A 71887-nucleotide genomic window follows, 5' to 3' on the forward strand; every position below is an offset into this window, starting at 1 on the left:
TGGCAGAGGTCGACAGCATCGAGTCCACGCTGCTGAAGATCCAGCTGCGCTGGATGGGTCACGTCTCCAGAATGGAGGACCATCGCCTTCCCAAGATCGTGTTATATGGCGAGCTCTCCACTGGCCACCGTGAGAGAGGTGCACCAAAGAAAAGGTACAAGGACTGCCTAAAGAAATCTCTTGGTGCCTGCCACATTGACCACCGCCAGTGGGCTGATAACGCCTCAAATCGTGCATCTTGGCGCCTCACAGTTTGGCGGGCAGCAACATCCTTTGAAGAAGACCGCAGAGCCCACCTCACTGACAAAAGGCAAAGGAGGAAAAACCCAACACCCAACCCCAACCAACCAATTTTCCCTTGCAACCGCTGCAATCGTGTCTGCCTGTCCCGCATCGGACTTGTCAGCCACAAACGAGCCTGCAGCTGACGTGGACTTTTACCCCCTCCATAAATCTTCGTCCGCGAAGCCAAGCCAAAGAAAAAAAAAAAATTCAGCTCAGCACAGGCCATTTTGGCCCACGAGTCTATGCTGCCCAATCGACACCCCCTTAACCTACAACTCCCAGTACTTTGTCGAAGGGTGGGAGGAAACCGGAGCCCCCAGCGAAAACCCACATGGACATGGGGTGGGTGGGGGGGGGGGAGACACTCCTTGCAGACAGCGTGGGGCTCGAATCGCGGCCCAGTCCCGATTGCCGGCGCTGCAAAGGCGTGGTGCTGACCGCTACGCCCACCGTGCTCTATCTGATGTCATGTAGATACTCGGACAATAAATCTGAACCCTTTATTTGTTAGATCACTGGGGGAGGGAGTGGGGGGGGAACCCTTCCCTGGGAAAACCACTAATGATTTGCACTGGTGATGCATATGACCAGCCCTGTTCCCCCCTGCACATCCACTGCCCGACCAGCTGAGGATTTTTTTGATTTGCAGCAAGCGTTGGATCTGCAAGGAAGTCCTATTAACACAGGGGGCGGAACATGGATGAATACGAAGGGCACTGGCATTATATAAAGCGCATCGTCCGTGCTGGGAGCTCTGTAGGCGCTCAGGTGCGGAGGTGAGTGTGTCCTGTAGCCCAGCCTGATGGCTCCGAGCAGTTCTCAGACGAGCGGGCAAAAGGTGGACGAGTGGAGGACAAATCTCTGGAACCCCAGGACCCAGGAGTTCTTGGGACGGACCGGCGGCAGCTGGGGTGAGTCAGGGCGAAGGTGGAAGGGGGGTGGGGGGTGAGGAGAAGAAGTGGAAGGAAGGGAAGGAGGAGTGGGGGAGGGAAGGAGAGAGGGGGGGGGAAGGAGAGAGGGGGGGGGAGGGGAGAGAGGGGGGGAGGGAAGGAGAGAGGGGGGGAGGGAAGGAGAGAGGGGGGGGGAGGGAAGGAGAGAGGGGGGGGGAGGGAAGGAGAGAGGGGGGGGGAGGGAAGGAGAGAGGGGGGGGGAGGGAAGGAGAGAGGGGGGGAGGGAAGGAGAGAGAGAATGGTTCCCCATTTCACATCACCTGTGCAGGTGAATTCTCTACAATTCTCTCCTGGCTGCCAATGGAAAATGCTCATGGCATTAATTTTTAAAAAACTTTCTCCTCCATCCTATCTCCCAAATTTCTCTCTGTCTCTTCCCAACCCCCTCCTCCTCCCCCCCCCCCCCCCCCCCACCACTGAATGCAGAAGGATAAATATTCCCAGCTGCATTTCCCTTGGTCTTCATCTGTTGGGGCATTTGCCAGCAGGCAGGGAGCGGGTCCCACCCACCCAGTGTCCTAAGGTTGGGTGTTGCCCATGGGGTCACCACCGTGCACCTCCTTCACATGCTAGACCATCCAGAATCCTTAGTAATGTTTTGTTTTGTACTAAATGCCACTGGTAAATGATAATTCCTGTACTTGACCTGAAGGTAATGGTGATAAACAACCAGCAAAATTAAAATTACTCCTTTAAATGACAATATATGCATGGCCTCAATATATTGACATAGTGTCATGGGGTTAAAGTGAAAATTCAATCAGAAAACAATAGGATTCAAAATATAAAATTATGGTGATTCTCTTTTTTGATATTTATTTATCAAATAAATGTTTCCTAGGTACATGACAAAGTAGTAACAAATCTCGTACAAGTAGTGCTTAGACTTATGTTACATTCAAAAGTTTACTTATCACAAAACACAATCCCATTGATCACCTGGAAGCAATTATTGGAATTCGAATTCCCAAGCATCATGAATTGTTTTGGTCACAAGTCACTGATTGCCTATTGTAGTAGCCATTAACCCGTCCATCAAAAAGTGAGTTGGCCCATATTATTCACCCCCCCCCCCCCCCACCCAGTGTAAACTTGACTGGTGCAAAGTTGAGGTTGCTACATTAACTCCTGCGTTCTGGTCCTGTTCAAAGCTAGATCCCTAACTGGGAAGGTGTCTTTAGCCGCTTTCAGGTGGCCAGAATACGCCAACATAAAGCCGCTGCAATCATGCCTGCCTGTCCCGCATCGGACTTGTCAGTCACCAACGAGCCTGCAGCAGATGTGGACATACCCCTCTATAAATCTTCGTCCGTGAAGCCAAGCCAAAGAGAAAGCCACCTAAAATAATGTGGTTGTTGGGAGGACACCTGAAAGCAGAGAGACCTGACCCGACCCAAGGAGTTCTTGCCCAACCCTCCCTCAGGGAGGTGTATTCTCTGCTTCCGAGTGCTCCCCCTAGGAACCTAGACTGGACAACGGCCACAGTTGATAGGAGCCGGGGTTTGCTCCGCGGGACCTTTCAGGTGCCAGAACAGCACTGCCACCTGAACGTCACTTTGCACACACCCGCAGCCGGCTCCGGAGCCGCATTCTCCCAGCTATTCCACCTGAAAGCGGCTTTTGAAACCTGAACAAACGTTCTAGGATTAGAATTACAACCGAATCTATCTTTGGAATCCTACCAGTAGAGACTGGGCTCCCCACAGCAGATAATCGCCCTTTCATCGATTATTGGCTAGCAAGGCCCTGTGAGGCTGTCAAGTGTGGTGAAGATAAGGAGTTGGACGTTTGATGCATCTTTTTTTAAAATATGAAGAAGTTTGGCGACCGTTTATTCACTATTTCCATATCGTTTGAGAATTGTAATTTTCTACTGAATTCTCTGCAAGTTCCATATGGTAAATTCAGTTTTAACCAGAAATCTCTATTTACTCTCATAATGGATGGTCCAGACTCTCTCTCTTTTAATTTTTGGATTAGAGGGGATTTTGTAATTAAAAAATTTAATGCTTTTTCTTTTTTTGGTTTTATTTTATTTATTATTAATGTACATTTGTTAAATGCTCATCTGTTTTTACACATTGTAAATACATGCATGTAATGTAACTTGTTTGATACAACTCAATAAAAGATTGAAAAAAGAAGAGGGGAGATTTGACAAGATTATGGGAGGTAGAGACGGTGGCTTTTTCCACTTAGATTAGGGGAGATAAATGTGAGAGGTCCTAGTTTTAAGCTGAAGTGGGGGGGGGGGGAACATTAGGAGAGCGTTCCTCACTCAGGGTGGTGGGAGTGGGGAACAGGCTGCCATCTGATGTGGCGAATGCGGGCTCGATCGTCCAGCTTCTAAGAAGGGATGGGATGGGCAGGTCATGGAATGGAAGCAGGTCAGTGGGACTTGGGAGATGATGGCTGGCATGGGCTAGAGGGGCCAAATGGCCTGTTCTCAGCACTATAGTGTTCTTTTTTAAAAACTGGCCCAATAGCTCGGTGGCTGGAGCCCTGCTCTTGTAAACCAGGGGTCGCAAGTTCATTCTTCGTTGGGGACTCATTTACTGAGAAGGGGTGCTGGACAAAGTGGGGGGACGCTCTTCCTGGCAATAATGCAACCTTTACCTTTAATTAACTGTCCACGACGGACTAGCCCAAACTGTCCACGACGGACTAGCCCAAACTGTCCACGACGGACTAGCCCAAACTGTCCACGACGGACTAGCCCAAACTGTCCACGACGGACTAGCCCAAACTGTCCACGACGGACTAGCCCAAACTGTCCACGACGGACTAGCCCAAACTGTCCACGACGGACTAGCCCACCAAACTGTCCACGACGGACTAGCCCAAACTGTCCACGACGGACTAGCCCAAACTGTCCACGACGGACTAGCCCAAACTGTCCACGACGGACTAGCCCAAACTGTCCACGACGGACTAGCCCAAACTGTCCACGACGGACTAGCCCAAACTGTCCACGACGGACTAGCCCAAACTGTCCACGACGACTAGCCCAAACTGTCCACGACGGACTAGCCCAAACTGTCCACGACGGACTAGCCCAAACTGTCCACGACGGACTAGCCCAAACTGTCCACGACGGACTAGCCAAACTGTCCACGACGGACTAGCCCAAACTGTCCACGACGGACTAGCCCAAACTGTCCACGACGGACTAGCCCAAACTGTCCACGACGGACTAGCCAAACTGTCCACGACGGACTAGCCCAAACTGTCCACGACGGACTAGCCCAAACTGTCCACGACGGACTAGCCCAAACTGTCCACGACGGACTAGCCCAAACTGTCCACGACGGACTAGCCCAAACTGTCCACGACGGACTAGCCCAAACTGTCCACGACGGACTAGCCCAAACTGTCCACGACGGACTAGCCCAAACTGTCCACGACGGACTAGCCCAAACTGTCCACGACGGACTAGCCAAACTGTCCACGACGGACTAGCCCAAACTGTCCACGACGGACTAGCCCAAACTGTCCACGACGGACTAGCCCAAACTGTCCACGACGGACTAGCCCAAACTGTCCACGACGGACTAGCCCAAACTGTCCACGACGGACTAGCCCAAACTGTCCACGACGGACTAGCCCAAACTGTCCACGACGGACTAGCCCAAACTGTCCACGACGGACTAGCCCAAACTGTCCACGACGGACTAGCCCAAACTGTCCACGACGGACTAGCCCAAACTGTCCCACGACGGACTAGCCCAAACTGTCCACGACGACTAGCCCAAACTGTCCACGACGGACTAGCCCAAACTGTCCACGACGGACTAGCCCAAACTGTCCACGACGGACTAGCCCAAACTGTCCACGACGACTAGCCCAAACTGTCCACGACGGACTAGCCCAAACTGTCCACGACGGACTAGCCCAAACTGTCCACGACGGACTAGCCCAAACTGTCCACGACGGACTAGCCCAAACTGTCCACGACGGACTAGCCCAAACTGTCCACGACGGACTAGCCCAAACTGTCCACGACGGACTAGCCCAAACTGTCCACGACGGACTAGCCCAAACTGTCCACGACGGACTAGCCCAAACTGTCCACGACGGACTAGCCCAAACTGTCCACGACGGACTAGCCCAAACTGTCCACGACGGACTAGCCCAAACTGTCCACGACGGACTAGCCCAAACTGTCCACGACGGGACTAGCCCAAACTGTCCACGACGGACTAGCCCAAACTGTCCACGACGGACTAGCCCAAACTGTCCACGACGGACTAGCCCAAACTGTCCACGACGGACTAGCCCAAACTGTCCACGACGGACTAGCCCAAACTGTCCACGACGGACTAGCCCAAACTGTCCACGACGGACTAGCCCAAACTGTCCACGACGGACTAGCCCAAACTGTCCACGACGGACTAGCCCAAACTGTCCACGACGGACTAGCCCAAACTGTCCACGACGGACTAGCCCAAACTGTCCACGACGGACTAGCCCAAACTGTCCACGACGGACTAGCCCAAACTGTCCACGACGGACTAGCCCAAACTGTCCACGACGGACTAGCCCAAACTGTCCACGACGGACTAGCCCAAACTGTCCACGACGGACTAGCCCAAACTGTCCACGACGGACTAGCCCAAACTGTCCACGACGGACTAGCCCAAACTGTCCACGACGGACTAGCCCAAACTGTCCACGACGGACTAGCCCAAACTGTCCACGACGGACTAGCCCAAACTGTCCACGACGGACTAGCCCAAACTGTCCACGACGGACTAGCCCAAACTGTCCACGACGGACTAGCCCAAACTGTCCACGACGGACTAGCCCAAACTGTCCACGACGGACTAGCCCAAACTGTCCACGACGGACTAGCCCAAACTGTCCACGACGGACTAGCCCAAACTGTCCACGACGGACTAGCCCAAACTGTCCACGACGGACTAGCCCAAACTGTCCACGACGGACTAGCCCAAACTGTCCACGACGGACTAGCCCAAACTGTCCACGACGGACTAGCCCAAACTGTCCACGACGGACTAGCCCAAACTGTCCACGACGGACTAGCCCAAACTGTCCACGACGGACTAGCCCAAACTGTCCACGACGGACTAGCCCAAACTGTCCACGACGGACTAGCCCAAACTGTCCACGACGGACTAGCCCAAACTGTCCACGACGGACTAGCCCAAACTGTCCACGACGGACTAGCCCAAACTGTCCACGACGGACTAGCCCAAACTGTCCACGACGGACTAGCCCAAACTGTCCACGACGGACTAGCCCAAACTGTCCACGACGGACTAGCCCAAACTGTCCACGACGGACTAGCCCAAACTGTCCACGACGGACTAGCCCAAACTGTCCACGACGGACTAGCCCAAACTGTCCACGACGGACTAGCCCAAACTGTCCACGACGGACTAGCCCAAACTGTCCACGACGGACTAGCCCAAACTGTCCACGACGGACTAGCCCAAACTGTCCACGACGGACTAGCCCAAACTGTCCACGACGGACTAGCCCAAACTGTCCACGACGGACTAGCCCAAACTGTCCACGACGGACTAGCCCAAACTGTCCACGACGGACTAGCCCAAACTGTCCACGACGGACTAGCCCAAACTGTCCACGACGGACTAGCCCAAACTGTCCACGACGGACTAGCCCAAACTGTCCACGACGGACTAGCCCAAACTGTCCACGACGGACTAGCCCAAACTGTCCACGACGGACTAGCCCAAACTGTCCACGACGGACTAGCCCAAACTGTCCACGACGGACTAGCCCAAACTGTCCACGACGGACTAGCCCAAACTGTCCACGACGGACTAGCCCAAACTGTCCACGACGGACTAGCCCAAACTGTCCACGACGGACTAGCCCAAACTGTCCACGACGGACTAGCCCAAACTGTCCACGACGGACTAGCCCAAACTGTCCACGACGGACTAGCCCAAACTGTCCACGACGGACTAGCCCAAACTGTCCACGACGGACTAGCCCAAACTGTCCACGACGGACTAGCCCAAACTGTCCACGACGGACTAGCCCAAACTGTCCACGACGGACTAGCCCAAACTGTCCACGACGGACTAGCCCAAACTGTCCACGACGGACTAGCCCAAACTGTCCACGACGACTAGCCCAAACTGTCCACGACGGACTAGCCCAAACTGTCCACGACGGACTAGCCCAACTGTCCACGACGGACTAGCCCAAACTGTCCACGACGGACTAGCCCAAACTGTCCACGACGGACTAGCCCAAACTGTCCACGACGGACTAGCCCAAACTGTCCACGACGGACTAGCCCAAACTGTCCACGACGGACTAGCCCAAACTGTCCACGACGGACTAGCCCAAACTGTCCACGACGGACTAGCCCAAACTGTCCACGACGGACTAGCCCAAACTGTCACGACGGACTAGCCCAAACTGTCCACGACGGACTAGCCCAAACTGTCCACGACGGACTAGCCCAAACTGTCCACGACGGACTAGCCCAAACTGTCCACGACGGACTAGCCCAAACTGTCCACGACGGACTAGCCCAAACTGTCCACGACGGACTAGCCCAAACTGTCCACGGACGGACTAGCCCAAACTGTCCACGACGGACTAGCCCAAACTGTCCACGACGGACTAGCCCAAACTGTCCACGACGGACTAGCCCAAACTGTCCACGACGGACTAGCCCAAACTGTCCACGACGGACTAGCCCAAACTGTCCACGACGGACTAGCCCAAACTGTCCACGACGGACTAGCCCAAACTGTCCACGACGGACTAGCCCAAACTGTCCACGACGGACTAGCCCAAACTGTCCACGACGGACTAGCCCAAACTGTCCACGACGGACTAGCCCAAACTGTCCACGACGGACTAGCCCAAACTGTCCACGACGGACTAGCCCAAACTGTCCACGACGGACTAGCCCAAACTGTCCACGACGGACTAGCCCAAACTGTCCACGACGGACTAGCCCAAACTGTCCACGACGGACTAGCCCAAACTGTCCACGACGGACTAGCCCAAACTGTCCACGACGGACTAGCCCAAACTGTCCACGACGGACTAGCCCAAACTGTCCACGACGGACTAGCCCAAACTGTCCACGACGGACTAGCCCAAACTGTCCACGACGGACTAGCCCAAACTGTCCACGACGGACTAGCCCAAACTGTCCACGACGGACTAGCCCAAACTGTCCACGACGGACTAGCCCAAACTGTCCACGACGGACTAGCCCAAACTGTCCACGACGGACTAGCCCAAACTGTCCACGACGGACTAGCCCAAACTGTCCACGACGGACTAGCCCAAACTGTCCACGACGGACTAGCCCAAACTGTCCACGACGGACTAGCCCAAACTGTCCACGACGGACTAGCCCAAACTGTCCACGACGGACTAGCCCAAACTGTCCACGACGGACTAGCCCAAACTGTCCACGACGGACTAGCCCAAACTGTCCACGACGGACTAGCCAAACTGTCCACGACGGACTAGCCCAAACTGTCCACGACGGACTAGCCCAAACTGTCCACGACGGACTAGCCCAAACTGTCCACGACGGACTAGCCCAAACTGTCCACGACGGACTAGCCCAAACTGTCCACGACGGACTAGCCCAAACTGTCCACGACGGACTAGCCCAAACTGTCCACGACGGACTAGCCCAAACTGTCCACGACGGACTAGCCCAAACTGTCCACGACGGACTAGCCCAAACTGTCCACGACGGTCGGACTAGCCCAAACTGTCCACGACGGACTAGCCCAAACTGTCCACGACGGACTAGCCCAAACTGTCCACGACGGACTAGCCCAAACTGTCCACGACGGACTAGCCCAAACTGTCCACGACGGACTAGCCCAAACTGTCCACGACGGACTAGCCCAAACTGTCCACGACGGACTAGCCCAAACTGTCCACGACGGACTAGCCCAAACTGTCCACGACGGACTAGCCCAAACTGTCCACGACGGACTAGCCCAAACTGTCCACGACGGACTAGCCCAAACTGTCCACGACGGACTAGCCCAAACTGTCCACGACGGACTAGCCCAAACTGTCCACGACGGACTAGCCCAAACTGTCCACGACGGACTAGCCCAAACTGTCCACGACGGACTAGCCCAAACTGTCCACGACGGACTAGCCCAAACTGTCACGACGGACTGCCAACTCGACGGACTAGCCCAAACTGTCCACGACGGACTAGCCCAAACTGTCCACGACGGACTAGCCCAAACTGTCCACGACGGACTAGCCCAAACTGTCCACGACGGACTAGCCCAAACTGTCCACGACGGACTAGCCCAAACTGTCCACGACGGACTAGCCCAAACTGTCCACGACGGACTAGCCCAAACTGTCCACGACGGACTAGCCCAAACTGTCCACGACGGACTAGCCCAAACTGTCCACGACGGACTAGCCCAAACTGTCCACGACGGACTAGCCCAAACTGTCCACGACGGACTAGCCCAAACTGTCCACGACGGACTAGCCCAAACTGTCCACGACGGACTAGCCCAAACTGTCCACGACGGACTAGCCCAAACTGTCCACGACGGACTAGCCCAAACTGTCCACGACGGACTAGCCAAACTGTCCACGACGGACTAGCCCAAACTGTCCACGACGGACTAGCCCAAACTGTCCACGACGGACTAGCCCAAACTGTCCACGACGGACTAGCCCAAACTGTCCACGACGGACTAGCCCAAACTGTCCACGACGGACTAGCCCAAACTGTCCACGACGGACTAGCCCAAACTGTCCACGACGGACTAGCCCAAACTGTCCACGACGGACTAGCCCAAACTGTCCACGACGGACTAGCCCAAACTGTCCACGACGGACTAGCCCAAACTGTCCACGACGGACTAGCCCAAACTGTCCACGACGGACTAGCCCAAACTGTCCACGACGGACTAGCCCAAACTGTCCACGACGGACTAGCCCAAACTGTCCACGACGGACTAGCCCAAACTGTCCACGACGGACTAGCCCAAACTGTCCACTACGGACGGGGTGGGGAAAAAAAAGATTGGGTTGGAAAAACTAGTTAATCTTACACATTTTGAAAGTAATTAAAAGAACCCCATAAAGAAACAAAGTTAGGATTCATTTCAGGAGTGGAGCATCCAATTTATTTTCCAAAGGCAGATATGCCACCATGTCAGACACCATCAGCCCTCTTCGCACTGACATCCCAGGATAGGAAGCAGTTTCCACTGGGCCACCTTTAACTGGGACTCTGTTTTTCCCCACTGAACACAACTCCTTCCCGGGGATTGGAGGGTCTACCTTCGAATGGATGGAAGCTGTCCCTTTTTGCCCCCACTGGTTTAATGGGCATGCTGGGGATATGAGTAGGGGTCGAGGCTGTCAGTCCCTGACGTGATTTGAGGCTGACTTTTCCACTGGACCCTTAATTCATTAATTCCTGGGACAAGGTGCAGTGGAAAAGGGGCCATGGGGGCTGGGGGGACAGCATTTTCAGAATCCGGGTTTATTGTCATGAACATGAAATTCGGAGTTTTGCAGCAGCGTCACGGGGCAAACATTCATATTATAACCATCTTACAACATTACTGTAAAATTAATAGTGTATGAAAAGAAAGACCGTGTCTTTGGTTCATTGATCATTCAGGAATCTGATGGCGGAGGGGAAGAAGCTGTCCTTGTGCCGCTGAGTGCTCGTCTTTAGGCTCTTGTACCTTTCCCCCGATGGTGGCAGAGTGATGGCTTGGGTGGTGGTGGTGAGGGTGGGGGGCAGTCTTTGAGGATAGAGGCTGCTTATTTAAGACACTGCCTCATGTTAATGTTCTCTATGGAGTGAAGGCTGGTGCCCGTGATGTCGCAGGCCGAGTTATTCTTGTCCTGTGAGTTGGTGCCTCTGTACCAGGCAGTGATGTAACCGGCCAGTCTCATTAAGATGGACCTTCTTGCGGTCAGGGAGACGAGGGCAACATTGTGGGGTTGTGAAGCAGTCTGAATTAAACCAGATGTAATTTTATTTAACAAAGGTAAATGATTTAAACCATATAAATTCTTATATTCCTTATCAACAATTATACCTAAATACTTAATCTTATTTGACCATTTAAATTTAGTAATTTGCATATAATCCGAATAGTCCTCATCGGATATAGGTAATATCTCACTTTTATCCCAATTTACCTTATACCCCGACATTGATCCATAAAATTTTAATAAATCCTGTAAAGGTTCTAGAGAATTCTTAGGTTTAGATAAATATATCAACACATCATCCGCAAATAAATTAATTTTATACTCCCGTTGCCCAACCGTAATACCCAGAATATTCATATTTTGTCTAATTGCCTGGGATAAAGGTTCTATAACCAACGCAAATAAGGCTGGTGACAATGGACAGCCCTGTCTAGTTGATCTAAACAAAGTAAATACCTGAAAAATCTGACCATTTGTCACCATCTGTGCAGAAGGATTAGTATATAATGCCTTAACCCAGCCAATGAAAAATAGTCCAAATTTAAATCTCTCCAACACTTTAAACAAAAAATTTCCATTCAACCCGGTCGAAAGCCTTCTCAGCATCTAACGTTAGTATCATTGGTTGGTTAAATTGCGGTGTTGACGCATTGATTATTGTAAGTAATTTAATAATATTATCAACTGAATATCTATTCTTAATAAATCCTGTCTGATCGACTTGCACCAATTTTGGTAAAAAATTAGCCAATCTATTTGCTAAAACTTTTGCTACAATCTTATCTACATTCAATAAAGTCATAGGTCTATAAGACGCAACCTTCAGTGGGTCTTTCTTTGAGAGCAAGGGAAGGATTTGGAGTCAAATTAACATTCAGGTACAAAATGCCCCTTCCCAAAACATTGTAAAGAGAAGAACATAAAGAAAATGTTGATTTTAAAAAGAAAAAAAAAATGATACATGAATGGATTATGTTTGCAAAATCAATAATGGCCCAAATAATGTAGAACTTGGAGAAAAATGCAGATGGAAATCTAATCATAAATGAAATAACCTCGTAAATATAAACAGGAACAAATACACATGCACTTCAGCACATGGCGAACATCTCGACTAATCCCAGCCTTCAAAGTCGCAAGCACTTCCACAAAATGGATCCCTTTTTTGATTTTTCTCCTTTTCCTTTAATCGCTACTTCATTCCCAAAATAAAGTTATTGATTTTGGTTCACAAACACTAACAACCCCAATAAAAGACCAGAAAATTTGACAAAAACAGCGACTAAAAAAAAACAAACAAAAAAAACCTGGCAGCAACAAAAACAACAGTGCTTGCTTGTGCAGATGGAACTGGGATTCGAAGTGCTGTTATCATTGGGTCACAATGACAGCTGTGACCAGAGCATTTTGGAAGGTTCAAAAAGTAAATGAACGTCAAGTTCATTTTTTATATATATATATATATATATATATATATATATATATATATATTTTTAATTTTCTGCTCAAAAATGTTAGACACAGTCACTTTGGTGTCACCCAGTGCCCCCACTCCAGTAACACCAGTGCACCTCCCACCCCCCCCTCCCCAGAAGAATACGCGTCTAGAACCAAGGACTGGAGCTCTTGGTGTGAGCTGACCCTCAGGAGTGTTCCCAAGGTAGCAATACCACAAAGCAGCGGTTCTCAACCCTTTGTTTTCCCCACTCACATCCCACCTTAAATAATCCCTTTCCTCTCCACAGAGCGCCTATGGCAGAGGTGCTCTGTGGTTAGTCATGGATTACTTAAGGTGGGATGGATGGGGGAAAGAAGTTGAGATCTGCTGCCTTAAAGGGGTCCCCATCTCCCTGGTCATGATCTCTTCTCACTGCCGCCTTCAGGTACAGAAGCTGAAAGTCCAGAACCTCTAGTTAGTCACTTCCCCCGCAATAGCCATCAGGCTCTTGGACCCCCGTAATTACCCGAACCAATGACTGCAGACACTGTAGTTAAAAATTTAATGCTGCCCAGTTTACACCCCATAAACCTACACCCCCGGTATGCTTTGAACAATGGGAAGAAACCGGAACCCCCGGAGAAAACCCACGAGGGCTAACGAGGGCTTGGGGAGAATGTGCAAGCTCCTTACAGACAGTGTGCAGGACTTGAACCTTGTTCTGGTCCTGATTGCAGGCGCCGTAAAGACATTGCGCCAACCGTGTACTTAATAGGTTAGAGAACAGATACATAATTGTCGAGTCCTTGCCCTTCCTTCTATGTTAGGTTGGGTCAGCATGGATTAGCTGGGCCAAAAGGCCTATGACTCTGTGCTTTGAGAATTGTTATTTTCCTTCCTTGGATTTTTCTTGCAACGGGGAAGGTGGGGGGGGGGGAATTAAATCTGTCGCCTGGATAAGGAGACCGGGAAGAATAAAGTTTACTCTCATCTGACTGTATTTATAAAACCAGATGAAATGGTATTTCTCTCCCGACCCACAGAGAACCTTACAGGACGGTGACTGCAGCAGTGGACCAGTGAGGGGAGGGGGCCTCAGCGGCGGAAGGACCCACATGGGGCTGAACGCAATGTGGTTGGCTACTGGGGGGCAGGCTTGTGGGGACCAGCTGTCAGAGCCGGGATTCGAGAGGGTTCTGAGGGCAAAAGGCACATTTAAGGCTTCTTTGTCGTGTCGGAGGTTTGGAATTGGAGCTCGGGTGGATCGAACGGGAGGCTGGGCAGCAGTGGAGAGGCTGGAGGAGAATCCTCGGACACTCGGTGTCTCTGAAGGGGCTCTCTTTTGCTTCTTTCTCTCGCACAGTCAGGGGCAGCCACCAAGGGCAACTCTTTGCCTTACCACAGGAACAAGGTGATTTTGCATGATGTTCCATGCTCTGTAATACTACAAGACAGTGACGGAATCAAAATGGTGGCCTTGGGATCTTTAATGTCCCACCACCCCCACCTTTGTGCATCCTTCCTCTCCAATGACCTAGTTTTGTGGAGGACTATTTGAGGATAATGGTTCCAGGTGGCTGGATCGTATTTGAGTCAGTAATGTTAGTGGAACGGTGTCTTTGGCTTGAGAAGAATCTTATCCTTCTGTATTTTTTTAAATTGTTGACCTTTGCTAGGGAATCGTACCCTGAGTCACGGGTGTTTGCAGTGAACTGGCAACCAGGAAATAGATCTTGCAGTCATCACTGACGCTGAGCAGAAATTCAGTTCCGCTCCCTCGGATCTTCTTGCTATTGTGTTTCAATGACTGAGTGTATTAGTTTCAGCAACCTGCCCTCTCATGCATCCTGTGGCCACCGACAGTCAGAATTTATTGTCATGAAACAGTCACAAAATGCATCGTTTTGCAGTAGCATCACAATGCCAATATTTAAAAAAACTGTCATGAGCCCAGAGGACCCGTAAACCCAGCAAGAGTAGATATTCACCAAGGTTACTTAAACAAAAATTGCTTTTAATTATCTTTAAACATAAAAACAGAATCACACTATAACTTATCACTATTGACTTAACTAACCCAACTTAACTCCCATCTAATTTTAAGCGTACGTGTATGTGATGTGTGTAGGTTCAGAAAAGTTCTTTGGTTCACAATCCAAGTTCCTCCAAGTTCACTAGTTGCAGGCAATTCTTATACTGTGCACAAGAATTTAATATTCATAAAGTTCACCAGGCTTTGGTGCTCGAAAGGTAAATGGTTACCGCTCAGGAAGGTTCTTGTCGGTTTTCAGAGAGATTTGTTGTACGATGGACACCCAGCCACATCAGTGTCTTGCTGATGAAACTTTCCCCCTTCAGGGTTCTCCAGATGATAACCTCTATCTTTCAGGTCACCACAGAGTTCCTTTTTGTTTCTCTTATTCCATGTGAAACATGAGACAGCCAGTCCTCTCCTCTTGCATGAATCACAAGGGCTTTGACCAGGCTGAATCAAACACTAACAACCCATCTTCCACATGGGGTTTTTCACAAGCTTGTCAGTTTGTCCTGTTCCAGTCCCAGCTGCTGTTGCTGACTGTAACACTGTAGAACTGATCTCTCTCTCTCTCTCTCTCTCCTCTCTCTCTCTCTCTCTCTCTCTCTCTCTCTCTCTCTCTCTCTCTCTCTCTCTCTCTTCCCCCCCCCCCCCCCACTTAGAACAGCTCCAGACAATCTGCGGCTCCAACAATATCTTTCATCTGTTGCCTTTTTGTAAACAACAATCCATTAGTGAAGTCTCTTGGGCACTCTCCAAAGCTCTTGTAAAGACTGTTGGCACCGACATGTCTGGCATGGGGCAGAGTTCCAGTATTTTAAAATAAGATCCATTTTAAAGTGTTTGTATGTGAGCTACTCTAACAAACCTTTCCCAATTTATCTCCCAAAATCATATCTAGATACTCTGTCTTCAAATCACCTTCTTAATCGTGCACAAAAAGTAATCTTCTCTGTACTTTTTTCAATCTTACTGATATGTTTTCCTGTAGTTAGGTGACCAAAACTGCTCTCTAAATTTAGTCTCACCAATGTTCGGCATAGCTTTACCAGAACATCCTAACTTTGATTTATGAAGGGCAAAAGCTCTCTTTACAACCCTGTCTACCTGTGACGCCACTTTCAGGGAATTGTGTATCTGTATTCCTAGACCCCTCTGTTCTGCTGAACTCCTCTCAGTGCCCAACCACCATGGCCTACAAAAATTTGCCCTTCCAAAATTCAGCACCTCACACTTGTCTGCATTAAATTCCATCTGCCATTTTCCAGCCCATTTTTCCAGCTGGTCGAAGCTTTGAACACCTTCCTCGCTGTCCATGACACCTCCAATCTTTGTGACATCTGCCATATCAATGCACCCTGGATCCAGCAAATGCTGTTCCTGGGTGGGTGGTGCCAAGAGCCCCTCGAGAGAGAGAGATCTCCTCCGTCAATGGACTGACCCTTTTGTTGGGGCGCTGGTTCTCTCTACAGCTCTCGTCCTGCTCTTCTATGTGGTGTTCTACACTTTTCTGACCGGCGTCTTCAGCTTGACCATGTGGGTGATGCTCCAAACCATGAACGAGTACACTCCAAAATACCAGGACCGGATCACCAACCCAGGTATGAGCACAATAACCCCTGCCCAAAGGGGTGGCGGGGGGGGGCGGGGTTAAACAATCACTGCGATCGCAGTAGATGGACAAAATTGATGGAGAAACTCAGCAGGTCCCGCAGTGTCTGTAGCAAGGATGGATAACCAACGTTTCAGGCCTGAGCAAAAAGGTGGGGGGGGGGGAAGGAGCACACAGGCTGGAGGTAATAGGTGGATAAGGGAGGGAGGGCACACCAGCAAACAGAGAGGGGAATGGCGCTGGGAAGTGGGTGGAGAACTGGAGGAAAGGAGGCAGAAGAATGGGGAGTGGGACGACAGAAACTGGAGAAGTCGTCCGGTTGGAGAGTGCGCAGACAGAATATGAAGCGTTGTTCCTCCCAAGTTATAAGTGGCCTTGGTTTGAGGGAGGCCATGGATGGGCAAGTCAGCGTGGGAGTGGGGTGCAGAATTGGAATGGTCAGCCACTGGGAGGTCCCCATCACTGCTGCAGATGGAGCGAAGGTGCTCAGCGAAGCAGCCTCCTGGTTTCTCCAATGTAGAGGAGACCAGGACGGGAGCACCAGACGCAGATGATTCACAATGTGATTGGCAGCTGAATATCCCTGGGTTTCGTTGTTTTAGGTGTGATAGAGTTGGAGGGGCAAGAGGAGGTGGGGTTGCATTGCTTCTCAGGGAAAATATTACAGCGGTGCCTAGGAAGGATAGATTAGAGGGCACATCCACGGAGGCTATTTGGGTGGAACTGAGGAGTAGGAAAGGAGAGGTTACACTTGTAGGGGTGTATTATAGACCACCCGGAGGGGACCGAGACCTAGAGGAGCAAATCTGTAGGGAGATGGTAGATATTTGTGATAAGCACAGGGTTGTAATTATGGGAGATTTTAATTTTCCACATATAGATTGGGAAACACATTCTGTGAAAGGACTGGATGGGTTAGAGTTTGTGAAATGTGTGCAAGATAGTTTTTTACAACAATATGTAGAGGTGCCAACCAGAGAAGGAGCAGTGTTAGATCTACTGCTGGCAAATGGGATGGGTCAAGTGACGGAGGTTAGTGTTGGCGAGCACTTCGGGTCCAGTGATCATAATGCCATCAGCTTCAATGTCATTATGGAAAGAGAGAAGTCAGGGCCAAGGGTTGAGGTTTTTGATTGGGGAAAAGCTAGACTTGAGGAGATGCGAAAGGACTTGCAGGGTGTGCATTGGGACAATTTGTTTTATGGGCAGGATGTAGTAGAGAGATAGAAGTCTTTTAAAGATCAGATTTTGAGAGTGCAAAAGCTTTATGTTCCTGTTAGGTTAAAAGGAGGGGCAAAAGGTTTGAGAGAGCCGTGGTTTTCAAGGAATATTGGAAACTTGGTTCGAAGAAAAAGGGAGGCATACATTAGATATAAGAAGCATGGAGTTAAGGGGATGTTTGAAAGATACATTGAATGTAAGAGGAATCTTAAGAGAGGAATTAGGAAAGCTAAAAGAAGGTACGAGGAAACTATGGCAAGCAGGGTGAAAACTAATCCAAAAGAATTCTACAAATATGTTAATGGTAAAAGGAAAGCTAGAGACAAAATTGGTCCCTTAGAGAATCAGAGCGGAAAACTGTATGTGGCGCCTAGAGAAATGGGGGAGATATTGAACAGTTTCTTTTCTTCGGTATTCACTAAGGAGAAGGATATTGGGAGATGTGAGATAAAAAAAAAAAAGCAAATTGGGTAAATATGGGGAATATAGAGATTACAAAAGATGTAGTTTTAGGGCTTTTGAAGAATATAAAGGTGGATAAGTCTCCGGGACCAGACGGGATCTTCTCTTGAGAGAAGTGAAGGAGGAAATAGCAGAGGCTCTGGCGGTAATTTTCCAAATGTCATTAGATATGGGGATAGTGCCGGAGGATTGGCGCATTGCGCATGCGGTTCCATTATTTAAAAAGGGTTCAAGGAGGAAGCCTGGCAACTATCGGCCTGTAAGTTTGACGTCTGTGGTAGGTAAATTAATGGAGAAAATTCTTAGAGATAGTACTTATAAACATCTGGATAGACAGGGTCTGATCAGGAGCACTCAACATGGATTTGTGGGAGGAAGGTCATGTTTGACCAATCTGATTGAATTTTTTGAAGAGGTGATTAGGAATGTGGATGAGGGTAGCGCAGTGGATGTTGTCTATATGGACTTCAGTAAGGCCTTCGATAAGGTACCACGTGGAAGGTTAGTTAAGAAGGTGCAGTCTTTAGGTATAAATTTTGAGATAGTCAAATGGATTGAACATTGGCTGAAAGGGAGAGGCCAGAGAGTGGTAGTGGATAATTGTCTGTCAGGTTGGAGGCCGGTGACCAGTGGTGTGCCTCAAGGATCTGTATTGGGCCCATTGTTGTTCATTATATACATTAATGATCTAGATGATGGGGTGGTAAATTGGATTAGTAAATATGGAGACGATACTAAGATAGGTGGAATAGTGGATAATGAAGAAGGTTTTCAAGGATTGCAGAGGGATTTGGGCTGCTTAGAAAAGTGGGCTGAAAAATGGCAGATGGAATTTAATGCTGATAAGTGTGAGGTGCTTCATTTTGGTAAGAAGAATCAGAACAGGACATACATGGTAAATGGGAGAGCATTGATGAATACAGAAGAGCAGAAAGATTTAGGAGTAACGGTACATCGTTCCCTGAAGGTAGAAACTCACGTGAATAGGGTGGTGAAGAAGGCTTTTAGTATGCTGGCCTTTATCAATCATTGCATGGAATATAGGAGTTGGGAGGTGATGTTGAGACTGTATAAGACGTTGGTGCAGCCTAATTTGGAGTTCTGTGTGCAGTTCTGGTCGCCTAATTATAGGAAGGATATAAACAGAGTGGAGAGAGTGCAGAGAAGGTTTACCAGAATGTTACCTGGGTTTAGAGTATAGGGAGAGATTGGACAGATTAGGTCTTTATTCTTTGGAGCGTAGAAGGTTGAGAGGGGATTTGATAGAAGTATTTAAGATTATGAAAGGGATAGACAGAGTGGATGTGGATAGACTATTTCCGTTAAGAGGAGGAAAGATTAAAACAAGAGGACATGAGTTAAGAATTAAGGGGCAGAGGTTTAGAGGTAACATGAGGGGGAACTTCTTTACTCAGAAAGTGGTAGACGTGTGGAATGAGCTTCCGGGAGAAATAGTGGGGGCGGAGTCAATTGTATTATTTAAGTAAAGGTTGGACAGGTATATGGATGAGAAGAAGATGGAGGGTTATGGGCATTGTGCAGGGAGGTGGGACTAGAGAGGGGTGTTTGGTTCGGTGAGGACTAGAAGGGCCTAATGGCCTGTTTCCGTGCTGTAAATTGTTATGTTATGTTAAGTGAAGTGTTGCTTCATTGGAAGGACTGTTTCGGGTCCCCGAATGGTGAAGAGGGAGATGGTGTGGGCCCAAGTGCAGCCCTTTTTGCAGGCAGGGGTGGGCACGGAGGGGACAAGGCAGTGGCGGATTAACCGTTCGGCTGAAGCTTCAGATCCCGGAAGGTAACGGGGGCCCATCACAACTACTGGTATCCCACTTGTCAATATGGGCTTGCGTTAGTCCTGGGTCCACCCGCCAATCAAGGCTGGCAGATGTGCCGCGTTCACCTGTCCATCATCAGCATGGTCTCGGTCCCCACTATCAATTCCGGCTCTGCCAGTCCCAATGCCCCCTGCCAATTGTGGGCATGAGTCTGAGTCGCTCTCCCGCAGCAGAGCTCGGCCCCTTGCAGCATCACTCATGGGAGGTTTAAATTTTTAAAAAGGACTCTCCCTTTTGTGTTATTTTGTATTGAGACTTTTTTTAGAATTAATTTTATTTATCTTTTTGTAACTCACAGTCGTTTCAAATTATTCAGGGCTAGCACACGGCTTCCGTGAGGTAAAGTTTTGTTTGATTTTAATTAAGTTTTCCTTCCAACCCAACACCAACTGGTGTATTCCCAGCGCATCCCTCGCGGATAAATTTAGGATATGTGAGGCCATCGCGTCCAAAAGCTAATAAATTGAACAATTTCACTTTATTCAACCAAGGGTGGGGGCCTTGAGGCGGGTGGGGTGATGGTCAGGGGAGGCCTTGCTAAAGTTTAGCCTCTGGCCTGGGTGGTTGTTAATCTGCCACCGCTGGCAGGTACTGGAGAAACGTGCTGTCCCTCTGTGTCCAGGTGTGATGATCCGGCCCACAGGGGAGCATTTGGTGGTGGAGTTCAATGCGTCGCAGAGAGCTTCCTGGGAGACTTATGTCAAGGCCCTCAACACTTACCTGGACTGTAAGTAGTGGTTGCAGGGGAACCTGTCGATGGCGTTGCCCCCCCACCCCGCAGCCTCCTCCCTCCTGTCAGTGACCGCCTTGTCTTCTCTCATGTCGCCTCCAGCCTACAACGACAGCGTGCAGGTCTCCACCAACAACCGGTGCCGACCTGGGGCCTACCACCTGCAGGAGGACAGCGGGGATGTAAGGAACACCCCCAAGCGCTCCTGTCAGTTCAACCGCACCGTGCTGGGCCGGTGCTCAGGCCTGGAAGATCGGACCTACGGCTACAGCGAGGGCAAGCCCTGCATCCTTGTCAAGATGAACAAGGTGGGTCGGCCACCAGGGGAGAGGCTGCTCAGCCCTTACGAGCCTGTCTCGTAGGAGGAGTTAGCATTGGGCAACAAGTTCGGGTCCATACTAGTTTCTTCAGCCTTGATCCCAAGGACCAATTATACGACAATTTTATTTTCAAAATAAAATTGGGGATTAAGATGGGCATCTTCAAGCTGAACACAAAGATAGTTTCAGATTTGCTGCATCACATAGGAAGCAGAATTTCATGGTCCAGTGTAATTCAGCTCTCAACCTTCGACATTCCCCAAATAAAATGCCAGTCCATGTATACTATTCCATTGGGGCGGGGGGGGGGGGAGTTGGTGGGGAGTGTCCTGCATTCCTTCAATGTCACTACAATGCAGACCCTCTTGTGCGAGCCGGGTGCGATCTTGATGTGCATGACTTGCCATGTGCGGCGCCCACTGCAAGAGGCAGTGCCTCACAGCTGCTCGGCCCTGGCCCCTGGGGTAGGCTTTCTCCCTGTGGACCGTGTTGGGTCTCGTCCCAGATCCCAGAGGCGTGCGGGGTAGGATTTCACTGGACCCCAAAGATTTTCCTTTTGAGTTACAAAGTAAATCTGGAATTACTCGAGATGCACTTTTTGCTATCTTCAATTTGCAGGGAAAAATTAGGTTCATCAATGGCTTGTAGTTAGTTGGAAGGCTCTTAACAGAAGAGGAGGTTACACTAAGAAATTTATTCCTGCTATGTACTTTTTACGGCACTATTAAAAAAGGGAATTCCTATTTCTAGATAGAAATGGGAGGTTAATTTAAATATTACAATTGATGAGAACTCTGCCAAGACTGTATCACAAATACTATAAATGTTAGATCCAGTTTAGTTCAATATAATTATTTACATCAATTATATTTAATGCTGAAAAAATAGCACAAAATGAAATTGGATTTACCAGATAAATGTTTTAGATGTGAAGAAATGGGAACTTTTTTTCATTCTACTTGGCCAGGTTCTAAAGCAGGGGTTTTCAAACTCCACACCCCCTCCCTGCCCCCCCTTACATTCCACCTTAAGGTTCCACCTTAAGCAATCCCAAAGCCATCCCCATCCCGATTGCTTAAGGTGGGATGTGAGTGAGCTGGGGCACTGCTCTGGACCCAATTGTGACTGAAATATTTGGCTTGAGAAAAAATTGTCATTGGCCCATTTCCTTTGGAGCTCTGAAACAGTTCACATAATGAGACAAGGAGGGATGATTAAAACAGTGGTTTTCAAACTTTTTCTTTCCACTCACACACCTCCTTAAGCAACCCCTTACTAATCACAGAGCACCGATGGCACAAGGATGGCTTAAGGTGGAATGTGAGATTAGAGGGTGTGATGATGTAATGGGGGGTGTATTATAACTGACTGCTTCTTATGTATGGAGTTGCTTGCTATTGGCTCTGGCTGTAGAGATTCTCCGCCCTACCGGAAAAACAGGTGGCGATGCTTTCCCACTGGCCAGTTTAGTGGTGGCTGAGAGTCTGTTAATAAAATTGATATGCCTTAGTCGTGGACCAGACAAGTGTTATATTAATACAGGGCTTTTTTAACAGACTCTCAACCACCTCTATACTGGCCAGTGAGATCTGTTTTAGGGTGGAGCATCTCTCCAGCCAGAGAAAATAGAAAGCAGTCAGTATAATACACTACCCCCTCCCCCATTACATTATCACAGAGGGGAAGTTTGAAAACCTAAAGTTAGAACTTTTTGGATGGATTTAGGAAAGGTTTTAGGACAGATTATTGGGATCGTTATTCTGCAAAATCCAGATTTATATTTGTTGGGAAATATAGAAGGAACAACACCTGAATTAAAATTATCTTTTTATCGTGAAATCTATTAAAATTGCTACAGCAGTGGCAAGGAAATCTATTGCAGTGACTTGGAAATCAGATGCTCCTCTAGGCATAGAAAGACTGCATTCGGAAATTCAAAGTTGTATACTCTTGGAGAAAATTGTATACAATCTGAGAAATAAATATTCAAAGGTGGAGCCCATATATGCAAATGTTGGGGATAAATATTGTAAAAGTATACTTCCTGCCTCTTAAAACCTGTAATAATATTCCCTAAAGTCGTCAGATATAAATACTGTAAGATCCCTGTGTGTGAGCCAATCTTTCGTGCAATCCAGAACAATGTTTATTTTCTTTTTATATACATTTTTCTTTATATATCTATATATTGTATCTATTTTTATAGTGCGAGGGTGTGTAAAGTGGGGGGAGGGGTGGTTAACACCATGTAATCACTGCAGTTTTAAATTTAACTGAGTATTGACTCTGTACAATATATAATTACATGGATGGGAAATTTTAAATAAAATATTTAAAAAGAAAAAGATTTTTCTTCCTGAACTTTTGGGTGTATTTTATGTATTTTGGGTCATGAAAATCACCTTACAATCTTCCTACCGCGTGCTTTTTTAAAAAAAAGATAATTGGCCACAAAGCAAGCAGTTTTGGCCAGCCCAAGCAGGCCTGGGCATGCACTCCAAGGAGGTGCTATGCAAAAGTTGTCTTGTTTCTGGGCATGCTTAGTCAGGATAGATGCAGACAGGCTATAAAGGCAGCTCACATATACAGATGCTGTGCATTACATTGCTTGAACACATGGGAATGCACGTTCTTCAGGCAATAGCGCAGAGAGGGTACTTAACAATGGCATAAATTGTCTTCAGGAGAATACAGCAGAAATATCTCGTCAGTGACAACACAGCTGCGATACATTCTGCTGCATTTGTGGCGAGTATGTGCTAAATTCAATCAAAGTTAATTTAATGTTTCTCCAACCTCCTACATGATGCAGCATTTTGGAAATTATTTTTGTGTTCAGCTTGAGGTTGTCTATCATGATCCCCAATTTTTCTTTTTCATGAAGCAAACCTTTTGGAAACAATTTGTTGTCTAGTGTAATTGGCCCTTAGGTTTGGGGCGGAAGAGTCCAGAAGGAGCCAGCGTGGACCCCGATGGGCTGAATGCTGTTGGGATGACTGGAGGCTGGGCAATGAATTACATACAAATGGAAAGGAACATGGGAGCAGGAGGAGGCCATGGCCTGTCGAGCCCGCTTCACTGTTCATTGTGATTGAGGCTGAGCTGCCCCAGGCCTCATTTTCTTTCCTGTGTCAGTTCCCTGTTGTCCTTTAAATTTTACATACAGCTCCGGTAGCAGGCCCTTTCGGCCCATGAGCCCGTGCTGCCCAATTGATCGACACCCCCCCCGCCCCCCCCACCCCGGTACATTTTGAAGCCTGTAAGGAAATTCAGAGGAAACTTACGCAGACACGGTGAGAATGTACAAACTCCTTAAAGATAGCGCGGGGATTCGAACCCTGGTCCCGATTGCTGGGTCTGTAACAGCATTGCGCTAACCTCGACACTAACTGTGCTGACCTCTCCCTAAATATCTCCACAATGATCTGATCTTCGCCATCCTTAGAAGTTTCCTCTGTTTTAAATGGCCTACTCCTTTTTCTTGAAACACTCAGCAGGTCGGGCAGCATCTGCAGGGAGAGAGAGAGAGAGAGAGTTAACCTTTTGGGTCTGTGCTCTTTTATCAAAATGCTAATTAATGCTTCCTTTCCATCTCCAGATCATCAAGTTCCTTCCAGGGGAAGCCATGACTCCTTATGTGTCCTGCAGCGGAAAGGTTAGTGGCCTGTGTCCTACTATAGTGTTACATCGACTATTTCTTCACCATCATACTGTTAGCGATCTCTGCTTCCCTCTACCCACCGGTCTGCTGTCAGAAGTAAAGGCCTCAACAGAGGGAACAAGTAAGATGTCTTGCAGGTTTCTGGAACAAAACACAGGAGGTTCACCAGAGATGGAGTGGGGTGGGGTGGGGGGGGGGTCAGCCCATGAGAAGAGATCGAGGTATCTGGGACTGTGCTCATGGGAATTGAGAATGAGAGGGGATCTCATAGAAACGTATGAAACTATGAAAGGCGTTGATAAGACAGAGGGAGATAAGTTGTTCCCAGGGGTGGGGGAAGACCAAAACTAGGGAACATAGCCTCAAGATCTAGGGGAGTAGATTTAGGATGGAGATGAGGAGGAATTGCTTTTCCCAGAGGGTGGGGAATCTGGAGTTCGCTGCCCATTGCAGGAGTGGAGGTGGTCTCAATAAATAAATTGAAGACCAAGTTGGATAGATTTTTGCATAGTTGGAAATTAAGGGATATGGAGAAAAGGCAGATCGGTGAAGATGAGCCCATCATCAGATCAGCCACCATCTCATTGAATGGTGGAGCAGGCTCAGAAGCAGGATTTATCGTTAGGAACATGTCACAAAATTTGTTGTTCTGTGGCAGCATCACAGAACAAACATTTGTATAAACCACCTGACAGCGATAAATAAAAATAGTGCACGAAAAGTTCAGTGAGGCAAAGTCTTTGATCATTCAGGAATCTAATGGGAGTGGGGAAAAAAGCTGTCCTTGTGTTGCTGGGAGCTTGTCTTCAGGCTCTTGGACCTCCTTCCTGATGGTAATAGAGTGACCTGGGTGCTGGGGGGGTCTCTGAGGATAGAGGCTGCATTTTTTTTTAAGACACCGCCTCATGTTGACGTCCTCGACGGAGTGGAGTTTGGTGCCTGTGATATCGCAGCTGGAGTTAACAACCGCCTGGAGTTTATTCTTGTCTTGAGTGTTGGCGCTCAACCAGCTAGAACGTTCTTCACAGTACACCTGTAGACGTTTTCGAGAGTCTTTGGTGATGAACCAAATATTCTCAAACTCCTCACGTTGTTGCTGGCGAGCCTCCTTCGTGATCACGTCAACATGGAGGATTCAGGACAGCTCCTCGGAGATGTGATCCCCAGGAATTTGAAGATTTTGACCCTCTCCACCACTGAGCCCTCAATGAGGACTGGGCCATGTTCATAGTCATCTCCTTGGTTTTGCTAATGTTGAACGCAAGGTTGTCGGTGCGACACCACTCAACGAGTTGATCCATCTTCCTCCTGTACGCTTCCTCATTGCCGTTTGTGATTCTGCCGACAACCATGGTGTCATCTGCAAATTTGTAGATCGCTTTTGTAGATCACAGTCATTGGTGTCGAGTAGAGCAGGGGGCTAAGCCCTGCATCCTTGAGGTGCGCTTGTGTTTATGGTCAGTGAGGAGGAGAAGACATTGCTTATAATTCGTACTGACCATGGCCTTCTGATGAACCAGGTGGCCTAATCCTGTTCCCATATTCTTGTAGCTTGCAGGAGCTTTGCCTGATTTTAGCAGTAAAGCGCGCTCTCGGCCAGCCATTCTCAAACTTTTTCAGCTTTGCCCCCTCCCCAGGATTCTGTTCAAAGTTTGTGGGCCCCCTCCCCTGTGAAACAGTTAAGTTTTGGTTACTTCTCTCCTACTGACCGCATTTAAAAATGTATATATATTTATGTTACGTGAGGTGAAATGAAAACCAGACTTTTACTGAAATGCGGTGTTGAGAATGGCTGCTTCTGCGGCAAGTCGGGGAGAGCTCAGTTGGTGGGGGGGAGGGTGGGTCGAGGCTGCTGCTGAACCCCGAGTAGATCAGGGCCTCTGTTTTGTTGTGTTCTCGGACCACAACAGTGTAGAGACAATTTCAGATTATACAAAGGTAGGTGGAGAGCTGGTCACTGTAGAGGCTACAGAAGGACTTGGACAGATTAGCTGAGAGGTGACCACATGGAAAGTGAATGGTCTTGCACTTTGGTTGGGGGAAAAAAAAACTAAACGAGCAGACTTTTTTCTTTTAAATGTGGAGAAAATTGAGAATACCCTGATGCCAAGGGACCTGGGAGTCTTCGTACAGGATCGCCTGAAGATAGACTTGAGTCGGTGGTGAAGAAGGCGAATGCGATGCTGGCGTTCATTTTGAGAGGAATCGAATCTAAGAGCAGGGATGTGATGTTGATGCTTTAAAAGGTCCTGGCGAGGCCTCACTCAGAGGATTGTGAGCAGTTTTGTTCTCCTCGTCTAAGAAAGGATGCGATTAACATTGGAGAGGGTTCAAAGGAGGTTCACTTGAATGATTCCAGGAATGAAAAGGTTATCATATGAGGAGCGTTTCATGGCTCTTGGACTGAATTTGTTGGAATTAAGGAGAATGAGGGGGGAGGAGCTCATTGAAACATTTTGAATGTTGAAAGGCATGGACAGAGTAGATATAGAAAGGTTGTTTCTCCGTGGTGGGAGAGACCAGGACAAGAGGCCACAACTTTAGAATTGAAGGCATATTTAACATAGCAATGAAGCTGTGACGCCTGACAGTGAATCTGAGGAGGTGCGTGTAAATCTTTGCCTCGCTCTGACGATAAAATCTGATCCGGGGACCCTTGCAGTTTGGGATCTTGCTGTGCAGTGTTGGCAGCTGTTTCCTGAGGTTAGTAGTCCATCTCCAGCTGGGATGTCCCAAGGCAGGGACGCGTACCTTCCTGGCTGCAACTTCCTTGGGCTGTTCTTTCGTGCCGTGTTGTGCCCTGCCGCCACATGCAAACGAAACGCTGACTGCGGAATCGGAACACAAGAACTAGGGGCAGGAGTCGGCCATCCGGCCTGCTCCGCCATTCAATCAGCTGATCCGATTGTTGACTCAACTCCACCTATCTGCCTTTTTCCCATATCCCTCTTTTACGTCACTGTAACTAATGTTTTTTTTCCTGGCCCTTTTATCCAGGCTGGAGATGCGAATAACGTTCATGAGCTGCATTACTTCCCTCCCAATGGAACGCTGGACCTGATGTACTTCCCATACTACGGGAAAAAGGCGCATGTGAGTGGGCTGAGGTTGGCTGGAGGGGGAGGGAGGGGAGAAAAGCTGGAATGTGTTACTAGGTTTGGGGGGCACAGGAGGAAGAGTGTCGAGGTTGGAGGATTCCAGGTGGAGAGGTGGTTGCGGGTAACGGTGCACAAGCTGGAGCGGGGAATGTAGAGGCTGGATGGAGTTGCCGAGATACAGGGAGGGGTTAGCAGCTGGAAGATGTTACAGAGATGTAGGGAGGTGCTGAATGGGGTTACTGAGATCTCGGGTGTAGTGGAGATGGGGAAAGGTGTTGGCCAGTGGTTCTTAACCTTTTTCTTCTCCCACTTGCATAACTCTTTAAGTAATCCCTTACGAAGTAATGCCATTGGTGCTCTGTGATCAGTAAGGGGTTGGTTAAGGTGGGAGGTGAGTGGAAAGAAAAAGTTTGAAAGCTCCTGTTTTAACCGTCCCTCATTGACTCGTTCTGTGCACTGTTTCAGAACTCCAAAGGAAATGGGCCAATGACGATTTCTCTCAAGCCAAATATTTCAGTCACATTTGAGTCTAGAGCAGTGATTCTCAACCTTCCCTTCCCACTCACATCCCACCTTAAGCAATCCCTTACTAATCACATAGCACCGATGGCCCAGGGATTACTTAAAGCGGGATGTGAGTGGAAAGAGAAAGGTTGACATACCCTCCATATGTGATTGATTGGAGGGGTGAGGGATGGGGGGGGGGGGGGGAGAAGGTTGAGAACTTGTAGCCCCTTTCTCACTGGCGTTCCAATTAACTGGCTGGGCAGTGTTCCAGGATAGGAAGCCCTTAGTGCCGATTCCACTGAGCCACCCTTAACTGGGACGCTTTTCCACTCATCCCTGGGGATCGGAGTGTTTGACCTTCAACTGGAAATGGGTGACTTCCTGCTGTCCCTTTTCCACAGGTTTTATCAGCACGCCAGCGTCAGCAAACGCCAGGGGATACAATACCCAGCGTGAAATTTTCCACCGGACCCTGTCCCAGTAAATCCCCAGTTAATTCCTGGGACAGGGAGCCAGTGGAAAAGGGCTGCTAATTGAGTCTTTAGTGGGTTACAGAGATGAGGAGGAGGAGTGACTGGGCTGGTGGGGTGGGGTGGGGGGGGGGGGGTGGCGAAGGTTGGGGATTACAGGGATGAGGAGGAGAAGTGACTGGGCTAGAGGGGGGTTACAGGGATCGGGGCTAGTCAGAGGATGAGGAAGGAAGGGGTATCTGGGCAGGGTGGTGTTCCCTTGTCTACCCACTTGTCTTGAAGATTTAACAGGCCCCCACCATGTGCTGCAGGTGAACTACACACAGCCAGTGGTGGCCGTGAAGTTTGTGAACGTGACAGCCAACATCGACATCAGAGTGGAGTGCAAGGTCTATGGCACAAACGTGAACAACGACGATGAGCGGGACCGGTTCGCTGGCAGAGTGTCCTTCACGCTCAACGTCGGCTCCTTCTAATCCTGTGCCTGGAGCTTGTGTTGTTGGCGGGTGGGGTGAACCTCACGTCAGGATTGGGAGAGGAGCTTTCACAGACTGCATTTCTGGTTGAATCCGGAGAGCTGGCCCATTTCTGCACCTGTTGGACCATAATTCTGGACGCAGCCCAGGTCCCCAGGTTACATCCCACCAGCTGGAGGGTGGTTAAGATCAGAAACCCTGAACTGGTCTCGCCTGCCTCACCGTGGACTCTGCTGCACTTTCTCGGAGGTTTGGGAAACCTTTATCTCACCAATAAAACAAAGAAAACAAACTGTTATCTAACCTGTGTGTACCTTTGGGTGAACTGTCTTAGTACAGGCCTGTTGTCCTGACCTTAAAAAAAAAACCTTCCTCTATTTTTCTTTCATCCATGTGTCTGTCTAAGAGTCTCTTAAATGCCCCTAATGTTCCAGCCTCCACCACCACCCCCGGCAATGCATTCCAGGCACCCACAACTCTCCATTCATGCCCTGTGGGTAAAGGTGCTGGCCGTCCACCCTACCTATGGCTCTCAGAATCTTGCCGACCTCTGTCATGCCATCTCTCATCCCTGGATCTGTCCATCTTGCCTCCTAAGGCTTTTTTTCCAATCCAGGCAACAATTGGCAGCAAGGTTGGGGTAGTGGTTAGCTCTGTCTTTACAGCGCCAACGATGGGGACCGGACTGGGGCTCGTATCCTGTGCTGTCTGTATATTCTCCCAGTGGCGGATACCCCCGGGGACTTTGCAGGTTCATGGGCTGAAAGGGCCTGCTACCATGCTGCATGCCTAAATTTTAAGAAATAAATTTAAAAACTAAATTTTAAACTTCCTCTGCACCCTCTCCGTAGCTTCCATACGCCTCCTATAATGAGGTGCCCAGAACTGAAGACGACACGTATAGTCTCATTGGAGATTTGTAGAGTTGCAACGTGACCTCTCGACTCTAGAACTCAATTCCCTGACTAATGAAGCCCAGTGTCCCGCGGGCCTATCAACCTGCACGGCGACCTTGAGAAAAGTATGGATTCTGGTCCTTCTAATTGTTCCTGAAAATTCCCCCTTGAGTTGCACTCCCTGTGTGTGCGATCGCCAGTTGCACTGAACAGAAACTTGCATGAGGTGGTGAGGCTTTTCGCCAGTCCTTTGTCGAATCAGTCAACATTTGCAGGCACCGAGATCTATTTTTTGCATTGTCCATGCCTGAGGACTTGCTGTGCCGAACTTCATTGGATCAGAGCTGCTCCTGAAATCTGCTGTCCTTCCTCACACCCTCCCACGTTCCAGTTTTTTTTTGTTTGCAGGCACAAGGCGTTGTGGGTTTCAATGTAAACGCAGGATCAGCTTGAGCCTGCTCTACTGTTCGTCTGTGAGCACACTGACGTAATTTTTTTGGGCTTCCACTCCACTTGGGTACCTGTTCCTCCTAACACCCCCCCCCCCCCCCCCCCCCCCAGCTGGCACCCTGTCTCTCTCGAGTGCGCTATCTATCTTGTGTTCTCCGTCTCCTGTCACAGAGCCAAAATCAATTCTCACTCTCCTCGTATCCAATGAACACCTTTTTATCAGTCTCCCCCACCCCCCACCCCCCCCCCCCAACCAGTCTTCAGTCTTTATTCTGACACCTTCCTGTTCTTTGCTTCTACCTTGAAGAAAAGGTTCGGACCCGAAACGTTGGTAATATAATCGTCACCTCCTATGGGCACCGAGAGACTAGCCGAGTTCCTCCAGCATTTCTGTGTGCTTTATTCCTGGCACCTCAGCCTCCCCCCCCCCCCCCCCTACTCACAGACCACCTTAAGTAATCCTTACTAACCACAGACCACCTATGGCACAGAGATTACTTAAGGTGGTGTTAGGAACCGTGTTAATGAGCAGCACTAGACAATGAACTAGACAGTGTTTGATTTTAAAACACTAATTTTATTTCTTGCTTTTAAACTATAGTCTTAACTCTAAAACTATCCTTAACACCAAATCTATCCTCAACTCTGGGTGGGTGGGGGGGGGGTTGGTTGGTGTCTGTGTCCAGTCTAATAATCTAGAAAGTTACTTTCAAAGTTCAGTCTTTTAAACTCATTGTTAAAGTGCAGACCTTTGAAATTTTACGCCCAGTATTAATGTGGAATTGACGGGAAAGACTGGAGTTGCAGCTGCTACAGACTCATGAATTCTCCTTACGTTGCCTTTGAAGAAATGTCCGTCCACACAAGCTGTGGTCATGACACTCCCGGTCCCCTTTCCAAGTGAGACTCCAACTGGGTGCCCCCCACGAGGCTTCCAAGCCCCTGGCACAGCTCAATCCACCGAAAAAGGCCCAGTCATTTGCAGAGCATGGATTCCACAGAATGGCTGGGCCACAAGCGATGTTTTCTCTCCAGCAGTCAGCACTGTTCCACCCTTTGCAAAATCACAATGTCTTTGCAAACGCATCAAATCTGGAACAGACAGTGACAAGCTTCCCAATGTATTGAATTGCTGCTGGGCTGTGGCTTGTGTTGTGATGTGCTTATGCTGAATGTTAACTGTGACCATTCGGTTGCTCCTGTCTATACTATCCCTTACAGCCATCATTGCATTTTACTGATAGTGGTATGTGAGAGGATTTTAAAAGATAAGGTTGAGAACCACTGACCAAAGCTCTGCTCTATCTACCTCCCAAAAATTCCAAAGGCTCGTGACCCCCGCGAAAGAAGTTGTTTCTTCATCTTTCTGTCGCAAATGTCTTCAAGTCCTAGACTGAGAATACCCCCACCTGGGGAAATGCCCTCTTAGCATTGACAGCTAGGGTGGGGGGGGGTGAATAAAAGCCAAATTCGAAGGTTTTGGGGGTTCAAATCATTCCCACCACTTTGCACTGGAGTCGTTTTGGAAACGTTGGACATATTAAGTGAGGGTCGAGAGATCTCCACCTGACGCAGACTTGGACAACATCCAACCTCCTGCCCGGATTGCCTTGTGACTAGGTTAGGAAGTAGGATTGAACCCATACAGTTCTTCCAAGTGACTTGTGAATCTGCAAGGGCCATCTACTGCCTCCAGTGCTCCCGTTGTGGTGGTCTAAACTACATTGGAGAGACTGGGCGGAGACCAGGAGATCATCCCATTGAGCACCTCGGCTCTGTCCACTGCAATGGTGTCAATTTCCCAGTGCCCACCCACTTCAATTCTCCTACCCCCCCCCCAATTCCCTGGCTGACATGTCTGTCCATGGTCTCGTGCGCTGCCAGCCTGAGATCACCCACAAATTGGAGGAACAACCTCCGCTTCTGCTGGGCCCTCTCCAACTGGACGGCATTAACATCAACCTCCACTTTGGAAATGGTTAGTAAGTCAAGTCAGCATCTAGGGAGTAAGATGAAGGGTTAACCCCACCGATAACCTTTAATTCAAACTCGGAGTCTCTCCCGTGTCTGTTTCTCTTCAACTTGGTCCAATGTGATTTCTGTTAATAAATCAGAGTTCTTCTGGCATTTCCCTAAAATAAAGACAAATTTAACTATACATGGTCTCTCGATAATTTTGATATTTTTTTCCAGTCTTGTAAATTTAGCTTCAAAATTCTGTACAGTACTGTACCCCAGTGATATACAGTGACAGACACGTTCCTCCAGTACTGTACCCTAGTGACCTTCCCCCACCAGTACTGTACTCCAGTGACAGACACGTCCCCACCAGTACTGTACCCCAGTGACAGACCCATCCCCACCAGTACTGTACCCTAGTGACAGACCTTTCCCCACAGTACTGAACCCCAGTGACAGACCCATCCCCACCAGTACTGTACCCTAGTGACAGACCTTTCCCCACAGTACTGTACCCCAGTGACAGACCTTCCCCCACCTGTACTGTACCCCAGTGACAAACCCGTCCCCACCAGTACTGTACCCCAGTGAGAGACTCCCCCCACCCCCACCAGAACTGTACCCTAGTGTGACACAGTTACAGATCTGTTTGCATCAGGACTGGGACTCATGTTGTTGATACCCTTACACTTCAATTAACTGATTGGTGGCATTCTGCCAGTCAGGTCATCAAGGCCAAAACAGATCCCCGTTACAAAGGGGTGGATTGGCCTCTTCCTCCTGTGGACATTCACTGCTCCTTGTGAGAGAGGGTTATGGAGGCTGGCCCTCTCATGATCTCCTGCATTTGCTCCTTTGTGATCTCTGCAACTTTACACTCCAACCTCCGTCAAACTTGCTTATCGCCAGTTCTCTGGTTACCAACCCTGCAGAGCAGAGAGATGACAGAGAGGTGAAGCAGTCATGGCGCCATTGCTGTTTACAGAAGCTTCAAAGGAGAGGGTCCATTCGGGAAAGAGTTGCAGAGTGCACGGCCTCAGGCAGCTGCTTTGGCCCTGGTATCACTAGGTGGGTGCGGACCACACCAAAATGACTGGCTATAAAGCTTTTGTGCAGGGTTTCAGCAGAAATTTATTATTTTTTATAAAAATATCCCTGTCATTCGTTATAACAAAAACAACCCTTTTCTGTAAGCCCAGTTGGCACATATCAATATCCTTACGAGGCTAAAACTTGATGCTCATTTCCTTTTTGAGCCTTCTAATGCATTCTGGTCAGAGCTATCGTTATGACCCGATGACAACGACGCTTCGAGTCCCGCGGTTCTGTCCTCACAAGCAACCACTGTTGTTTTTGCTGCTGCCGGTGTTTTTACAGTCGCTGCTTTTGTCAAATGTTCTGGTGTTTTAGTGACAATTTGGGGTCATTGGTGTTTGTGAACCGAAATCAATAACATTTTTGAGAATGAAGTAATAAATAAAGGAAAAGAAGGAGAAAAATCAAAAACAGCTCCAGCACAGTTACTAATAATGTTTTAATTGGTCATAGAAAGATTGTGGTATTATTTAATTTATAAATATATTTGTCTCCAAGTTCTACATTATTTGGGCCATTATTGATTATGCAAATCTAATCCATTCATGTATTTCATGTAACAATAAGTTCAACGATAAAAATCTTTCTTTTTCTTTTTCAATCTTTTTATTATTATTATAATTTATAAGCACATACAGTTCAAAGAGATATAAAAAAATACATAGTAAGTAATGAATTAATACAGAGATATTAAACAATAATATTACAGAATAAAAATATATCATAAAAAAATTTTTTTGATCAGTTTAGGGTGTGAACTATCTCTAAAAAAAAGGATATAATTAATAACAATATATGAAAAAAGAGAAAAAAAAACCCAAAAAAGAAGAAAAAACAAATCTGAATTAAAAAAAACTTTTAAAAAAACTTTAAAAAAAACCTACAGATATAGCTAAACCACGCCGATCCCTCCGATCTCATCTTACAGCCCAATTATCATACATAGTCATAGAAAGAAAACAGAGTCAGATCAACTCATCACAAATGAAAATATTGAATAAATGGTCACCAGGTTAACTCAAACTTAGAAGGGGATTCATAGACAGAGTTTCTAATTTTCTCTAAATTTAAACATAATATAGTTTGGGTAAACCATTGGAAAACAGTGGGAGGATTTACCTCTTTCCAATTTAATAGTATAGATCTTCTAGCCATTAGTGTAAGAAAAGCAATCATACGATCCGCAGGAAGAGATAAATAAGTCAAATCTATCATAGGTAATCCAAAAATTGCAGTAATGGGATGTGGTTGTAAATCAATATTCAAAACAGTAGATATAATGGAAAAAATTTCCTTCCAATAATTCTGTAAAGAGGGACAGGACCAAAACATATGTGTAAGGGAAGCTATTTCCAATTGACATTTATCACATATAGGATCGATATGAGAATAAAAGCGATGGAGTTTATCTTTAGACATATGAGCTCTATGAACAACTTTAAACTGTATTAGTGAATGTTTTTCACATAGAGAAGAAGAGTTTACCAGTCGCAGATAAAAATCAACATAATTTTGATGTAGTTCTTTAATGTTTTCATTTTGAATTCTATTGTTTTCTTACTGAATTTCCCTTTAGCCTGATGAAACGATGTAAAGACATTGAGGCCATGCATATAATAATGTAATTTAAAGGTGTAATTTTAATTTTTCTGGTTGTTTATCTCACTACTATAATTCCACCTCACCACTTCCTGAGTAAAGATATTTCTTCTCATCCCTGACACTGACTTTGAGACACAATTCCCGGTTGTAGGCACCTCAGTCAGGTGAAACATCATCCCAGCATCTGGGATTCATGTACAGGCAGTCCCTGGGTTACGAATAGGTCGAATTTGTAGGTAAGTTGGAACAGGTACATTCTGAGCAACTGCATCACTGCCCAGTTTGGAACCTGTACCCCCTCGGACCACAAGACCCTGCAGAGGATAGTGAAGTCAGCGGATGTCTCCAACATTCGATGCATTAAACATTGTGAATGACTCCACAAACCCCTCACATAAAAGGTTCTTCCTTCTCCCATCTGGTAGGAGATACCGTAGCACTTGGGCCCTTACGTCCTGATTGGGCAATAGTTTTTCTCCCCAAGCCATCAGGCTCCTGAATTCCCAGAATAGATGTGAATTTTTACTATATATGTCTTAATATTTTAACATATATTTATGTAGATTTGCTGGAGAAATGCTATCTTGCGAACGTGGTATGAACAACAAATAAAGGCGACGACTTGATAAGGTTCTGATTAGTGAAATGTTTGTCTTAGTATTTAGTATATATTTTACCTTTCTATGCATCTAAAACTTCTGGAGTCAATTTCTTGACATAGGTACACTCAACACAGTGTTAACGGCAATGGGATCTGACTTAAAATGGCGGGCGGCATTCTCCTTACTTGAGCCGATGTACCGGAAGCCGCACGTAGTCCCTCCATAAGTACGAGTTGTCCGTGAGACGAGCATTTGTAACCCGGGGTTTTGCCTGTACACTTCAACGCGATCACTTCTTCTACACCACAGAGAATACAGTCCCTGTTGGTTTAAGAGATGGATACAGCAGGGAGTGCAGGCCATTACAGCTGACAAAACGAGGGCGAACACTATAGATGACTGAACCCAATGAGCTGAGCACCTTCTATGGCCGCTTTGAGAACTAAACAGTACCCACTAGAATCCCTGCAAAGGCTGAGGACCTTATGTTATCTGTTTCTGGGGGTGACATCAGGACATCATTCAAGAGGGTGAACCCTCGCAAGGCATCAGGCCCTGACGGCATACCTGGCAGGGGACTGAAAATCTGCACCAACCAACTAGGCGGAGTGTTCATGGATATTTTTGCCCTCTCATTGAGGTAGTCAGAGGTTCCCACCTGCTTCAAATGGGCATCAATCATCCCGGTGCCCGAGAAGAGTAGTGTGGGCTGCTTCAACGACCACCGCCCAGTAGCACTAACTTCTACTGTGAGGAAATGCTTCGAGAGGCTGGTCATGGCCAAAATTAACATGTACCTAAGCAAAGATCTGGACCTACTGCAATTCACCTATCGCTGGCTCTCCACTCAACTCTGAACCTCTTCGAAAACAGCAATTCATATATACAGTTGTTCTTCATCGACTACAGCTCGGTCTTCAACACCATTATTCTCTTAGTGCTGGTCAAGAAGCTACAAACTCTGGGCCTCTGTACCCAACCCCCCACCCGCAACTGGATCCTCGACTTCCTCATCAGAAGACCACAGTCAGTGCGAATGGGAAATGTTTCCTCCTCACTGATCAACACAGGCGCACCCCAAGGGTCCATGCTTAAGCCCACTGTTCTACTCATTATACACCCACGACTGTGTGGCCGGGCATGATTCCAATGCCGTCTTCAAGTTTGCTGATGGCACCAGTTATTGGCAGAATCACAGACGGCAATGAGGAGGCATCCAGGAGGGAGATGGATCAGCTTGTTGAGTGGTGTAGACAACAACCTTGCGCTCAACGTCAACAAAACCAAGGAGATGATTGTGGACTTCAGGAGGGAGTCAGGGGAACACGACCCAGTCCTCATCAAGGGCTCAGTAGTGGTGAGGGTCAAGAACTTCAAATTCCTGGGGGTCAACATCTCCGAAGATTTGTCCTGGAACCTCCACGTTGATGAAATCACGAAGAAGGTTCACTTGCGGCTAGACTTGGTAAGGTGTCTGAGAAGATTTGGTACATCACCGAAAACTCTTGTAAACTTCTACGGCGGAGAGCATTCTGGCCGGTTGCATCACTGCCTGTTATGGAGCCACCGACACTCAAGATTGTTTATTTAAAATATTTTATCTTAATTTTCATCAGCTCATAAAAACAAATCATATAATCTTTTTTTAACATTCATGTAACATACAGAGTCTATATTTATCTCCCCCAACTCCCCACCCCCCCAGCCTCGTATAACTGAAAATACAGTCAATTAAATTATATCGATACAATTAAATTAAAAAGAAAGTTTTAATAAACTCAAAACGAAACTGAAAGAAACACGTCACCCTCGTCAAGTCCATCTTCCTTGATCACATTAATTTCCCTGCTGGGACGGACCCCTGTATTGGGTGGGGGCGGGGGGTATTAATCAATCTGTGCACCAATATACAGTGAAACCTTGTTATAACGCGATTCGTTAATCCATGGAATCGCTTCTAGCGCAGGTGTCTGTGGACCCCAAACTTTGACTTTAGGATGCCAGGCTAACAGCCACAAACTCAAAAAGGGACTCTAATAACTCATTTACAAAATGTGTATGTTAATATGTGGAGTTTAAAGGTCTTATTATAGGGTTTGAGTCACAGTATTCTGTTTTCCTGCTTCCTGTATCATGACATATATGCATCTGTTCCATGACTCGGCTGTAACGTGGTATGAAATCTTGGACCCCAACTACCGCGTTCTAACGAGGTTTTACTGTATTTCAAGTGATGTTTCTACACTTTAACAAACGTGTCGTGTTTCCTCCTCAGACTGTACGTGATTTTCTCCGGGGAAACATGACTCTGCATTTTCATATTCCATTATGTGGTCTTTAGTTGGGAGTTGGACTTCCACGTGACCGCTGTACTGACAGGGCGACCTTCATGAAATGAATTTGGTCTTTGGACAGTCGAAAACTCTCGTCCCCATGTGTCTCCCAGTAGGAACAACTCTGGATCCTATGGAAAAAAATCCTCTTTTGTCATTTTTTTTAGAATATCCCCCAGGTCTTTCCAAAAAGATCTCACCTTTGTACACAGCCAGATGGAGTGGACAAAGGTTCCACCGTCCACATCGCACCTAAAGCAAATTTCTGACATTTCCGACTTTGATTTATGTCATCTTTGTGGTGTGAGATAGAGCTGGGGCAGGGCGTTATAATGCACCAACCTGTATCCGGTGTTAATGACCCCAGTCACACTGTCCAGACATAGGTCTTTCCCCCACTCTTCATTGATTGTTGTGCCCAAGTCCGACTCCCATCTCTCCCTCGACCTGTGTAAGCCCGGCTTCACGCCCTCACTTTGGAATATGTAATACATTTTAGAGATAAATTTACCCACATTCCCCTGTTGAATTAGCATCTCTATGTTACTACATCTAGGTAGGGTCATAAATGGTCCCAATTATTCCCTTAAGAAGGATCTTGTTCCATTAGACAAATCACATTTGTTCCTCAATTGCTCCAATGATATGAGCTGCATTCACTTGTAAACTCTGCTAGGCACCTGACTCCAGAGGGTCGGCCTGAAACTTCTCGGGCACCATACTTCACTCCATCGAGGACATCGACATGAGGTGGCGTCTTAAGAATGCCGCCTCTATCCTCGAGGACCTCCCCCCCACCCCACCACCACTCCCCAGGCCTTGCCCTCTTCACTCTGCCACCATCGGGAAAAAGGTACAGTAGCCTGAAGACGACCACTCAGCGGCACAAGGACGGCTTCATTCCCTCCGCCATCAGATTCCTGAATGATCAATGAACCAAAGACCCTGCCTTACTTTTCGTGCATGATTATTTTTTTTACAGTTATGTTGTTAGATGGTTATAATATGAATATTTGCCCCGTGACGCTGCCGCAAAACATCGAATTTCACAACTTGTTCATTACAATAAATCCTGATTCTGATTCTGAATCTTTCCATGTACAATAAAGCATTAATTCCAGGCATTTATCTGCACTCTCTCTGATCTAAATATATCCTTCCTTAAGTCGGGAGATGTAATGTGAACATGACATTCCAGATGTGGTCCCACCAGGGCTCTATACAGAAAACCCGGCAGGTCTCGTAGTGTCCATAAGAGGTAAATGTGTAGAACACAGAACATTACAGACCAGTACAGGTCCTGCGGCCCACCATGTTTAAAATTTAAAAGACATACAGCACGGTAACAGCTCACGAGCCTGCGCTGCCCAAATAACCTACAACCCCAATGCATTATGCATGGTGAAGGATCCCACACAGACATGGGGAGAAGGTACAAATTCCTCGAAGCCTGGTCACTGGCTCTGTAACAACATTGCGCCAACTGCTACGCTAATCCTGCTGCCTTATATATATGTTGTGCTGACCAACATATTCCAACCACAATAAACGAAACCCTCCTACCTCATAACCCTCTATTTTCCCTTCCAACTGTCTCTCTTAATTGCCCCTAATGTTCCAGCCCCCACCATCAACCCTGGGAATGTGTTCCAGGTGTCCACAACCCTCTGTGTAAAAATACTTACCCCTGAAGTCTCCCCTAAACTTCCCTCCCTTCACATAGTACAGATGTTTGCTATTTGTGCCCTGGGTAAATGGTGCTGGCCATCCACCTTACTTATGCCTCTCAGAAACTTGTAGACCTCTATTAAATCACCTCTTATCCTTCTCCGCTTCAAAGAGAAAAGTTCCAGCTCTGCCCACCTTTCCCATCCAGGCAACATCCTGGTGAATCTCCTCTGCACCCTCTCTGAAGCTTCCACATCCTTCCTGTAATGAGGCAACCAGAACTGAACACAATATTCCAAGCCTGGCCTCACCAGAGATTTGTAGAGCTGCAACATAACCTCTCGACTCCTGAACTCAATCCCCTGGCAAATGAAGCCCAGCATATCACAGGCCTTCTTAACTGTCCTAGCAACTTATACATTAACTGACTTTTCAGGTCTGAGTGAAAAGGCTGGGGAGAAGGGAAGAATGGGTGGGTGGGGTGGGGGGGCGGTGGGGGAGTACAGAGACCAACAGGCAAAAGATGATAATTAGATATAGATCAGAGGACAGGTGAGAGGAAAGGTGAGAATTGATTGGAGAAGGGGATGCATATTTGACTCTATGAGAGGGAAAGACAGAAAGGTGTCATATTAAGTAAGGAGAATGGCCGACTGTAAAGGTGGAAGTTCTCCACCTAGAGACGTACTTTACTGAATCAGCTCCGAGGCGCCGATTCCAACCCTTCTCGGGGAAGGATAATCAACAGAGCTCTGCCACTGCAAGCGGCTGGTCAGGGGCGGGCTGATGATGCCACCAACCCGCGGCCCATCTCCCCACTCACCCCTCTCTCTCCATGACCCCTTCAAGGCAGGGACGGCGGGCGGGAGCCGTCAGGGCAGGGGCGGCCGGTGGGGGGTGGCCAGTGTGGGCTGTGTCGGCCTCACCAGGCCACGTCGGCCTTCGGGGCCACTCTCTGCGGCGCAAAACATGGCAGAGCAATGGCCGTCTTCCCTACCCATAATCCCCCAGGTAGTTGGAACTGTCCTGGGTAACACAGAGCTGCCTGGGGAATTACAGGTAGGGAAGGCGGCCATTGCTCTGCTGCATATTTATGATGGGTGGCTCTACAGCACCAGTCGTCCCCGCCTCCATCGGATCCGGAGGGCGCTATGAGGCGTGCGCTCGACATGAATGCGACGCTGGAGCAGCCTTTTAGGGCTGGGATGTATGAAAGGTAGAAGTTTTTTCCCTCTGCGCTTGTAGCCGGCCTCCAGGCCTATTGGGAAAGATTGGGGGGAAGGGCCGGGGGCTAACAGAATCTGGAGAAGTCGATGTTAATGCCATCCATTTGGAGGGTGCCCATGCAGAACACGAGGTGTTGTTCCTCCAATTTGCGGCTGGTCTGCAACAAGGCCTCTTTGCTCTTCCGGTCAACTCACCACTCTCCCAATAGGGAGAGTGCAAGGAAGCCAAGGATACCCTGGGCAGCCACCCCATGGACTGACCTCCTGGATCATTTGGATTCACTTACAGTCTCCAGCTTCCTTTGTTCTGGTGTGGATCAGGTAGCTGCATGGTGAATTATTAAGTGTGGCTGCCAACATCCCTGAAGTTAATGTAACTGCAATCATTAACCCAGCCTCGAACAGCCCTTGTCGTGATCCATGTGTAACACGCCTGATTGCACTCAGAGACCTGTGAGGAGCACAAACTCGCTTTTAATAGCTTCCAATCGATGGCTGATAGACGTGATAGTCCTCAGGTGAATCTGAGGTAAGGTGGGAAAGCCAGGGCTTATACAGGGGTAGGTGAGGGTGGAGCCAGCGGAGGATCCAACCATCAGAACAATGGACAGACCGTGAATTCCCGTTCGCTGCACCATGAAAGTCTGATGTAAATTCTGCAGGCGCTGCAGTTGAAGTAAGAACGCAAAATGGCAGAGAAGCTCAGCAGGTCAGATAGAGTTCTTTATATAGCAAAGGCCGAGATACGTAACCAACGTTTCGGTCTTGAGCACGAGAAAACGCCGGCAAGCGTCCGAACAAAAGAGTGGGGGGGGGGGGGGAAAGGGAGGCAAAGGCAGGAGATGATAGGTGAAGAAAGGAGGGAGGGGACAGCAGCGAGGAGGGGGAGGGGAGATGGCTGGGTGGGTGAAAGACAGGAAAAGGGGGAAGGGGGAAGAAAAGGCAAGCAGGTTTGTGGAAGGCACTGAAGTCAATGTTCATGCCATCTGGCTGGAGGATGCCCAGGCGGGCATTAAGGTGTTGTTCCTCTGGGTGGTCGGGGTGGGATAGTGTATAAGGCCATGGACAGACGTGGGAGTGCGGGAGTTGGAATGGTTGACCACTGGGAGGTCGCCGTGGTTACAAATGGAGCAGAGGTGCTGAGAGAAGCGATCTCCCAGTCTGCAACCGGTCTCTCCCATGTAGGGTGCACCGGATGCAGTAAATCAATCCTGTGGATGTACATGTTGCTTCACGTGAAAGGCCTGCTCGGGGGCCCCAGACCGTGGCGATGGAGGAGGTGTGGGCTCAAATGTTGCTCCTTCTACGGGCACAGAGGAAGGCGATGGGGGTGCAATGGGTGGGGAGGGATGAGTGCACGAGGGAATCGCGGAGGGAGTAGTCCTTGCAGAAGGCCAAGAGGGAAGGAGAAGGAAAAACGTGTCTGGTGGTGGGATCCTGTAGTAAGTGCCGGAAATTCCAGCGGATAATGCGTGGGATGCGGAGGCTGGTGGGGTGGAAGGTGAGGATGAGGGGCATCTTGTGTTTGTTGCATCTGGGGGCAGATGAGCAGGAAACAGAGTGAGGGCTGAGTTGATGGTGGTGGAGGGGAAGCAACGTTTGTGGAAGAAGGGGGACATTTCAGATGAGCTGGACTGGAAGACCTCACCTCGGGAACAGATGCGGCGGAGACGGAGTAATTGAGAGAAGGAGATGGAATCATTTCAGGGGACAGGGTGTGAGGACGTGCAGATAAGGTAGTTGTGGGAGTTAGAGGGTTTGTAGTCTATGTCAGTGGAAAGTTTTCCCCACCTCTCTACTTCCTGCGAAAGTCTGATAGGGGGTTAATACATGTCTCCCAGAGTGTGTGTGTGTGTGTGTGTGTGTGTGTGTGTGTGTGTGTGTGTTGTCTCTCTCTCTCTCTCTCTCCCCCACTCTCTCCCCCCCACCTCTTTATCTTTCCCACACCTGTCTCTCCCACCCTCTCCCCCACCTCTCTGTCTCTCCCACCCTCTCCCCCACCTCTCTGTCTCTCCTCCACCTCTCTGTCTCACCCATCCTCTCCCCCACCTTTCTGTCTCTCCCCCACCTCTCCATTTCCATTCTATTCCCATGTGGTGTTTCTTCAGGACCCCTTAGGCCCAGCTCTGCTGTTCACCTACACTCCTCCTTGTGGGATAGTTCCACATTCCTTCACTTACTGGGAAAATATCTTACTCCGGAATTCCCGATCAGATCATGCACTTTTTATGGAATCCTGGATCTTGGCTCTCTCAAATGCCATTTGAAATGTTCAAGCCCTTCATTAAATCACCCCCAGAAACCCACCCATTCCCAGGGTAATAACCTCTCAGGTCAATTACTGCCAATCATTTCCTGGGGACCTAGTTTGGGAGATGTGCAAAGGCCTTCAACGTTGTTGCTGGTATCGGGAACCAGAGTGTGAGAAAACTACAGTTAAACATTGAGATCTAGTGATCACAGGACACTGTGGAAACTGTGGTCCTGGTTGGCAATGTCACTTGGCTGATTTATTAAGAAGGCCATGCATTGAGCTTCAGAGCTATTGTTGCTCAATTTTAGAGCTAAGATACTTAAAGGACTAAAAATAGATGTGCAATCTGATTCAAGTACGGATCACATCTGTGTCTAAAGCATTAAGAGACCATTAGTACATCCAAATTTTATTCCCAACCAACGGGGAGCTTCCCTTAATAAAAACAATGTGGAAATGAGTCAGGGTAAAACCCGACAGCCTGTAGACACAGTGATTTTAGTTAAAGCACAGAAATGCCAGAGGAACTCAGCCAGTCTCGTAGCATCCATAGGACCGATGTTTCAGGCCTATCTGAGGTCTTCTTCAAGGAATAAGCAGAGAACAGGAAGGCGTCAGAAAAAAGAGACTAAAGGCTGGTGGGGGGAAGGAGACCAGACCAAAAGGTGTTAATTGGAGAGGAAAGGTGAGAATTGATTTTGGCTCTGTGAAAGGGGACAGAGGAGAAAGGGGGGAGTGAAAAGAGAGAGAGAACTAATGAGAAGGAGACGGAGAAGAAGAAAAAGGGGGGGGAGGTTCTTAATGGAAACCAGAGAGGTCGATGGTAATGATGGCAGGGGCCCAGACGGAAGATGAAGTGTTGTTCCTCCAATTTGCGGGTGGCCTCAGTCTGGCTGTGCGCGAGACCGTGTGTAGACATGTCAGTGAGGGAACGGGATGGGGAGTTGCAATGGGGTGGCCGCTGGGAGATCCACATTGCTGCGATGGACAGACCCATGGTGCCCTCCCACCAGATGGTATTAACGTCGTCCTCTCCGATTTCCGTTAGACAACCCCCCTTCCCACTTCTTCTTCCCCCTGTGGCCTTGACCCCAGCTCTCCCTCTTTCTCCTCTCTCTCTCCTTTCACAGAGCCAATATTAATTTTCACCTCTCCCCTTATCCGATTTATTGTCAGAGAACATACTTGACATCACATACAATCCTGAGATTTCTTTATCCTGCGGGAGCAGCAGAATTGCCACTAATTGGTAGTGCAAAAAATAAACTGTAAACAGCATAAAACATATAAACAAACAGTTAATGAATGTAAACAAACTGACTGTGCAATACAGAGAGAACAAAAATAAAATCAATAAAGTGCACAAGTAAAAGTCCCTGATTGAGTTTGTCATTGAGGAATCCAATGATGGAGGGGTAGCAGCTATTCCTGAACCAGGTGGTGTGAGTCTTGTGACACCGATACCTCTTTCCTGATGGCAGCAGCGAGAATAGAGCGTGTGCTGGGTGGTGTGGATCTTTGATGATCACTGCTGCTCTCCGACGGGAGTGTTCAGTGTAGATGTTTTAAAAAGTGGTGAAGGTTTTGTCCTGGGCTGTGTCCACTACCTTTTGCAGGGCTTTACACTCAGTGGGTATTGGTGTTCCCATACCAGACTATGATGTAGTTGGTCAGCGCACTTTCCTCCACACATCTGTAGAAATTTGCCATGGCTTCCAGTGTCATACCAAACCTCCGCAAACCCCTGAGAAAGCAGAGGAACTGACTTGTGTGTTGGGTCCAGGAAAGATCCTCCGAGATAGTGACTCCTAAGAAACGAAATTTACGCCCCCTCTCCACCTCTGATCCCCTAATGATCACTGGATCGTCCACCTCTGCCCTTCCCTACCTGAAAACAACAATCAGCTCCTTGGTTTTGGTGACATTGAATGCAAGGTTGTTGTTGGTGCACCATTCAGCAAGTCTTCAATCTCCATCCTAGATGTTGACTCGTCCCCTTCCTCGACACAACCCACTACTGTTATATTGTGGCCCAAATTATCCATTTCTAATTAACGCCTTTTGTTGGACTGGACTCCCCCCATCTACCCCACCCCTCCACCCACCCCCCCCCCCAACGGCTAGTCTTTAATTTTACGCCTTCCTGTTCTCTGCTTTTACCTTGAGGAAGGCCTCACATCCAAGACGTCAGTAATATATCTTTACCTCCTATGGACACTGCGAGACCGGCTGGGTTCCTCCAGCATTTCTGGAAATGAGTCAGCCAAGTTCCCAAGTTGGAGATCCTGGGTTGTACATGAATTACTGAGAGAGCGCCACGCTGTCGGGGAGGGGGTGGTGCAGAAACCCTGAGGCCAGGAATTCATTTGTGTCATTGGAAGAGGAAAATGTGGTCACGATACTTGTCCCCAACCATCACGGGTGGAAAATGCACAAAGGCAGTGGTGGGGAGCGATGGCCCCAGCCGTTACAGCTAGTCTGAAAATGGAGGGGAAATCTGAGATTTGTCTACGAAATGCGAAGGCAGCAGGTCTAGTCAGGAGTGGAGTCGATTCATGGACTTGCCAGGTGCCTGTCACTTCAGCCGCCTGGTGGAGACCATGTTTCATGGAGATATGGAGTGGGCGAGGGTGCAGCCCCTGCTCGCAGGCTTCGAAGGGGTTTCTCCTCAAGTTCCGGTTCAGCCCCATGCTCCTGGCACCCGGTCACAGAGGAGGGAGGGTCGGTCGAGGGCTTTCCTCATCAGTCTGAGTACTGGGCCTGGCCAAGATGGCCATCCATGGGTCCAGGCAGCGGGCAGTTGAGGGTTCAGCTCAGGCTGACCACCTGCCCCTCTTACAGGCAGACCCTGTATGCCCGCATAGCCCTGGAGGAGGAGAACTCAGTGCCCATGGGCAGTTTGGAGGGTCTCAGAGAATGGTTGTCTCCCCGGTATCGACATTATCAATAGAGATAATTATGTTTCAATTTCTAACTTGTGTAAATAGTCTGAATTGTAAACTAATGTAGAACTTATAACAATTGGATAAAGAATAATAAAGGCCAGTATTGATTTACAGTCAAAATAGTCAAAAAGGGGTGTCACATGGGAGGGGCAGACTTGAGGGAGCCCCACACTGTGGGAGGGACAGTGAGGGAGCTCCCCACTGTGGGAGGGGCAGTACTGAGGGAGCTCCGCACTGTAGGAGAGGCAGGACTGAGGGAGCCTGCACTGTGGAAGGGGCAATGCTGAGGGAGCCCCACACTGTGGGAGGGGCAGTACTGAGGGAGCTCCGCATTGTGGGAGAGGCAGTACTGAGGGAGCCTGCACTGTGGAAGGGGCAATGCTGAGGGAGCCCCACACTGTGGGGGGGCAATACTGAGGGAGCTCTGCACTGCTGGAGGGACAGTAATGAGGGAACCCCGCACTGTGGAGGGGCAGTGTTGAGGGAGCCCTGCACTGTGGGAGGGGCAGTACTGAGGGAGCCCTGCACTGTGGAGGGGCAGTGTGTTTTTTATAATTTTTTATTTTTCACACTGTGAATCATATCAACCAAAATACACACAAACATTCTCATTATATATACACAGTGGCATTTTCTCCCTTTTTTTCCCGCTACCCTCCCTCCCCCCTTCCCCCCCCCAAAACCAATAAACATTCAACATATACAATACAATAAAACCATTAAACAACGTCATCACATAATGAAAATAAACAAGAAAAAAGTGTCATCCAAATTACACACTGGATCAAGTCATTTTGTCTTCTTATCATTTTAGGGGGTGGAGGTCCGAGGCGAGCCCTCTCTCTTCTGTTCCATGTACGATTCCCAAATTTGTTCAAATAATGTGACTTTATTTTTAAAATTATGTTTTTTTTTCAATGGAATACATTTATTCATTTCTATGTACCACTGCTGTATTCTCAGGCTCTCTTCCATTTTCCAAGTTGACATTGTACATTTTTTTGCTACTGCTAAGGCTATCATAATAAATCTTTTTTGTGCTTTAGCCAATTTGAGGCCTAATTCTTTACTTCTTATATTACTTAGAAGAAAGATCTCTGGATTTTTTGGTATGTTATTTTTTGTGATTTTATTTAATATCTGATTTAGATCTTCCCAAAAGTTTTTCACTTTCTCACATGCCCAAATTGCATGTATTGTTGTTCCCATTTCCTTCTTACAACGAAAACATCTGTCTGATACTGTTGGGTCCCATTTATTTAAATTTTGGGGCGTGATATATAGCCTGTGTAACCAATTATATTGTACCATGCGTAACCTTATATTCTTCATAGTTCGAGAACATAACTTTTCCCATGTTTCATTTTTATCTTTGTTTAAATCTTGTTCCCACTTTTGTTTGGGTTTACAGCTTATTTCATAATTTTCCTTCTCTTGCAGCTTGATGTTCATGTTTGTTATAAATCTTTTTATTATCATTGTGTCTGTAATCACATATTCAAAGCTGCTTCCTTCTGGTAATCTCAGTCTGATTCCCAATTTATCCTTTAAATCAGCTTTCAGTTGATGATATGCAAACATTGTACCATGAGTTATTCCATATTGGTACTTCAACTGTTCAAATGTTAATAAATTATTTCCCAAAAAAAATTTCTATTCTTTTGATTCCTTTTCTCTCCCATTCTCTAAAGGAAAGGTTATCTATTGTGAAAAGGATTAGTTGATTTTGAGTCAATAATAATTTTGGTATTTGGTAATTTGTTTTATTCCTTTCTAAGTGAATCTTCTTCCATATATTAAATAAATGATGCAGTACTGCTGAGTTTTTATATTGCACCAGCTTTTCATCCCACTTATAAAGTATATGTTCCGGTAACTTCTCCCTATTTTATCTAGCTCTATCTTAGTCCAGTCTGGTTTTTCCCTTGTCTGGTAAAAATCTGATAAATACCTTAATTGTGCTGCTCTATAATAATTTTTAAAGTTTGGTAACTGCAAACCACCTTGGTTGTACCTTTCTGTTCATTTATTTAACGCTATCCTCGGTTTCACCCCTCCCCCCCTTTCTTCAAGAATTTCCTTATTATTCTCTTTAGTTCATTAAAGAATTTCTCTGTTAAGGGAATTGGCAATGATTGAAATAAGTATTGTATCCTTGGGAACACATTCATTTTAATGCAATTTACCCTTCCTATCAAAGTTAGGGTAATTCTTTCCAATGTTCTAAGTCTTCCTGCAATTTCTTTATTAGTAGCTGATAACTTAGTTTGTACAGGTGACTTAAGTTATTATCTAACCTAATACCTAGGTATTAGATTGCTTGTGTTTGTCATTTAAATGGTGATTCTTTTTTAAATTCTGTATAATCCACATTACTCATTGGCATCACTTCACTTTTATTTGCATTGATCTTGTATCCCGATACTTCTCCATATTCCTTCATTTTCTTATGTAGTTCTTTTATTGATATTTCTGGTTCTGTTAAGTGTACTATGATGTAATCTGCAAATAAACATATATACTCCTCCTTTATTTTTATCCCTTTTATTTTATTTTCTGTTCTTATCAGTTCTGCCAATGGTTCTATTGCTAAAGCAAACAATGAGGGGGATGATGGACATCCCGGTCTAGTTGACCAACTTAATTTAAATTGGTTCGATACATATCCATTTACTGTTACCTTTGCCAATGGTCCCTTATATAATGCTTTAATCCAAATAATATATTTTCCTGATTGATTGAACCTCTGTAATACTTTAAATAAATAATTCCATTCTACTCTGTCAAAGGCTTTTTCTGCGTCTAAAGAAACAGCCACTGTTGGCTTCTCATTTCCTTGAGCTGCATGAATTAGATTAATAAGTTTACAGACATTATCGCTGTTCGTCTTTTCTTAATAAATCCAATTTGATCTTGTTTTACTATTTTTGGTACACATTTGGCCAATCTGTTTGCTAATAATTTTGCTATTATCTTATAATCTGAATTAAGTAGAGATATTGGTCTATATGATGCTGGTGTTAATGGATCCTTCCCCGTCTTTGGTATTACTGTAATTATTGCTGTCTTACATGAATCTGGCAAGTTTTGTGTTTCTTCTATCTGGTTCTTTACTTCCAGGAGAGGAGGAATTAATAACTCTAAATGTTTTATAAAATTCTATTGGGAATCCATCCTCTCCTGGCGTTTTATTGTTAGGCACCTTTTTTAATATATCCTGTACTTCCTCTATTTCAAATGATTTTATCAGTTTGTTTTGTTCCTCCTGCAATTTTAGCAGTTCAATTTTAGCTAAAAATTTCTCTATTTTATCATCTTTCCCCTCGTTCTCAGTTTGGTATAACTGTTCATGGAATTCCTTAAAGTTCTCATTAATCTCTATTGGGTTATATGTAATTTGTTTGTCCTTTTTCCTTGATGCCAATACAGTTCTTTTAGCTTGTTCTGTTTTAAGTTGCCAGGCTAATATTTTATGTGTTTTTTCTCCCAGTTCATAATACTTTTGCTTTATTTTCATTATGTTCTTTTCCACCTTGTATGTTTGTAATGTTTCTTTTTTTTTGTCCGCCAATTCTCTCCTTTTCGTTAAATCATTCCTTTTTACTAATTCCTTTTCTGTACTTACTATCTCCTTTTCCAACTGCTCTATTTCCCGATTGTATTCCTTTCTCATCTTAGTCACATAACTTATTATCTGCCCTCTAATGAAGGCTTTCATTGCGTCCCATACTATAAATTTGTCTTTCACTGATTCCGTATTTATTTCAAAATATGTTTTAATTTGGCATTCAATAAATTCTCTAAATTCCTGCCTTTTAAGTAACATGGAGTTTAACCTCCATCTATATGTTCTTGGTGGGATGTCCTCCGGTTCTATTGCTAATAACAGGGGTGAATGATCAGATAGTAGTCTAGCTTTATACTCAGTTTTCCTAACTCTCCCTTGAATATGGGCTGACAACAAAAACATATCAATCCTTGAGTATGTTTTGTGCCTACTTGAATAATAATGAGTATTCCTTCTCTCTTGGGTGCTGCCAGCAATATATTCCCTTGCGTATCCACAATCTTCAAAAAAAATCTTGCATAAACTTTTGATTCTCTTCATTAGATGCATATATATTGATCAAATTCCAAAATTCTGAATATATCTGACATTTTATCATTACGTACCTCCCTGCTGGATCTATTATTTCCTCCTCTATTTTGATTGGTACATTTTTATTAATTAATATAGCTACACCTCTGACTTTTGAATTATACAATGCTGCCGCTACGTGTCCTACCCAGTCTCTCTTTAATTTATTATGTTCCACTTCAGTTAGATACATTTCCTGCACAAATGCTATGTCTATTTTTTTAATTTTTCAGTAAATTTAATAGCCTCTTCCTTTTAATTTGGTTATGTATTCCATTAATATTTATAGTCATATAGTTCAACATGGCCATCTCATATCCTGTTTACACCTAATTTCTGCTTCCTCACCACCACCATCCCCCTTTTCCCCATTTTCATCTCTCAGTTTTCCCTTTTTGAACTTAATGTATGACAACACATTTAAAACAAAATACTTCAACAACTCCCACATCCATTATTCCCTTAGCCCCAAACATCCCTCCCCCTTCTCTGAGTTGCCCCTTATCCCTTGCCGGGCAACCACAACTCCCCTCTCCATTTGGATTGCGAACCTGCTCGCAAGCGTCAACTGATTTTGCAGTGACAGTTATTCTCTTCCCCCCAACCCCCTCCAGAAAAGACTTTTATTACACATATAACAAAGCTCTCCCTTTTTTCCCCCTTCCTTTCTTCCCTTCTCTTTCCCTTCTTTAGTTCTTACATTATCTTTACATCTTTATATGTATTTTATCGTCGTTCTTGTTACATCTCTTCATCTCTCCTTCTGTCCTGAAGGCGTTCTGCAAATTCTCGTGCTTCCTCCGGATTTGAGAACAATCTGTTTTGCTCCCCTGGGATAAATATTTTAAGCACCGCTGGATGTCTTAACATAAATATATAACCTTTTTTCCTTAGGATCGATTTTGCTGTATTAAACTCCTTCCTCCTCTTTAAGAATTCAAAACTTATGTCTGGGTAAAAAAATATTTTTTGACCCTTGTATTCCAATCGTTCATTATCTTCTCTAATTTTATTCTTTGCCCACTCCAGTATATTTTCTCTTGTCATGTATCTCAAAAACTTTACTAAGATGGATCTTGGTTTTTGCTGTGTCTGTGGTTTTGGGGCTGATGCTCTGTGAGCCCTTTTTATTTTCATTCCTTCCTGCATTTCTCTCATTCCCAGGACCTTCGGGATCCATCCTTTTGTAAATTCCTTCATGTCTGTGCCTTCACCCTCCTACTATAATTTTCCAACATAACAATTTTCTGAGATAACAACTCTTGTGACTCTTTAATTTTTTTTTATCATTTTCTTCCAATTTTCCTCTAAAGTCATTCACTTCCATTTCTACAGACATTTCTCATTCCTGTTTGTGTCTTCTTCTTCTCTTCCTTGTATCTGTGTCTCTTCTGATTTTTCTGATGAGTTGATTGTCTCACTTTGTCGGGCCTCTTCTTGCTTGGCCTCTTGCTGTTGGTCGTCTCCTTCTGAGCTGCTCATCTGTCGAGCCTCCTGCTGCTGCTCCTCTTACCGTTCACCCCGTCAACATTCTTTCTCACCTGATACTTCACTGCCTCTCCTGCCGCTTTCCTCATCTTCCAGCTGAGAGCCCTGGTGTCGCGCTGTGGTTGCCCACTCCTTGGCTGAGCCCCCCCCTCCCGTCGGTGTTTTCCTTTACCTTAGATTGCGCACTGCTCATGCGTGACTCTTCGCGCATGTGCAATTGCGCACTTTTGTTTGGCTCAGAGAGTCATTTTTGCAGTCCATCGGTCGGGGAGTCATGACTCCACAGGGCTGACACCAACCTTGGAGATCGGGCGCTCTTCACCACGACGGCTCCTTGTTCCTTCGTGCAGGTAAGGCCTTCTCCTTTCTTTTCCGGTGTCTTTTCTTCTTTTTTTCCCATTGTTTTTACTTTTTTATTCTTGGGTGACATCTTCTTTCTCTTCTCTGCAACTTTATCTTTTATTTCTTATATTTTATATTTATTGAATTTTGTTTTTTCTTAACTTTTTTTCTTCTTTTCTGGAGAGGGCTAGTTTTACCCTACCGGCCACTACTCCATCACGTGACTCCTCTGGAGGGGTAGTGTTGAGGAAGCCCTGCACTGTGGGAGGGGCAGTACTGAGGGAGCCCTGCACTGTGGGAGGGGCAGTACTGAGGAAGCCCTGCACTGCAGGAGTGGTGCTCCATCTCAGTTAAGAATTCTCTCTTCTTCCATGTCCTTTGCCATATCCTGAGTTTTTGAAAGATTGTGGGAAAAAAAGCATGTAGTTTTATAAATAGCTGGAAGTATTTGATCATCCAAATGAGGAGAGGAACAGATTTACTGGAACGCTTTAAAGAATGAGGGATTTCGGCCACAGGACGTAGCTCGACGTCGCTCTGCTGCTGTCTTGTTCTTCTCCTTGTGCTGTGGGCAGACACAGGGAGAAGTTCAACGATTTCCTTGAATAAATTTCACATCGCTTCTGACTCTTTGCAAATAATTGCAACGATCCTTCAGGAACATTCAAAGCTTTGGTGTCAATGCTAAGAGCCCTGGGTGGGGGCGAGCGGGGAGCTGCCAATCAAACATTTGCTGGAGGAAATCCTTTGGAGGATTAAATTAAGTCAGATTTTTTGATAAAAATAAACAAGGAGCTTTAAATCTTTCCAAGAATGCCGAGGCAAGAAGCCTGATTTGAACTGCACGTATTGAGTAGATTAAATTCCCGTCCGATTGAATTGAATTCTGTCCTGTCACATGCACTGAGATTCACTGAAAAGATGTGTGTTATCCAGGGAAGTTAACTCTACAGGAATAAAAACATGGGGTTACAATAAAATCAGAGTGCATAGTGTAGACACAGGAGCAGAAATAGGCCATTCAGCCCATTGAGTATGCCCCACCATTTAACCATGAGCTGATCCTTTTGGCCGGCCTTCTCCCTGTAACCTGTGATGCCCTGGGTAATCAAGAGCCTATCAATCTCTGCCTTAAATACACCCAAAGGTACCATTAAACAGTGCAAGGCATCATCCTGTCGTGATGGGAGGTTCACGATAACAGCGGAAAAACTATCCTTGAACCTGGAGGTTTGTGTCTTCAAACTGAAGATTTTCATGCCCAGAGTGGAGAGGTGGGGACGGAGAAGTAACCGAGGTGGGATGTGTCCTTTAATACGTTGGTAACGAGTGAAATGTTTCTCAGGAGTAACTGAGTTTCCTGACCTCAGCTGTAAAGATACTGTAAAGTCCCTGGTATCCGGCACTTATGGGGATTGGCAGATGCTGGAAAAGTGAATTTTCCGGTTGCTTGAGATTGCATGTTGCACAATTGTTTAACTAATGGCAAGGCATGCCATTTTAAAACTTCCATATTTCTTTTCCAATTTTTAAATTAAAAAAAAAAATTCAGACATACAGCACAGTAACATGCCATTTACACCCAATTATCCTGCATCCCCTATAGGTTTCAAATGGTGGGAGGAAACTGGAGCCCCTGGGGAAAACTTACGCAGACATGGGGAGGATGTACAAGCAGTCAGCGCCAGATTCGAACCCTGGTCCTGATCGCTGGCGCTGTAAAGGCATTGCGCTAACTGCTACACCAACTGCAATAATTAATTACCGCGATTATTTTTTGCCGGTTGCTTGAGACTGCCAGTTGCTTGAATTCCAGATAACAGGGGTTTCACTGCATTAATATTATGTTTCCCAATGCACTTAAAGTTATAATGTACAAATTTTGGCCTCCAATTTGCAGCCAACAATTAATTCTGCTTATTGCTTGTTACTCCATGCCTTGCTGTTTTTGCAATAGTGAGGGAGGGGTGAGCCACGTTCTTGAACCGCTGCAGACCTCTGGGGCTTCGTAGTTTATACCCAGCAAAGACGAAGGTGTGCAGGAAGGTGTGCAGCTTCGAGGAGAACCTGCAGGGCATGGAGTTTCCACACACTTTCTTCTCCTGTCCCGTCCTGCTGGAGGAGGCTTTGGGAGCCAGGTCAAGGCGATTCAAACCTTGCTCTCACCCACTATCTTATCTGTTCCATTCCATCCTTGACTAGCTAGGTCCAAAAAGGGTAAAGAATCCTCTGGCTAAAAATTTAAATCAGAGAAGACAATTTGCTCCTCAACTCCATCCAAAATCACTGATCCTTTATTTTCATAAACTATGCTGTTGGGGTAATCTTGCAGGGGTTACTTATGTGACAAGCATTGAGCTTTAATATTGGGGTATAGGTCCCAGATTAAAACTTGAGGTTGCAATGCACAGGACAAGAAAAAAACTACAGGGAGCTGTGAACTTGGCTTGAGCCGTCACAGGCATCAGTCTCCACTCCATCCAAGAGTATCGAATGCAGCCTCTATCCTCAAGGACCATCAGCACCCAAGTCATGCCCTCTTCACACCACTACCACTAGGTAAGTGGTACAGGAACCCAAAGATGAGCACTCAGCAGACCTTAAGGGCGGCAGAGAGGATCCCTTCCCCCCCGTCAGCGAGATCAACCAGTACTGTTGTCTGACGAGGGCACGCAAGATCATTGGGGACCCCTTTACACCACCGCACACAACACTTTTCAGCTGCTCCCGTCGGGTAAGAGATCCAGGAAGATCAGAGCCAGCTCCACCAGGCTGAGCAATAGCTTTGTCCCAAGGGCAGTGAGAATGCTGAACGACCAAAGGAACTGCTCACAATAACCGTCTGAGACTCTCATACATCCAAAACAATATTTATTTATATAAATGAAATACTTGTCCTGCATATGTATTATCTGCCTGTATGTGTGCTACGTCTGGTTCTGTGGCTGCGTGTTTTGCACCAAGGATCGGAGAACGCTGTTTCACCAGGTTGTACAATCAGATGATAATAAACTTGACTTTGTCAACTCTGCCATCAGATTTCTGAATGGACAATGAACCACAGACACGACCTCACTTTCTCTTATTTTTTGCACTAATTTATTTATTTTTAAATGTAATTTTATAGCAATATTTGCACTGCTGCAAAACAACGAATTCTGTGACATGATCACGGCAATAAATTCTGATTCTGGTTTGGATTTTACCCATGCTCTCGATTTAAATGCACAATCTTCTGACTCAGAGAGACAGAGAGATTTCCACCTGGCCACCGCTGGCAAAGGATAGGACGTGGGTTGTGAGTTGTGACTAGCCCCACCGCCCATGGGATTTGTCCGCACAGTTCCGGAATGGATGAATATCCGTCTCAGGTGCAGAATGGGGCTATTTGACCTATTTTTGTCAGTGAGAGTTGAAGAAGAGTTCCTCAGCTCCCCAGACAAGGGGAGAATAACGGGCTAACCTTAATCGAACAGTTTGCACACCAGCACTGCCGATGACAACTTACAAATTAAGTCTGGAATTGGAACCATGGGCCCCAAACAGGCCTTTCAAGTGAAGCAACACTTCGCTTGTGTATCAGCAGGACTGATTCACTGCATCTTACTGTGGCCTTCTTGACATCGGAGAGATGATGCGCAGATTTGGAGATCCTTCGCTCCGTTCGCACCAGTGACAGACACCTCCCAGTAGCTAACAATTTCAGTTCTGTGTCATGCTCCCAAACTCACATGTCTGTCCATGGCCTTATGTCCCACCAAGACCACCTGTAGAGGCTTCGATAGCTCAGTGGTTAGAACACTGGTCTTTAAACCAAGGGTCGTGAGTTCGTCCTTCGCTGGGGCCTCATCCCTTTGAGGGGGACTGGTAGAGTGACTCTCTGGTGGACAAAATTAAAGAATTTCATGTATGTTACATGTAGCTTTACGTTCTAATAAAAGAACCTTTTAAATTGGAGGAACAACTGACATTAACATTGACTTTTCCAGTTTCTTCCCCCCTCCCCCTTCCCAGTTCTCCTCCTCCCTTCACCCAGCCATCCCTCCTCCCTTGATCTCTGCTGCCCCCTCCCTCTCATCTCCACCTATCACCTCCCACCTTTGCGACCACAGCTTCCTCCCCTCCATTCTTTTGTTTGGACGCCTGCCGACATTTTTCCCCATACCTTGATAAAGGGCTCAAGCCCACAAGAACAGAAATGTATTTTTACCTTTGCTATATAACGGACACTGCTTGACCCGCTGAGTTTCTCCAGCATTGTGTTTTTTATTAATTAAGTTGGTCAGCAGAGTCCCAAACTCTAAGAAACAGTGGCTTGGAATCCACTTGATCATCTTATCAGGGTGTGATTTCTTTTAGAGAGAGCACCTTAATGCTGCAAACTTGGACTTTGTTTTGAATCTTTGGGGTAGAAGGGTGATTTGATAGAGGCATACAAAATTCTGATGGATATGTGGCGTGATCAATAACCACAAATGAGTGATTAAAGGCTTTAATATTTAGAAACATCGGGCATGTCGCTACAAGCTGTTGGCCTGAATCCAAGGCTGGTATGGAGGGAGGAGATGAGGGCTATCAGCCTTTATTAGGAATCTATAAGGAGGAGTTACAGGATCGGAGATTGGCCAGCCTGTACAGTCTAGTGAGGTCGCACCTACACAGCCATGTTCCCCACGGGGTATAGACAGAGTAAATGTGGACAGGCACATTTGAGGGTGGGTTAACCAGAGGTTAAGGGTGAAAGGGGAAAGGGGAAAGGTTTAGGGGGAACATGGGGGTGGGAACCTCTTCACACAGAGAGCGGTGGGAGTCAAAATCCCTCCCTCCCAAGTACCCCTAAGAAAGAAGAAAAGAAGATTATCAAGTGGAACGAGCTGCCAGCATAAGGGGTGAATGTAACATTTAAGAACAATTTGGGCAGGTACATGGATGGACTGGGAGCAGGTCAGTGGGACCAGGTAGTTTGGCACCGACAAGAAGGGTCAAAAGGTTCGATGTTAACACTCATCCTCTCTAAGGGGATTCCTTTTGCTTCTCTTTCTTTCATTAGTGAGGGTGCCAGGCTAGCCTGGTGGATGGGGCCTCTCCGTGTGCTTTTTCAGCAGGCAAAAGTTGACAAATTTTGTGTATTTAATTCCTGACAATAAAGGAATCTTGATTCTGAATTCACATCATCTTCTACCCTCATTCCTATTTCCTACCACTCTCTTCGCACACTTTCCTATCCACTCATTCACATCCTTCAACTCCCCGCACTATCATCTCTGTTCTGCCTTTGCCCACTTCTCCCACTTTTGATTGTGGCAAATCATTGCTCGGTGCCAGTACTAATCCCCAGCCCAAATGTATTGGGTTTTGGCTTGAACACAACACCCTGGGATACAATCTGTGCTATGAGGGAGCATGGTACTGTGGGAAGGGCACCATGCAGTACTTCCTTGCAATGCTCCCTCCCTCTATACTGCCCCTCCCACAGTGCAGGGCTCCCTCAGTACTGCCCCTCCACAATGTGGGGCTCCCTCTGTACTCCCACTCCCACAGTGCACGCCTCCCTCAGTACTGCCCCTCCCACAGTGCGGGGCTCCCTCAGTTCTCCTCCTCCCACAGTGCTGGGCTCCCTCAGTACTGCCCCTACCACAGTCGTTCTTTAAATGGTGACAGAGGAACTTTAACCTGAAGTCTCAGTTGAAAGATTCTCGCAACGGTGTGGCTGTCCCCCAGCACTCTCAATCTCTGCAATGTCCCCTTGGTGGTCTATTTCCTCCAGTCCTGCCCCTTAAATGGCATAACAGAATATGTTACAGGGAAATGTCGGGGTCACTGTTATTTCTGTGATCTTTATATACTGTGTGTTTTTGTGGTGTGGAGAGACATCATTTCGTCGTGTTGTATATGTATGGAACCTTTAGAATTAGATGATACTAAATTTAACTTGTACTTCCATGTTGTTCCTCCATTTTAGACCAGAGAATCAAGTGCTAAGCATCACAAATTCTCTTAATTAATAAGCTCCTGTTTTTATTTTTCCTGCCAAAATGAGCAATGGCATATTTCCCACATATGCTAGAGCTTTGCACAGTGCCTAGCCTTTCTATATCGGGGGCGGCATGGTCAGCGCAATGCTGTTACAGGGCCAGCGACCCAGGTTCAAATCCCACACTCTCTGCCGAGGAGTTTGCATGTTCTCCCCGTGGAGATTTCCTCCCACCCTTCAAAACGCACGGGGTTGGGGGGTGTTGCAATTGGGCACCACAGGCCCATGGCCTGTAAAAATATCCCTCTGTGGCACTGTTACCAGGGAGATTACCTTGTGCCTGCTGCCATCTGAAGGTCAAGCACACAGTTACATCCGTGAGCCGTCGGACATCTTCACACAGAGTGGCATCACTAGGCTTGGTGTCACCCAGTGCGGTAACCACCACCCCCCCAACCATGAAGCCTTTTTTTAAAATTTCTCTCCTTCTTTTCCCTTAATTGCTACTTCATTCTCAAAAAAGTTAATGCTTTCGTTTCTCAAATACAAATGACCACAATATTGTAGCTAAAACACCAGAAAAATTGACAAAAGCAGCGACTGTAAAAAACACCAGCAGCAACAAAATCAGCAGCGCTTGCTGATGGGCGCGTGCAGAGGGAACCGCAGGACTCGAAGCGTCGTTGTCATCGGGTCACAACGACGGCTCTGACTGGAGCACATTAAAAGGTTCAAAAAGAAAATGAGCATCAAGTTTTAGTCTTGTGGGAAGATTGATGCATGTCAGCTGGGCTTACAGAAAATGTTTTTGTTGTTATAACTAACTACAGGGATATTTTTATTTAAATAAGAATAAATTTCTGCTGAAGCACAGCACAAATATTTTATAGCCAGTCATTTCGTGTCACCCCCTCTGATGGTGTCACCCAGTGCGGTCTGCATCCCCCTAGTGATGCCAGTGTTCACACATTCTTCTGCTTTGAGCTCCATGCCAGGACACTTCTCCTACCCAATCCTCACTGGGCGGAGAGCAGCTTGTCACCAAAGTAAACACACTTGATATGCCTGTCCTCGAGTCCATTCCACCACCCAGTAAGCCCACAGCAGATCTTGCACTTTGACAACTTCCCACCCATCCCCATGTTCTAGTGTCCAAAAATCCCAGCCTTGAATAAATTTATTACATAAATGACACCGCATACAACCTTGAGCTTCTTTTTCCTGTGGGCCAGGCAAATTTTCTTTGCATCGGTAGCACAAACATTTGTACTCAAGATACAAAAGGAAAGGGAAAGTTTAAACAGGTTAGGACTTCATTCCCTAAAGCGTAGAAGAATGAGATGTTTAAAATTATGGGGGATAGGCAGAGTAAATGTAGATAAGCTTTTTATCCACTAAGGGTGGTGAGATTCAAACAGGGGACATGGGCTAATGGTGAAAGGAGAAAAGTTTAGGGGGAACATCTTCACTCAGAGTGGCAGGAGTATGGAACAAGCTTCCAGCTGAGCCGGTGAATGCAGGCTCCATTTTAAAGAAATTTGGACAGGTATATGGATGGGAGAGGTATGGAGGGCTATGAACTGGGTGCAGGTCAATGGGACTAGGCAAGAAAAAGTGGTTTGGCACAGACTGGAAGGGGCCTGTGTTTGTGCTGTAATGTTCTATGGTTCAAATACAAAGAGAGAAATATTTAAAAAAACTGAGCAATACAGAAAAAATATATTCATTAATAATGTGCAATGTGTCTCTGATCGAGTTTGTCGTTGAGGAGTCTGATGGTGGAGGGGTAGCAGCTGTTCCTGAACCTGGTGGTGCAAGTCTTGTGGCACCGAGACCTCTTTCCTGATGATAACAGCATGTGCTGGGTGGTGTGGATCCTTGATGATCGCTGCTGCTCTCTGATGCCAACATTCTCCATAGATATTCTCGATGGTGGGGGGTGGGGGGGTAGTTTGTTTGTGATATTCTGGGCTGTGTTTGCAGGACTTTACGCTCAGGGTCATTGGTGCCAGGCCATGATGCAACTGGTCACCATACATCTGTAGAAATTTTCCAAGGCTTTTAATATCATATCAAACTTGCCCCAACTCCTGTGGAAGCACAGTATTCACGACGACAATAGGCTCAGGGAAGAGATCTGCGCCAAATGAGTGCAGTACTTCTTCCTCTCCTTGATGGCTTGCCCCTTCCCTCATGTATGTCCTATCAGATCCCACAGCATATGGCTAAAGGTTATGCCCCACCTCCACCCTCCCTCTACATCTGTTTCTTCCCCCTTGTGTGTCGCCAACTGCCCCAAACACTGGGAGATGTGAAGATATGGCCAGTGTGGCCAGTGTGGACACACTGTGTTGCGTGGTGGGGAGAGGAGGGGTGATGGGGGGGCGGGGGGGGGGTGTCGGGCAAAAGCAGTAAGTTCATTTGATTTTGCACTTAGAAAGCCATGATCCTCCCCAGTAGGCTCTCCCAGTAGGAGGGTGCTGGCCTGCGTGGACAGCAGCCACCAGGATACCCCTGCGCGAGCGACTCTTCATTAATGACTGGACTTTATGAATCAGCTGGAGGGGTTGTATTGGAGATCAACTATTCACCACAAGTCTGCAGCCAGTCACCAAATCACCCTCCCTCACCACTCACCCAACTTCTTTCTCTGCATCTGATAAAGTTGATCCCAACTTCTGCAACCCTCTTCCCACTCCATTTGCCCCATCAATCCCTCCTCATCACTGTTAATTGATTCTCCTCCTCCCTGATCTTTCCCCTCACCCCAACCTCCACACCTCCCCTTCCCCTCCCCACACCCCCTCCTCTCCCCAACCCTTCCCTCCACACCTCCTCCACCACACTTCCCAATCCCCTCCACCACATACTTTCCCCTCCATTAACCCACTCCCCTTTCCTCCTCCTCCCCACCTCAAACCCCTCTCCACAGCCACTCCCCTTCCCTCCTCCAACCCCTTTCTCCTCCCTACTCTTTATCCCCCACCCTCCCCCTCCCCTCTCTATCCCCCCACCCTCTCCTCCTTCCCCTCCCCCTCCTATTCCCTCTCCCTTCCTATCCCCCTCCCCACCCCACCCCACCCCCTACCTCCCCACCCCACCCCCTACCTCCCCTTGCTATCCCCTTCCCTCCTCTCCCCATCACCTTCCCTTCCTATCCCCTCTCTCTCCCCTTGCTATCCCCACCCCTCCCTATCCCCTTCCCTTCCTATTCCCCTCCTCTCCTATCCCCTTCCCTTCCTATTCCCCTCCTCTCCTATCCCCTTCCCTCCCTAACCCCCTCCCCCTCCCCTTGCTATCCCCCTCCCTTTCCTATTCCCCTCCTCTCCTATCCTCCTCGCCTCCCCTTCCTATCCCCCTCCTCCCCCCTTCCTATCCCCTCCACCTCCCCCTTCCTATCCCCTCCACCTCCCCCCTTCCTATCCCCCTTCCCTTCCTATTCCCCTCTTCTCCTCTTCCCCTCGCCTCCCCTTCCAATCACATCCTATCCCTTCCCCTCCCCCCCGCCGATCGGCCAAGGGTCTCGCGCACCCAGCGGTAGGGGGCGGGAGCCGGTCCGCGCGTGCGCGGTGGAAGGGGGCAGTGACACTCCGCCGGGCTGCGGGCGGGAAAGGGCCTGGGAGCGGGAGCAGAGCCGAGTTTCCCGGAGGCCGCCCGCAGCGCCCGGGCTGCGGTATGTACTTTAAACCGCTCACTCGGGGCTTCGGGCGAGCTGCGAGCCCGCGTCCCTGGTGGTTTCGCAGGAGCGCGCCAAGGGGCAGAGGCGCGTCTCCGCGAGGCTGGGGAGCGCGTGCACGCTGGAGGGGGCCACTGGGGAAGTGGACGCGGGCGGCAGCGCGGGACCGTGGCGCGCGTGCCCGCGCAATTGGGAGCGCGTCGCCGCGGAGCGCGTGCCCGCGTTATTGGGGAGCGAGTGCCCGCAGGGTCTGGGAAGCAAGTGCCCACGTGGTTGGCGGAGCACGTGCCCACATCATTGTGGAGTGTGAGCTCGCGGGGTGGGGGGAATGTGTGTCCATGGGCGGACACGTGAAGTCGAGGTGGAGTTGGTGAGCGCATGCACGCGGAGCGTGTTCGTGGATCCGGTGTACCGTGGCCCTGGGTCCATGGTCTTGATGCAACCATTGATGGATTGGAGAGCAGCGGAATAGTACAGAAGGAATCCTTTCAGCCCATCAGATTAATACTGGATGATATCCCTCCCTCAGTCACTGGCCACCATAATCCTCCTTGAACCTTCTCCCACTATCCCTTCCTGATCTAAGACCACTTTTTAGCACCTTCCCCTGTGACAGAGGTACGGGTCGCACTTATCCAAGAATCAAAATATACACGTTATTCAGGCAGGCCCTGGGTTACGAACATCCAACTTACAGGCAACTTGTACTTACGAACAGACCACGCAGCTTCAGTGGTTCATCGACTTGAGGAAGGAGAACGCCTTCCACCATTTTAAGTCAAATCATAATTATTTACCCTTGTACCCATGCCTCCAAATGATGGAAGAAAAGCTGTGTACAAACTTGATACCTACTTCAAAAAATTTGTCTAACTGATGCTAAATAAGATCCGTACGTACCTGTTCCAACACCTACAAATTCAAGTTAAAGACAGACATAGGAGCAGATCTTGTTTGTAACTTGGGGACTGCCTGTACTTCAAATTCCGTCTGTCATAAGGCAAGCAAAGAGTCGCCACAAACTTGTCCAGTGCCCCGAACAATAGAAGAAAGAGAAGCAAAATGGAGTCCCTTCAGAGATACTGAGTGCCCATGGATTTGCCTCCCATGCTCCTGCACTGCACAGACTCCTGTTTGATATCATCAGCAACCTGAACCCCAGATCCAAATCTCTGAGACGATCGGAAACCTTCAACACCTGAGACCCTTTGTGAGCCCTTTCTTGCCCGCAGCTCCCTCTCAAATTCTGGTTCTTATGAGCAAGTCTCTAGCGGCCCGCAGCCTGTGTGGGTCCTTCAGCTGCTGAGCCCCACTGTGGTCACCTTCTTGTTGGATTGTCTTCCAGGTTTTTCCTACTCAATGGAGGGCGTCCTTCCTGTTTCTCGTGCCCTGCGCCGGTCCGCTATTCCCCCGGAGTCTCTCACTCCTCTGGGCCACTGACGAGTCCGGGTGCTTCCATCTTGGGCACAGTCCCTCATTGCTGCAGGATTTTAAATAAAAATGCTGTACGGAGCCACAGGCATTAGGGCTGGGTGGTTGAACCCTTCGGGGCGGCGCTGTGTCTTCGGGTCTGCAGCAGCACCACATTTTTCCTAATAATCTTCACATCTTTGGGATATGTGACGAAACCAAAGCACCTGGTTTTGGGTGGGGGGGGAGAGATGGAGAGCAGGGGGCTGGGGGGTGGTGGGGGGAGTTTACAAGGAGAGCTTGCAAATTCCACATAGGATCAGACCCAGATCTCTGGAGCAACAAGGCTTATTGCCTTAGGAAAGACCGGCTGAGTTATTCCAGCATTTTGGGGGGATTTTACTACAGTCGTAGCATCTGCAGACTTTTGTGTTTCACACAAGTTTTTACTCAACCTGGCTATTGTCTGAGGCAATGTCAAAATATATCTTTGATGTGCTTTGATGCTGGAGTTAACTGAATGCTTGTGCTCTGCTCCCATCTTCAGAGAATTGTCTGATTTTGTCCCATTTCTAAATTAAAAAAAAAATTAGACATTCACCACGGTAACAGGCCATTTTGGCCCATGCTGCCCAAATACATCCAATTTACCCACAAACCCAGATATCTTTTGAACGATGGGAAGAAATGAGCCCCCCCCACCCAGACACGAGAAGAACATTCAAGCTCCTTACAGACTGCACGGGATTCAAAGCCTGGTCCAAATCGCCGTAGCATTAATCACTAAGCCAACTGATTTACTGCTAAAACCCTCCTTTAGTCATTTGGCACTTGACTCCTGACATTCTCCTAATCAATCCTGGACCCTTGATATTCACAAGCCCAACTAAAACTCTGCTGCCCAATGGATTCTGTACCAGAAGCTGTTAGTAGACTTGATGGGCCAAATGACGTCCCTCTGGGCTGTGACAATCATGGAGCCGTGGGTTGAGACTGCATAGTTCATGGCTCCTGAGACTAATGGGCCTGGGAGCCTATGCGGCATCAGAATCTCATGGAAGGGCAAGGCCAAGCATAGTGTTGTCTGACACAACCTTGCTTGTGATCCTTTCCACAGTCGCTCATACCAGCATCGTCTGACACAATCGTTACAATGAAACGCCGGAGGAAGTATGAAAACCAAAAGGTGGAGGAGTGTGGGATTTGGATAGACACAAAGGAGCTAAAGAGAAAAAGAACACAGGTCAGTAAACTTGGGAATGGGGCAGGGTGGGAATGTCACTACACTTAAATTTGCATTAGCTGCTCAGGTGGCCAGAATACCTGACTGTATTCTACCCCAATGCGGCTGTTGGGTGGCCACCTGAAAATGGAGAAACCGGCCCTGAGGAGCACTTACCAAACCCTCCTCGGGTAGGTATATTCTCCGGCTCGGAGCATTCCCCGTTTCACATAAACGCAGCATCATGAATGCAGCCCAAGACAATCCTTCTCAGATATTTAATATAAGATTTAATATCCTATTAAATATTGTTTCTCTTGCCATCAGGTAGGTAACAATTTAACAACAATGGCTTATGTTTCGTTAGTGATTTTAACGTTACAAAGCGTTTATTTGGTTTAAAAAAAACTACTTTGGGGCATTAGATTACATAACCAAAATCTCGGTAAAAAAATAATGCATTGGTTCCAAAACTCAGAACCTTGACAGCTGAAGGTACAATTAAATGCTGACATAAATAAGAGGTCAAAATTAAAGGTCTGAAGATATCTCAAAAGAGATGCAGGGCTTGGAGAGGGAAAGGGAACACAGCAGTGAGACTACGACCACAGTCCACAGGAGCCGGCATTCGCTAGGACGCAGCTTTCCTTCAGCCGGCACGTTCAGGTGACAGAGAGGCGTCTTCTCCGCGGCCACCTGAATATCCCAGCTGCACTGCCCCAGCCACGTCTGCCAGCGCATCATCTGCATCCGAGCACCTGAAAGTGGCTGGATCTTTCTAATTTTGTTCCCTTGTTCTGACTTGCTGAGATATGGACCGGCCACACTTGTGTCTATCATCACCTCCACTCACTGGCTTCAATCCATTAACAAACCAGATTTAAAACTTTTTCCCTTTGCATAGTTCTCACTTCTTCTTGCAAAACATGTTGTTTCCCCTCTAACATCATCAACTCGGCCCTTAACTGCATCTCCTCCATTTCCCGCTCATCTGCCTTTGCCCTTTCTGATTCCCATTGTCCCCGCCTACCGCCCCAGCAGCTTTCACATCCAACATATTATCCTATGCAATTTCCGTAACCTGCAACATGATCCCACCACCAGACACATCTTCCCTTCCCCACATTCCAAAGGGACTGTTCTCTCCGTGACTCCCTTGTTCAATCATCCCTTCCCCACTAATTTCCCCTTCAGCACCTTCCCCTCTGACTACTTGCGTCCACACCTCCCTCCCTCACCACCATTCGGGGCTCCAAACACTCCTTCCAAGTGAATCTGCTGGAGTTATTTACTATATCTTGTGCTCCCATTTGGCCTTCCCTACATCGGAGAGACTGGGAAATCGCTTAGCTGAGCACCTTTGCTCTGTCTGCATCGATGAAAGGGGTGGGAGTGTGGAACAAGCTGCTAGCTGAAGTTGTGAACGCGGGCTCAATTTTAACATTTAAGAAGAATTTGGACCGATGCGTGGATGGGAGAGGTGTGGAGGGCTATGGACTGAGTGCAAGTCAGTGGGCAGTAAAGCACAGACTTGAAGGGCCTGTTTCAGTGCTGTAATATTCTATGGTTCTAATCCTCCTCATCTTTTTACCCCATAACCCCATCACTTGTTCTTTCTTACATGCCTACGAACTTCCCCTTTTGATTCCTTTTTCCACTCAGCCATTGTAATTTACAGTATCTCATTAACTTACTGGAGCACCAAAGGAAATCTTCACACTGAAGTGCATTGGGATGCTTCATTTACATCAAATGCACTATCTAGATGCAAGTTGGCATGATTTCAATGGTCAAACATTTTGTGGTTTAATTGATGGGTCATTCCCAGCATTCATTCATTACTGTGGTACAGGTAAACAATCCTTTATCCAGAACCCTTGGGGATGGTGTGTTTTGAATTTTGGATTTTTACGGATTTCAGAACAAATGCCAGCTGCCCCAGATTTAAGCCCACCCGAATTGTGCTGCCTTATCTACCCCCTTCCAGTCGCGCTGGTGTCTCTCTCCCCCTTGCCCACCCGAGTCGCGCTGCCGCCTCTCTCCTACCCAGCCCACCTGAGGCGCGCTGCCGTCTCACTTCCCCCTTACCCACCCAAGTCGCACTGCTGTCTCTCTCTCTCCATCCCCCTCGCCCACCCGAGTCGCATTGCTGTCTTTCTTTCCCACCCCCACCCCCCACCTTCTCTCTCCGCTGTACCAGCTACAGGAAAAATAATGCCGATTTTTGGAGCTTTCCGGATTTTAGATGTCCGGATAAAGGATTGTGTACCTGTGTAATTACAGCCATCCCAGTTAGTGCATCAAATTGTTCCTGCACCTCAAATCCCGAATCAAGATCTAACCACCTCCTTCCTCCATTGCACCAGTCAGTGGTGGGCCATTTGTCATTTTGGTCCATTTGAGAGTTGATTAACATATAGTTTCTAAATAGCCTTTTGGACATTAAGAAGATGAACATGATTTACTTTCTGAGGGTGAGTTGGGTCCTACGAGTGTTTTCATCTGTTGTGTGTAGTGTGCAAATCACACCGTTTCTCCTAACCTTATAAACATTCCTTTTTCAGGCCCATTCCATTTCAGAGCTTTTGAACCCTCTGTCCAGAAGCAAATACAACATTGCAGTGGCTTTAAATCTCACGCAGACGAAAGCTCCACAAAAGCGTGTCAAGCAGACAACGGTCTCTTCCTTCTTTTTGCCAAAGTCCAAAGGTAACTGGCTTTCCTTCTCTGTGCCGTGGAGCTATGGCATTTGCAATGGGTTCAAAACGCTCAAGTGAAAGAGATCTTTAACCCATCCTTCTCCAACATTACAGTGTGCTCCCTGCTGGGCAATAAAGAACGATTAAAGGCCCCTTCCCTTCTCCCCCAGCCTTTTTCCTGCTTTTTGCCTGTGGAAGGGCTCGTGACCAAAACGTTGGTTATCTCACTTTACCACCTAAGCGAAACCTGCTGAGTTTCTCCAGCATTTTTGTGTTTTACTACACCCACAAATTCAACAGACTTTCATGTTTAAACCCTCTCCCCTCCCCCACCCCCCCCCAATTAAAGGGATAAGGTGTTTATTAGATCATTGCCAACATTTCACGACCCACTATGTGTTTGAACCAGTTCTTTAATGATCTAGTTAGGCCCCCTTCCCAGGATAGGTCGTTTGTAAGCTTCATGAAGTGAACACCAATGCCCACAAATCTCATCGACTAAGGCTTAAGGGGAAGTTTTAACTGCCGAAAATGGCAATTCTTCTGAAGCACCATCACTCCAGCAGTTTCCAATAAAAAAAATCCAGCAATAGCAATGTAATGTGAGCTTTTTAGCTAGTTGAGGGAAAGAGGTCAGTCTTAACTGTATAGTGGTAACCATGGAATTTTGTCAAATTTCTGAATGACTCATCGTCTCTGATAATCCAGGGCTCTAATTATTACAGCCTGTCCCAACAGTACGAGATTCATTCATCAGTATCCCTCTGAGATGGCACTAGTTTAGTCTCCTCATTGAACAGGTAGCACTTCCTGGATGCTGACCCTCCAACACTGCTGAACCACTCTGCCTCGGACATGGGTGTCCTCCCTTGATACATTTGGCAGCGTAGTCCTCACATTGTGTTGGCCCTCTAACTGTACAGCTCTCTCAGCACTACCCCTACCGTGGTGCGGAGTTCCCTTGGCCCTCCCACCTCCCTGCAGTTTGGAGAGAATATCTGCCTCAGCGCCCTTTTAGGCAATGAGGTCTGGATTCCCAGACTCGGGGTGCGGGAAAAAAACTATGCCCCCCACCAAGTATCTCAATACTGAAACAGCTTCTTCGGCCCATGAAATCCATAGTCCTGTTAATATCCTGCACTCTTACCTTAATGAAGGGTTCAATCCTGAAATATTGGTTATGTGCCTTTTATCTCTTCTAAGTGCAGGTACTCCCCGGCTTGCGACCTATGCGACTTGTGCGCATTTGACTGAATTTTTAAAAAAATATGTAATAGAAAAAATATAAAATTTACATGGTTTATGTTGTATTTGACAAACTTTAACAGGGATACAGGGCATGAAAGAGCCAAAATGTGCATGCGTACTTGGTTAGTCGTTGTCCCGGGGTCCATGGGCTGGGTGCGGTCATCTTGATTCCTGTGCGCATGCGCGAGTCTTCAGTTGGCGCATGCACGATGGGTTCACGTATTGGAGTTTGGTTGGCGCATGCGCGAGAGTTAAGGGCACAAATTCAATAACGTCAGGGCACTTAACTCTTGCGTATGTGCCAAATGAACTCCAATACGCAAACCTACTGCACATGTACCAACTGAAGACTCATGCATTCACACAGGAATCAAGATGGCCGTGCTCAGCCTATGGACCCTGGGACGACGACTAACAAAGTAAGTACGCATATTTTGGCTCTTACCTGCCCTGTATCCCTGTTATAGTTTGTCAAATACAATATTTGATTAACAAGTTTGCTTTAAGACTTTGGTGCTCCATGTGCACGGGCAAAATTTTGACTTGTGTCCATTTCGAGATACAACCTGCAGTCCCAGTTATGGTTGTACATTGGGGAGTACCTGTATGCTTTTGGACCTTCAGAGTTTCTCCAGCAATTTTTTTAACAACATCCTGCACCTTGTCTGGTGCTATCACACCCATGCAGGAATGTGACCCAGGTGAGACCGAAGCTATTCATTGTTGGTTACCTTTGATTTGTGCTCCATAGGGAACCCTGGAAATCCCCCACATGAATCTAGACTTCAGGCAGTGGGCACAGCCTCGCCATTCAGAAGCACCACTGAGGAAGAAATATATGCAAGTCAGCCTGAGCTGAGTGTGGTTGCCAATCCCTGTGGAGACCGCCTTGACTGCAGCACTCTGCTGGGTGGCAGCGAGGTGTGCCCCACAGCCCTGAGAGAGGCCTGCCTTGGCATGGTGGAGAATAACCAGCAGATCAACAAAGCATCAGGATCAGTCGAGCGGACTTCATGGGCATTGCACCACACACAGCAATCCTGTCACAAAGCTGCCACAAGCAGGGTAACAGGTGAGTTGCAGTCAGGCACTACGGGGGAAACTGGTGCATCCACCAAAGGTCCAATTCTGTTTCCTGATGATAGTACCAAACTTGATTTTACTTACGATTCACAAGGGAACAGAGTTATTTCACACAGTGAGTCAGCAGAGCCCACTGATGAGAATTCCCTGCCAAACCAGGGAGCCCGGCCTTGTGCTGACTCTGAAACCATGGGCACAGAGAGCTTCAGAACAGAGTTACTGGACTCCGCCACACAGCACACTACAAGCAGAGCACAAGGGTTATGGGAAAGGAAAACTCTGCTTTCACCCAAGAAACGAAACTCGGCTCCATTTCTGGACGATAAGGAAAATATTTTCAAGCCTTTCATGGGAAAGAGAAAGCATTGGAATCAGTCATCTGGGAAAAAGCACCGGTTGCCATTGGGAACCACCTCTGTCCTGCATTGTCCGAGTGTTTGCCATGACAAGCCCATGGCTTTTATAAGGCGACAAGGGTCACCCAGTGAACAGTGTGAGCTGTCTCTATTGTTCAGCCAAGATTCACAGGGAAAAAGGGTTATCTCCCACCGGAGTACAGAGCCCAGGAGCAGGGCGGCTCCTTCCAACGTCCACAGTGCTGTCATCGGGAACATTGGTCCTCCACATGCTCGACTGCCTTATTTGGATCTTGCTCTGTGTAATTCACCACCTCCATTGGAACTGGAGGATGATATCATATCCTCTCCACTGTTTACACAGGATTCAGAGGGCCAGGTGGTCATTAAGCACAGTTCAAGAGCAATTAATTGATTTTTGCTCAGTTTTTGGTCTCCTTGCCCTGAATGTAAATGGGAACTTTAAAAGGAATAAAGATTATTTTCATTAAACAAGAAAACGTTTGCTTAATTCCCAACATTTGAGTTGTGTGGCAGTCCAGCCAGGGACAGAAGCAGCACACAGATGCTCCGTCCTGAAGCAACAAACTACAGATACACAATCCTTTATTCGGACATCTAAAACTGGAAAGCTCCAAAAACTGGCATTTTTTTTTCCTGGTGCTGGTAGAGTGGAGGGGGGGAGAGAGAGAGAGAGATGGCAGTGTGACTAGGTTGGACGGGAGGGGGAGACAGCAGCGTGAATCGGGTGGGCGGGGGGGGGGAGAGACAGCAGTGCGACTCCGGTGGACGAGGGGGGAGAGACAGCAGGGCAACTCGGGCGGGCGGGGGGTAGAGAGACAGCAGCGCGAATCAGGTGGGCGGGGGAGGAGCGAGAGACGGCAGTGCGACTCAGGCGGGCAGGGGGGAGAGACGCCATCGTGACTGGAAGGGGGTGGATACAGCAGCACAATTCGGTTAGGCTTAAATCTGGGGCAACTGGCTTTTGTTCTGAAATCCGGAAAAATCCGAAATTCAGAACACACTTCAAGGAGAAAGCTCAGGCCCGAAATGTTGGCAATATAACTTTGTCTCCTATAGACGCTGAAAATACTGGCTGAACTCCTCCAGCATTTCAGGGTGTTTTTGCAACATTCACAGCATCTGCAGACTTTTCGTCTTTCTACTTAGAATATTGTGTTCAGTTCTGGTCACCCCATTACTGGAAGGATGTGGATGCTATGGAGAGGGGGCAGAGGAGATTTTCCAGGTTGCCTGGATTGGAAAATAAGACTTTTAAGGCAAGGTTAACAGGGCTGGGACTTTAGTCTTTGGAGTAAAGAAGGAAGAGAGGAGACTTAATAGAGTCAATAAGATTCTGAGAGGCATTGATAAAATAGATAGTCAGAATCATTTTTCCAGGACGGGAGTAGCAAACACCAAAGGACATCTGTACAAAGTGAAAGGTGGAAGGTTTAGGAGAGACATCAGGGGTAAATTTTTTTTATGCAGAGTTGTGGGTGCCTGGAATGCCATGCAAAGGATGGTGGTGGAGGCTGGAACAGTAGGGCCATTTAAGAAACTTAGGCACATGGATGAAATAAAAACAGAAGATTGAGGTAGGGAGGGTTTAGTTTAGTAGGAAGGGACTGTACCGTGTTGTAATGTTCTACGTTCAATATTTACCTACTCACAACAATCCTGTCTATCTGCAGCCCCCATCACTAGTTCAGATAGTTCATGTCAACCTATAGCCTGGGGGTTCTGACTCTGATACTCCTGTATCTCTTTTCCCGATGGGAGTAGCTGAAAGATTCTGTTGCTGCACTGCCAGAGTGCTGCCAGCAGGGGGCCTCGGTGACTGTGGTTCTGAGTTAACATGGGAGCTCAGGGCACAGGAAAATGAGGTGGACGAATAAGGTGCAGAGATATCATGAGGCTGGAGGAGATTGCAAAGAGCTCCTGGGTTCCACTGTGGTGTAGGAGGTAGTGTTGCTGCCGTCATTAAAGAGTAAACTGCTGTAACAACCAGCGGGTCACGCAACATACGTGGAGCAAAGTGAACAGTTGGGGTTTCAGGTTGAAACATCGCTTTGCAAGATATAGGAGCGGAAATAGTCCAATCAGCCCATCAAGTGTCTGCTCTGGTGTTCTATCATGAGCTGATCCATCCTCTCAC

General features: G+C 47.3%; 2 protein-coding genes across 3 annotated transcripts; both read left to right on the forward strand.

Moving 5' to 3' along the window:
- The first annotated feature begins 1000 nt into the window (after positions 1-1000).
- Positions 1001-29328, forward strand: LOC138752586 (sodium/potassium-transporting ATPase subunit beta-2-like). Of its 2 annotated transcripts, XM_069915375.1 has the most exons (7): positions 1001-1196; positions 16144-16272; positions 20424-20528; positions 20634-20839; positions 24450-24506; positions 27510-27605; positions 28899-29328. In XM_069915375.1, the coding sequence occupies exons 1-7, from the start codon at positions 1088-1090 to the stop codon at positions 29061-29063; spliced, it is 867 nt and encodes a 288-aa protein (XP_069771476.1). In that variant the 5' UTR covers positions 1001-1087; the 3' UTR covers positions 29064-29328. The 2 variants fall into 2 exon arrangements, with proteins under 2 accessions (XP_069771476.1, XP_069771477.1); XM_069915376.1 differs by lacking the exon at positions 20424-20528.
- Positions 29329-61483: 32155 nt separating this feature from the next.
- LOC138752587 (aurora kinase A- and ninein-interacting protein) lies at positions 61484-70229 on the forward strand. The gene is made up of 4 exons (XM_069915377.1): positions 61484-61708; positions 64239-64364; positions 66908-67052; positions 69042-70229. Exons 2-4 carry the CDS (start codon positions 64275-64277, stop codon positions 70142-70144), a joined length of 1338 nt encoding a protein of 445 aa, XP_069771478.1. The 5' UTR covers positions 61484-61708; positions 64239-64274; the 3' UTR covers positions 70145-70229.
- The last annotated feature ends 1658 nt before the right edge of the window (positions 70230-71887 follow it).

Source organism: Narcine bancroftii, chromosome 2 (assembly GCF_036971445.1).
Source record: "Narcine bancroftii isolate sNarBan1 chromosome 2, sNarBan1.hap1, whole genome shotgun sequence".
In the NCBI taxonomy this organism is placed as follows: domain Eukaryota; kingdom Metazoa; phylum Chordata; class Chondrichthyes; order Torpediniformes; family Narcinidae; genus Narcine; species Narcine bancroftii.

Bases quoted from the DNA above. Each gene is read 5' to 3' on its own strand.
- LOC138752587 (XM_069915377.1), top strand. From the start codon at position 64,275: ATGAAACGCCGGAGGAAGTATGAAAACCAAAAGGTGGAGGAGTGTGGG. The intron at 64,365-66,907 runs GTCAGTAAACTT...TTCCTTTTTCAG, and splicing joins TAAAGAGAAAAAGAACACAG to GCCCATTCCATTTCAGAGCT. The intron at 67,053-69,041 runs GTAACTGGCTTT...TGTGCTCCATAG, and splicing joins CTTTTTGCCAAAGTCCAAAG to GGAACCCTGGAAATCCCCCA.
- LOC138752586 (XM_069915375.1), top strand. From the start codon at position 1,088: ATGGCTCCGAGCAGTTCTCAGACGAGCGGGCAAAAGGTGGACGAGTGG. The intron at 20,529-20,633 runs GTAAGTAGTGGT...TGTCGCCTCCAG, and splicing joins CCTCAACACTTACCTGGACT to CCTACAACGACAGCGTGCAG. The intron at 24,507-27,509 runs GTTAGTGGCCTG...CCTTTTATCCAG, and splicing joins ATGTGTCCTGCAGCGGAAAG to GCTGGAGATGCGAATAACGT.